At 40.8% G+C, this 51,411-nt stretch overlaps 1 pseudogene; it reads right to left on the bottom strand.

Moving 5' to 3' along the window:
* Nucleotides 1–35,027: 35,027 nt before the first annotated feature.
* On the bottom strand, nucleotides 35,028–44,783 carry LOC112817452 (cytochrome P450 3A12-like; annotated as a pseudogene).
* Nucleotides 44,784–51,411: the final 6,628 nt, after the last annotated feature.

The raw sequence follows: 51,411 nt of genomic DNA, 5'->3' as shown, positions 1-51,411 counted from the left end.
AGGAAGGGAAAAATGAAGGGGGGGAATCGGAGGGAGAGATGAACCAATAAAGACTATGGACCCCCAAGAAACAAACTGAGAGTTTTAGAGGGGAGGGGAGGGAGGTGGGGGGATGGTTTAGCCCGGTGATGGGTATGAAGGAGGGCATGTACTACTGGGTGTTATACGAAAACAATGAATCGTGGATCACTACATCAAAAACTAATGATGTATTGTATGGTGACTAACATAATAAAATAAAATAAAAAATAAAACTGCACTCTGCATCTTCTGTCCCCTGCTTCTGTTTTATAATACTACTTTGCATGATGTTGCCTATTCTATTCTATTCTATTCTATTCTATTCTATTCTATTCTATTCTATTCTATTCTATGTCTGTCTTACTAGAATGTGAGCTCCCAAGGGCAAAGACTTTACTTTGTTTACTATTATCTCATGAGAGCCAAGAAAAGAGCCTGACATGAAGTAAGTACTCAGCAGCTATTTGTTGCATAGATCAATAAACGAAAGGAACCTAGATTGTTTTAACAATGCCACATGACATTAATGATATTTCACTCAGAAAGGAGAAGAGATTATAAAAATGAATAATATAGTAAATGCCTTGGCAGACATCCTTGGTCTCAAGACAGCCAGATGTTAATCCCATGCAAATGCAGAGAGGCCCGACATCTCAGTGAACTTTTCTGGGGTCTAATGGTCTGAGGGATTCCAAAGTGAGGACAAATTTCTGTATCTTGCTTCCCTATTAGTTTAAAAAAAAATCATGAAACCCTGGGACCATCTTCAGAAGAATAAGACTATTAGTTTGAGAGCCAAGTTATGCCCCTTTTCACAAGAAAGTATTTCCCTTTTGAGAAATAGCTTTTTGGCATTCTATAAGATGAGCCATGGGTTGGGTGCCCTCTTACCCATGTAGCCCTAAGGTTAGATTTACCATGTAACACTCCAATATCAAGTAGAATTGATTTTTATAGAAACTGTGCCTGGGTTGTTTCCCAAGGTGCAAGGGCTTTGCACAAATAGCAAGCTCACAGTCCGAAATAGATAGAGGTGGTTCTTCTGCTACCCCTCTTTCTATACATACAACTATGGCCTTGTCAGGAATGCTTTAAGATTATTTGAGAATGAAAGAGTCTAAGCCAGGGGCGCCTGGGTGACTCAGTCGTTGGGCATCTGCCTTCGGCTCAGGTCATGATCCCAGGGTCCTGGGATCGAGCCCCGCATTGGGCTCCCTGCTTGGCGGGAAGCCTCCTTCTCCCTCTCCCACTCCCCCTGCTTGTGTTCCCTCTCTCACTGTCTCTCTCTCTCTCTCTGTCAAAATAAATAAATAAAATCTTAAAAAAAAGAGTCTAAGCCAAATTTATGGATGGTTATTCATATAATGCTAGCATCTGCCAAAAGAAAATAATATAGTGTTATATGAGCTCCCCCTGAGAAGAGATATAACACTAATTATAATCATTCTTTATATATTCTAGATATTAATCCCTTATCAGATATATGGTTTATAAATATTTTCTCTCATTCCATATGTTGCCTTTTTACTTTGTTGATTGTGTCCTTTGATGAATACAAGTTTTTTTTTTTAAGATTTATTTATTTGAGGGGGGTGGGGCAGAAGGAGAGAGAATCCTGAAGCAGACTCCCTGCTGAGCATGGAGCCCAAGACAATAACCTGAGCTGAAACCAAGAGTCAGTCACTCAATGGACTGAGCCACCCAGGTGCCCCTTGATGAATAGAAGTTTTAAATTTTGATGTAGCCCAACTTACCTATTTTTACTTTTGTTGCCTGTGCTTTTTGCGTCGTATCTGAGAAATAACTGGCAAATCCAACATCATGAGGATTTCCCCTTATGTTTATAGTTTTAATTCTTAGATAAGGTTTTTGATACATTTTCAGTTAAATTTTGTATACAGGGTAAGGAAAGGGTCCAACTTCATTCTTTTGCATATGGATATCCAGTTTTCCCAGCATCACTTATTGAAGACTATCCTTTCCCCATTGAATGATCTTGGTACCCTTATTGAAAATCATTTGACCATATATGTGAGGGTTTCTTTCTGGGCTCTGTATTCTGTCCCATTGGTCTATATGTCTGTCTTTATGCCAGTACCACACTATTTTGATTACTGTAACTTTACAATAAACTTTTGAAATCAGGAAGTATGATTCCTCCAGTTTTATTCCTTTTCAAGATTGTTTTGGCTACTTGGAGTCCCTTGATTTCATATGAATTTTAGGATAAGTTTTTCTATTTCTGAAAAAAAAATGCCATTGGAATTTTGATAGGGACTGCATTGACTCTGTAGATCACTTTGGATCATATGGATGTCTTAAAATATTGTCTTCCAGTCCATGAACACAGCTATCTTTTCATTTATTTATGTCTCTTTAATGTCTTTCAGCAGTGTTTTGTGGTTTTCAGTATATAAATCTTTCATTTTCTTGTTTGATTCCTAGGTATTCTTTTTGATTACTATTGTAAACAGAATGAAGTTGGAGCCTTAAGTTACATCATATGCAAAAGTTAGCTAAAAATGTATCAAAAACCTAACGTGAGAGTTAAAACTATAAAACCCTTAGAATAAACATAGGGGGAAAGCTTCATGGCATTGGATTTGCCAATGATATTTTGGATCTGACACAAAAAGCACAGTCAACAAAAGTAAACATACGTAAGTGGGCTACATCAAAATTTAAAACTTCCTTTTTTAAGACTTCAAAAATATATTTATTTGAGAGAGGGAGAGAGAGAGAGAGCACAAGCGGTGGGGAGGGGCCGAGGGGGAGGCAGACTCCCCACTGAGCAGGGAGCTTGACTCAGGGCTCTAACCTAGGATCCTGGGATCATGACCTGAGCCAAAGGCAGATGCTTAACTGACTGAGCCACCCAGGTATCCCAAAATTTAAAACGTCTATTCATCAAAGGACACAATCAACACAGTGAAAAGGCAACCTATGGAATGAGAGAAAGTATTTATCAATCATATCTGATAAGGGGTTAATATCAAGGGCATATAAAGAATGACTACAACACAATAACAATAAAATAATCAGATTTAAAAATAAGCAAAGGGCTTGAATAGACATTTCTCCAAACAAGTTATACAAATGGCCAACAAGCACATGAAAAGATGCTCGTGATCACTAATCATTAGGGATATGATTAGGAAAAAAATCAACTTTGGATTAAAGACTTGAAAGTAAGACCTGAAACCATAAAACTACTAGAAGAAGCTGTAGAGTGTTCTCCTTGACATCAGTCTTGGCAATGAGTTTTTGGATTTGGATACCAAAAGCCAAGGCAATAAAAGCAAAGACAAACAAGTGGGGCAATATCAAACCATAAAACTTCTGCACAAAGAAAATTACCAACCAAATGAAAAGGCAACCTACAGAATGGGAGAAATTACTTGGAAATCATATATCTGATAAGGGGTTAATATCCAAAATGTATAAGGAACTCATCTAGCTCATTAGCAAAAAACCAATCTGATTTAAAAATGGGCAGAGGAAGGGCGCCTGCGTGGCTCAGTTGGTGATCTGAGCCTTTGGCTCAGGTCATGATCTTGGAGTCCCGGGATCGAGTCCCGCGTTGGGCTCCCTGCTCGGCAGGGAGTCTGCTTCTCCCTCTGACCCTCCCCCCTCTCATTCTCTCTCTCTCTCAAATAAATAAATAAATAAAATCTTTAAAAAAAAATGGGCAGAGGAACTAAACAGTTTCCAAAGAAGACATGCAAATGGCCAATAGGTATATGAAAAGGTGCTCAACATCCTTAAGCATCAGGGAAATGCAAATCAAAACCACAATGAGATACTCCCTCACATCTGTTTGAATGGCTACTACCAAAAAGACAAGAGATAAGTGCTGGCAAGGATGTGGAGAAAAGGAGCAAAGGGAACCATTGTACACTGTTGATGGGAGTGTAAAGTGGTACAGCTACTACTGAAAACAGTATGGAGGTTCCTCAAAAAATTAAAAATAGAACTACAATATGATCCAGCAATTCCAGTTCTGGGTATATATCCAAAGGAAGTGAAATCATATCACAAAAAGATATCTACACCTCATGTTCATTGCAGCATTATTTATAATTGTCAAGACATGGAAACAACCTAAATGTTTATCTATGGATTGATTAATGGATAAAGAAAATGTACACACACACACACACACACACACAGGAATATCATTCAGCCATAAAAAGAAGGAAGTCCTGCCATTTGCAGCAACACAGATGGACCTGGAGATCATTATGTCTATTCGTTATAGAGATTGGTTGCCCACAGGGTGAAGATCTTTAACACTACTGAACACTTAAAAATAGTTAAGATAGTAAATTTTGTTATGTGTATTTCAGAATTTTAAAAAATTATGTAAAAAAATTAGGTTGGGTTGAATACAGAGCACTTTCATCATTCATGAACTATTTGGATTTAAAAAAGGTATGATCCCCAAATGTACCACAACATAAATTTTAATGGAAAAAATACCAGAAACATTACTCCTAAAGCCAAGAACAATACAAAGCCCACAGTTACTACTACTATACTACCACTATTAAGCATTATATAATCTTGTCAATACAACTCGAAGGATAAAACTTAAGCAGAAACATTTTATATTAATTTTTGTACCTTACATGTCCAAGAGAATCAACTTACAATTAATTGGAGCCAATGAGTAAGCTCAAGAAATGTACAAGAAACAATACATTACTTAACAACCCAAATAACCGGTCAGAAAATATAACAAAACATTAATAAATAAAATGAAAATGAAAATGGAGATAAAGTGTATTCCCAAGTGGGAAACTTCATTGCAAAGGGGTCAGTTTTTCCACAACTTAATCTTTAAATTCAAAATGATTGTAATCCAAATCTCTTAGTATGTATTATGGAATTTGCCAAGACAATTCAAAAAGTCAAATCAAAGAGAAAATCTGTAAGAATAAGCACAAAATAACTGAGAAAGAGCAACAACAAAGAGCAGGTGCTATCAGCTGTCGGAACATGCTATGTAATCCAGGAAATTAACGTAGTGTGGTTTTCATTCAGGGAAAGAATCAATGAAAGAATAGTGAATCCAGAACGCAAATTTATATATAGGAATTTAGTTTAAAATAACCATGACATTTCAAATTGGGGATAATAATGTAGAACATTTATGTATCCATTGGCAAGGTGTGGGGAGAGAATGCTCAAGTATTGCTTAATTTTCAGCCTTTCTAAATATTTTATGAAACCCATGAGGTAGAGCCTTAGCATATTTACGTTCCCCTAGAGTTTTTTAAAAAAAGATTTTATTATTTACTTATTTTAGAGCATGAGTGCAAGTGGGGAGAGGGGCAGGAGAGGGAGAATCTCAAGTAGACTTCATGCTGAGCACAGAGCCCCTACTTCAGCCAAAATCAAGAGTCAGCTGATTAACTGATTGAGCCACCCAGATGCCCCTACCCTTGAGTTTGTTTTACCACTTAATCCTGGCAAGGTATTCTTATCTGGCTTTGGGAGACTATTCCAGCACTTTGAGGCAAAGATGGATCCTAGTAACCCAGCACTGGAAGCCAAGATAGAAAAGATCTCTACAGCTGCCATGACCTTCTTTTAGGTGCTATTATACACAGGGAGGAATGTGACCAGGCACTAGAGAACACCAACACGCTGAATGTCGGGAGCTTAGCTTCAAAGTGTCAGGCAGGCTCCTGCCCAAGAAAGCCAAGGGGAAGCTTGCAAGAGCCAAGGAACCCAAATATCCTAAGGAAAGATAGAACGTAATGACAGAGCCCTCACTGCACACAGTGATAAGGAAGACACGCTCAGAACGTGCATCTAGGTCAACTAAAGGGGGAGAGGATCCCAACCAGACTACACAGAAAGTCACCTGAATCAGTGAGCAGATGGGGATGACAGAATTACGTGCCCCTAATAGTAACCCCTGCCTCACCTTTCTCCCTGGTGTTGTGATTTTGAACGCCAGAACTACAGTGATGTTTTTTTGCCAAAATGGTGGAAACAGCCACAGTGAATATGACTCCAAATGTCATTTGTTGGATAATGCAGGTGGCAGTGTTGGGATGGCCAATGAAGAGTAAGAAGCAAAGGAAGCACAGAATAGGGGAGATGAACAGGATGTAGCTGAGAGCTCAGTTACTAGCTTTGACATGGGAGTTTCCCTATATTTCACAAAAATCTCAAGAACCACAGCTGTAAGGACAGACAGACCAAGGGCTGCAAAGGCAAGCACCATCCCCAAAGATCTTCATAGCCCAAGAAAGTCACAACCTTTAAGAGGCAATGATCTTGACCACTATTTGCGTATTGATTGTCTGGACACTTCATACATTGCTTCGTATCTGGCAATAAAAACAAAGGGCCATTATCTTGGATTCAGTGAATCTCATGAGCTCCCCAAATACTCACATTTGGCCAAATTGCCATAATTAGACACCAAATTAAGGAATGTTACAGAGAGAAAAATTTCAGGTTAATGATGTCTATTTTTTCTTGGCATATCAAGGGCCACAATCACCTCTTTTGTTCAACCTCCATAGGCAAGGAAATAAGTTTTTTTCCTATAAGCAAAAATTACACCCAACCATATCACTTAAATATAGGTAGAGTAGGACATATCCTGGATTCAGTCATAAAAGCAAGCATTTATCGATAACCCGCAGTGACAGAGATAATATCCTAAGTTCTGCAGATAGAGATGACAAGACAAAAACTCTCACTTAAGAAGCTTCAAATTTACATTATTTCTGCTATCCAAGTAACTGCAAACCTATCTCCTATTCATCATTTCCACTAATTTGTTCAGATTTGAATAACTTCTATTTTAACAAAATAACTCCCTAATGAGTCTCCCTGTCTTCTGTCTTGAATATTTCTCATCTCTCATCCATTCAATCACACCTATTAATGTTTCTTTCATATTCCTTTTTTTGCTTAAAATCCCACAATCATTCCTGCTCGGCTAGAGCAGCGATTCTCAAACATTAAGTGAGCATTAGAATCATCTGGAGGGCTCGTTAAAGCAGTTTGCTAGAACTTACTACCAGAGTTTCTGATTCAGAAACTTGAAACTTACATTTCTTTTTCCTAGTAAAGATTTATTTGAGAGAGAGAAAGCGAGAGAGAGAGAGAAAGAGAGAGCGCGAGCATGAGCAGGGAGAGGGCAGAGGGAGAGAGAGAAGCAGACTCCTCGCTGAGCAGGGAGCCTGATCTGGGGCTGGATCCCAGGACTCTGGGATCATGACCTGAGCCAAAGGCAGACGCTAAACTGACTGAGCCACCCAGGCACCCCTGAAATTTACATTTCTAATAAATTCCCAAGTAATGCTGATGCTGTTGGTACAAGTTTGAGAGCCACTGTTCTAGATAGAGTCTAAACTGCTAGCAATGCACACAAGGTTCATTATTATCCAGGTTCTGCCTACTTTCCCTGCAGTGCCTTTTTTGAGGTGGTAAGGTAGAGAGGACAAAGAAACTAAATTGAATGTATACCTGCGATATTCCAGGCACTCTGCCTGATATGTCATACATCTCACTTCTACAATCTTGTGAGGCAGGTAGACAGTATCAATCCATTTTGCAGAAGGAAATAATTGAGGCTTGAAGAGCTCAAGTAACTCACCTAAGATCTTGGAGGTAGTGAAGGCAGGGCTAAGATCCAGGCAGACTCAAAGACCAGGGGGCTAGACTAGGGTGAAGCAGATGAGACACCAGGGGGCAAAATTTAAGGAAGCACTCACTTTCAGGCGCTACCTGTGTGGCCTCGTGGGACCCAGAGAGCGAGTGCCTCCTTAAATTTTGTATTCCAGGCACCTCACCTTACCCTAGTCCTGGCCCTATTCAGGACTATCTGACTCCAAAGCCTGTCATTTTTCCATTGCACACCTTTTGTTAACTTTAATATTCACAATGCTTTCTCTTAAAAAGCTGTGATTTTCTTAGAGGGCTTAGAGAAGTCTCTGCATTTTTTTTTCTCGAGGAATTTCTCAAGATTTAATTTCATAGATTTATCATTAAAAGGAAAACTGCAGGCCAATCTCATTTATAAAATGCTATAAATTAATTTTAAATAAAATATTAGAAAAATCTCATCAAGTACATTAAAGAAGTAGCCCACCACAGCCAACTGGGGCTTTTTAAATGTTTTTAAATGCCAGAACTTGAAAGAACATTTAACTCAGAGTCAGGCAGGAGTTCAAAGTAGTTCAAATATTGGCATCAATTTTATTTTTTATTTTTAAAACAGGTTTTTAAAAAATTTTTTCAGTAATCTCTACACACAACGTGGGGCTCGAACTCACGACCCCAAGATCAAGAATCACATGCTCTGACTGAGCCAGCCAGATGCCCCAGCATCAGTTTTATATTGAATTATAATAAATAAAAACAATAAAATTCCTGAAGCTTCCTTTCAATTTTATGATATCATTCAAATTGAGTGAAAATGAGGTTTCCTGGAGGTTTGATGGAATTCGCATGTGAACATGTCTGGACCTAGCGCATTTTGGGGTGGGTAGCCCCTCAATATCTTTAAGTTTTTAATTTTGATTCCAGTATAGTTAACATGAAGTGTTATATTAGTTTCAGGTGTACAATGTAGCGATTCAAGGCTTCCATTCATCACCCAGCTCTCATCACAAGTGCACTCCTTAATCCTCACCACCTATTTCCCCCATCTCCCCCTCTCCTCCCCTCTGGGAACATTCAGTTTGTTCTCTATAGTTAAGAGTCTGTTTCTTTCAGTGCTATATCAAAATCTTAGAAGAAATCTATCTTTAAATCTCAAAATGCTCTGGGGCGCCTGGGTGATTCAGTTAAGCATCTGCCTCCGGCTCAGGTCATGATCCCAGGGTCCTAGGATCGAGTCCTGCATCCGGCTCCCTGCTTGCCGGGGAGCCTGCTTCTCCCTCTGCCCTTCCCCCTGCTTGTGCTCTCTGTCAAATAAATAAAATTTTTAAAAAATTACTTAAATTAAAAAAATAAATCTCAAAATGCTCCAATATCCTCTTACCTTTGCGTATAACCATGCTTTCCCTTCTTCCTGGGACACCATTTCTTCCCTTGTATACCAGACTAACTAACTATAAACACCTGTCTCTAACTGAGCTTGAAATATTTCACCTGGGAAGCATGCCTTGCCCATTTAAGGATTGACTCCTTATTTCCCCCAAACACATCCTATTTATGGCATTTTCTTTTTTTAAAAAAAGTTTATTTATTTCAATAATCTCTATACCCATCACGGGGCTTGAACTCATGAGATCAAGTGCCGCATGCTCCTCCAGCTGAGCCAGCCAGACAGCCCTTCCTATTTATATTTCTAGAATTACTTTTTACACTCTATTGCACTTCTTCTTTTATTGCCTGCTTATATGACTAAACTGGAAACGTTCAATGGCAGTGTGTCTTATGTGGAAGAGAAACAGTTTAGTAGTTAAAACAGTATTCAAATTTGGGCTTGTCTATTTACTAGGGGTCTGATCTTATTAATCAATTTTGTTAATAAAAATTATTCAAAACTTGGAAATAACCTAAGAGGATGGCTGAATACCCTTTTAATGGCATACTGTAGCATTTCTTAACAAGCCAACCCATGGCTTATTTATTTATCTAGCAGAAAGTACCTGTTCGACTTTGTGATTTACTATTTGACTAGAGCCCATTGTGCAATCACCTGTTAGCCTGATTTCTGTCTGGGAAAAAGACAAACCCAAAGATTATGGTTTTATTGCCCTGTAGGACATTATCCATTTTTCTATCTGACCTAGAAATCTTATTCTCACATTCTTTGTTGATGTGTTGTCAAAAATGCCTTTACTGATGAACTCTATTTATAAACCTTTGTTTTACAAAAGCCCTTGGAAGCAGTTTTCTCTTACTGATCTCCATATTACTTAACAGCTGAATAAAATCTTTGATACATGTTTACTCTCTATTTTTGAAAGTCATGGGCTTAACTTTTAAAAAAACTTATACTCACAGTAAACTCACAGTAAAATGGTAATGATGATAACACCAACCCCCACAGGTTTTTATGAAAAAAAATGAGTATGTCTGTATGTACCTGTAACAGTCTTTCAATAGATGGTACTTGTAGTTAACACTACTTCCTCTTATATAGGTATACTTTATTTTATATGTGTATATTGTATAGGTATATCACACCTAATAGGCACTCAATATATATTTGTTGAATCCATGTATTGTTGAATACAAATACCGTTATTTGTTGAGTGGATGACTGGATTATCAACAATGAGATGAGACAAAACAGCAGTGCATCCATCTTCAATAAGCACAAATTTCTAGGTGTTAATTGACACTAAAAATGCTATTTCCATCAGCCTTCCTAAATCTGAGCTGTGTAGTTTTTTAATTTTTAAATTTTGAAAGAACTCTAGATTCACATGCAGTTGTGAGAAATAATACAGGGAGATTTTGGATGACCTTTAGCTAGCTTCCTCCAATGGTAACATTGCACAAAACCATAGTACAATATCATATCCGGAATATTGATATTAATATTCATTCATTGCTGAAGCTTTCTATTTCTTTGCTAAGGCTTTCTATTTTTTTTGTCTCAAGCATGTTCATAATTGCTCACTGGAGCATTTTTATGATAGTTCTGACATCTCTGTGATTTCACAAATTAACTCTCTGTTGGTGTTCTTTATTCATTCAGTTTGCGATCTTCCTGGCGCTTGTTATGATGAGTAATTTTTTGATGGAAACCAGAACATTTCGGGTATTGTGATATGAGGCTCTGGATTTTATTTCAACCTTCTGTTTTATCTGGCTTCCTCTGACATTGCTGTGGCTGGGAAAGGCTGGGGGAGACGGTCTTCTTACTGCCAGGGTGGGTAGAAGTCCAAGTTTTCCACTTAGCCTCCGCTGACATATGAGGGGAGATCTCCTCACTTCTGGGTGGGGGTAGGTGTTCTGACTCCCCACAAGGCCTCCACTGAATCCTCTTGGTTGGAAGGAGTAGGAGTGCCTCCTTACTTCTTCCCATGTGGCCCCCAGCATACTGTGGGGGAAAGGGTGGCATCCTGTAACCATGGGCCATGATGAAAACCCTGATTCTCCATCTGGCCTCCTTTAAGACTAGTAGGGAACAGGAGGGGCAACAGATCACGGCCAAGTGGGGGTGGAAGTCTGGGCACTGCACTTTGCAGGCGGGGCCTGGTTACTGCTCAGTGATGATGAATATCCTGCCTCCCCACTTGACCTTCTCTGATACCACTCTGGCTAGAGATGGGGGGTGGAGGGTGGGGTGCCTTGTAACCCAAAGAGGGTGCAAGTGTAGACTCCCCACTTGGCCCTTCCTGGTGGGGATGGGCCATAGTATTTTTTGCTGTGATGTTTGGCTGGAGTAGTTACTGTCTTAAAGATTTCTGCTTGAGAGACGATGGACTCTGAAAAACAAGCTGAGGGTTCTAGAGGGGAGGGGGTGGGAGGATGGATTAGCCTGCTGATGGGTATTAAAGAGGGCACGTTCTGCATGGAGCACTGGGTGTTATATGCAAACAATGAATCATGGAACACTACATCAAAAACTAATGATGTAATGTATGGTGATTAACATAACAGTAAAAAAATTAAAAAAAAGATTTCTGTCTTGCCAGGGTGTCCTTTTCTTGGTCCTTTGGCTAGACAGAGCAGGCTTTTGTTGGGGCTTTTTAATGTTGTAAATGCCCACTGGCCTCTCTGGTTGTTGGTTCCTTCAGGTTCAAGTCTAGGACATATGAAGCAAAAGAAAACCCAGGAAACCCACCACATTATGTTGTTCTACACGTCTGCTTTCTTCTCCCCACCTTTCTGAGTTGTCTTAGGTTGGTTGTATACATACGCCCTGCTGTTTAGTTGTACTTAGAGGAGATATAGGGAAAATTTGTTTATTCCACCTTCCCAGAGGTGGAAGTCCACTAAGGAAGCACTAAGGTTTATGTTCATTCTGAGCATGAGAAAGCTCAGGAAAATCTATTGTGTTTCATTTTTTGTTTCCACTAACCTCTTAAGTAATCCTGTTCCTTGAGATATTTTTTTTCTTTTTGAGAGAGAGAGAGAGAGAGTGAGCAGGAAGGGAGGGGAAGAAAGAGAATCCCAAGCTGACTCCACACCTACATGGGGCTTGATCTCACAACCCTGAGATCATGACCTGATCCAAGACCAAGAGTCGGATGCTTAACCAACTGAGCCACCTAGGTGCCCCAGAAAAAAATTAAAATTGGGCTATGGAAGAAAAAACAGAAAAATGTAGTTGATAGTGTTGTTGAAATTTGGTCTCAGAAGATTTAATTAGTCAAGGAGACAGAATACTGCATTGGCTAAATGCATGGATGGTGAAGCCAGATGATCAGGTTTACATTTTGGTTCCACGGTTACTAGCAGTGTGACTTTGGGTAAGTTTCTATACCAGTGTTTTCTCATCTTTAAATGGGGATGTTACTGGGATGAGCACTGGGTGTTATATGCAACTAATGAATCGTTGAACATTACAACAAAAACTTACGATGTACTATATGTTGGCTAACTGAACATAATGAAAAAAATAAATAAATGGGATGTTACCAGTACCTACTTTATGAGATTGTTGTTAAGTGATTTAATATATGAAAAGCATTTGGAACTATGCCCACCACCTAATAATTATGATAAAAATGTTTGATATTATTAGTCACTTGCCTATAGATTTATTATTAGACATAATTCTCAACTATATGGACCGTTCCATATTTAAATGTGTATTTTTGTGTGGTATCTCATTTCTTTATTATTAGTTTTATTATTTATTTTTTAATAAAGATTTTATTTATTTATTTGAGAGAGAAAGCAAGAGACAGAGCATGAGCGGCGGTGGTGGGGAGCGGTGGCAGGCAGAGGGGGAGAGAGAAGCAGACTCCCCGCTAAGCAGGGAGCCCGACACAGGGCTAGATCCCAGGACCCTGGGATCATGACCTGAGCCAAAGGCAGACACTTAACTTACTGAGCCACCCAGGCGCCCCTTTATTGTTAGAGTTTTAAAACATGTTTTAATATCTGGCAATAAAAGTCTCCCATCTGTCAAAATTCTCTTCCAATATTTTCTCCAAATTATTGTCTGTTTCAACATTATAATATATTATGCAAAGGTCTGCATTTTCAATGAAATTTCAGTATGAAATGTATTCAACTTGCAAATTAATTTAGTTTTGATATCTTTCCAATTCTGAGTTTTCCTATCAATAAATAATGTGAGCCCTTTGTTTATTCAAAAACTGCTTTATATTCATAATCAAATTTTTGAATTTTTCTTTATATTAGATTTGCAAACTTTTCGTGGTTTATTAATAAATATTTTAAATGTGTTGTTACATCACTGGAATATTTTTATGCTATATATTTAATATGGTTATTACTTGTGCATAAAAAAGCTACCGTATTGTATACATATTTGGAGACTGACCTTCTTACCAAATTATGGCAAAAATGGTCATTTTTGTCTTGTTCTTGTTTTTAAATAAGAGTGTTAGAACCACACTGAAAAAAGTTTACCTTTTTAATAATCTTTAATATCTTAAATGGGGTTTTCTCCCTAATTACTTTCCTATATAATTATTTTCTTTGAATTGACTTTTCTTATAGGTTGAAATTTAGGATAATTCTGCCTGGTTCCAAAATACGGGTTCTGGCACTGTTATTTATAATTTCTTTAAAATTACCAATTAATTCTGAGTAGATTAAGATGTTTACAATATCCCAAATTCTTATTCTGTAAAATAAGCATATATCATATGGACAGTCGGAGGAATCTATTATATAGGAAAAAGGCAGTTTTTCGAATATAGCAGATAGAAATAAGAGGACTTAATTAGTGAATTCAGGAGATATTATACTTCAGAGTCAGAGTCATGCATACAGAGAGAAAACTGGTGGAACTTTGCAGAGGTCTGTGCACCTTTGATGCCAAAGGTGGGAAGCCAAGAACAGCAAAAACAGACGATCAAGCAAAATAAAGGTTCTTTCTCAGGGCACATGATACACTGCAAGCTGCCCGGCAATGAGATCCCAACTGATGACAAGGAGATTCCAATGAGAAAAAAACACACACCTAAAGCCAACACTAATTCAAAGTGAGCTATTCAGCAGCCAACTTTGCGAAGGGTTTGTGGTGACAGGGGTAAGGGAAGGAAAAATTTGAGTTTACCTAGAGGATGAACCTAAAGCCCTGTATGCTCCTGAGAGACCCTGTAACAGTCAGCTACCCTAATAATAAATCACACCCATGGGCATTGTCTATTTTATACTGTCATCACGGCCTGCAAGCTAACTCCAAGATGCACGGACTGGAACAAAATTCTGCATAAATTTGCCAGAATGGAGGAAGCTAGGCCACCTGCTACTTTTATTTTATTTATTTATTTATTTTTAAAAAAGATTTTATTTATTTATTTGACAGACAGAGAGAGAGGGAACACCAACAGGGGGAGTGGGAGAGGGAGAAGCAGGCTTCCTGCTGAGCGGGGAGCCCGATGCGGGGCTCGATCCCAGGACCCTGGGATCATGACCTGAGTCGAAGGCAGACGCTTAACGACTGAGCCACCCAGGTGACCCTTACTTTATTTAAAAAAAAATTATATAAATTCAATTTAGTTAACATATAGTGGATTATTTGTCTCAGGGGGATATTCATCCATTGCATATAACACCCAGTGCTCATTCCATCACGTGCCCTCCTCAATGCCCACCACCCGGTTACCCCATCCTCCCACCCACCTTCCCCCCAGCACCCCTCAGTTTGTTTGCTAGAGTTAAGAGTCTCTTATGGTTTGTCTCCCTCTCTGTTTTTATCTTATTTTTTCTTCCCTTCCCCTATGTTTTGCTTTACAATTTATACTGTTTCAGTTGGTTTTTTGGAGCATTTTTGGTATAAAATGATATATTTTAATCTCTTGTGTCTTCCTTTTCCATTAATATGACCCTTTTTGTTTCATGAATTGCTGTACTGCTCAAAACTTCAGAGCAACATTAAATAATAGGAATGAAAGTGGACATTTTGTTTTGTCTACAAATTTAACTGCTGGAAGGTGTTTCCAGTTTTCCACTGTCCGTTGGCAATCCCAAATGTTAGCTATGGTGTGAAAAGTCTTACCAGCCAGTCTATTGTCACTTCTCATCATGGGGTCTCACCATCCCATCCTAGACTGGCTATTTTCTAGCCACTTTTTCTAGACTTTTTTTTTTTTTTTGCAGGTCCCTGAATGGTGGGGGGAGGGGGGAATGGAAATGTACGATTTTAATTATTTCTGACAAGAAATTTTTTTCTCCCTTTATTCAGCTGATATAATCTTATTCATCTTTCAGAACTCAAACAAAACAAAACAAAACTGCATCCTTTGTGGAAAATTCCCTGACGTTCCAAAGTAAGGTTAGATTACCCCCTACTCCCCACGTCTTTGTACTTACTGCATATGCTCCTTGGGATTACTCATCATGGTCATCTCCTCTCCCCACCTCTGAAATGGAGTACAGACATGGTAGAACATGCACAGTGCACAGTGGCTGGCTCAGAGCAGTGATAGAGGATACTTTTAATCATGAAACTTATCTCTGAACACTTACTTTGTGTCATGAATGGTGCTAGGCACTTGGGAAATCAAGCTTATGCAGCCTTCAATGTGGTCAGGGTTTGGTTGAAAGAAACACATATGATTAAACCAAGATACTCACAATACCATGTATCAAGTTCCATGGAAGAAACTAACAGAAGATTCTGGGATGGCCCATAAAAATCTCTCCTTGAGTAGGTAAGGCTAACGGTCAAAAAGATGAGTAGGAATAAGTCAGGTCAAAGAGAAAAGTATCTTTTTCATAGGAAGGATTACTAACTTCAAGAGTGAAATTACTGAATAAATGAAAAAGAACAACTTTGAGATTCCAGTCCTATTCTAGATCCTTCCAATTTGGGGGGACAAGTGGGGATATAAATGAAACGACGAGAAGGGGAAATCCTTCCGGGTCTGTACCTATGTCATTGGAAATCTCCTTCCCAGTCAAAGCAGTAGGCAGCCTTTCCCCATTGTGGAATTTGCCTGGATCCATGTGCAGCTCTTGCTGCACACAGAGTGAGTAGGCTGAAGAAATCAGAGAAAGTCTTGTTAAAATCTGCAAATATGATCTAGTCCTGTGCAACCAGAGCACTTCAGGGAAAATCAGCAAGTTTTATTTTTTTATTTTATTTTATTTTTATTCTATAAAAATATATTTATATTTATTTTATTCTAGTGGAACTTCTTTAATCCAGATTTTTAAGTCAAATTCTTAGGTTTGAACATCTCCACTCTGGAGTTTCTGGAGGAGAGGATGTTTTTGAAGAGTCTTAGGAGCAAGTGAGCCATGTAAAGCCAACCCAACTCTGCTAATTCTAATTAAAAATGAGGAGCTGCCACATCCTAATGAGTGAGGACAGCTAATTAGCAGGTCAGAAAAGACAATTAAATTCTATCAGAACAAACCTACCATGAGGCGTTCTGGTGGGTGGGCTAACCACACTCTGATGATCTGTTACTAAGCGTGGTCAGGAGTTTATAGTCCAATGAACACGGAGGTCCCAGGGCTTGGTGGTAAGTTCTCCTTGGGCACGCTTTAAGCTTTAACATTCTTCCTTTTTAGAACTTAAATTCAATTAATTAACATATAATATATTATTGGTTTCAGAGGTAGAGGTGAGTGACTCATCAGTCTTACATAATACCCAGTGCTCATTACATCACGTGCCCTCCTTATTCAAGGTTGTGCCCCTTCCTGGGGTGGCCCATGTTCATTAAAAGATTGAAGTAAGAATATAAAAGCCTGGCCATATCAGCCCAAAAAGACATTTCTGAAGGGACATCCCAGCTCCAGAGCTCCCTGTGGTGTTGGTCCAAACTGTCATTAGTTGTGCATTACAGTTCAACTTACTCCTCTGTCCACTCTTGCTTTTCCCTCTTCACTTCTACATGTATTTCTTTAAGTAAACATCCTGCATGATAAACCCTGTCTTGGAGTTTGCTTTCCATGAAACTCAATATGTAATGTTTGGCATTGGGGGGTAATCAAAAAACAAAACAAAACCCCCAAACAAAAACAAACAAAAAAATGAAAACAGCCATTAATATGGGGTTTCAAAATGGAATCATTCTCTACTTTCTGGTCAGATGGCAAAGAACCCCATCATTAGCGGTGAACACAGATAATCTCTGGCACAAGATGGAGATCCAATTGTTAAACCTTCAAACAGTGATGAAGTATGATGGTAAAATGATGGAAGGGGATTCTCATGCTTATGTGAAGTATTAGGCATTGGAGAAACATATGAGAAATAGTAACTATGAGAACAATGGAATTGGTAACTAGATTGATGGTGTGGAAAAAAAATAATGAAAAGGTGAGAGCGATTAGTTGGCAATTGTAAAATAAGTATGAAAGGAAAAGGTCTACAAGGTAGTATACAGTGATACTCTAATCTCCTGCAGACAACCAGGAGATAGCAAACAGTTCAGCGCATACCCAATCCAGAGCCATACCTCCTCTATCTGCTGGTACACCCCAGGAAGCAACATTCCTCTCTTTTAAGCATCCCAGGGCCAGGTACGAGGCAGCTAGGGACCGCCCTTATAGTTTAGAGCCCCCTAAATTTATTCAAACTAGCCAATCCTAAATTTTTTACCCTGCCCTGCCTTGCCTTTTCCTAGGAAATTCCAATAAAGGCCAGGGCTTAGTCTCTCCCCTTGTTCATGACCCTTCTGCCTCCTGTAATCACCAGTGTTTTGTCATGTGGCTCTGGGCAGTGTGCTGTCTCTCCTGTCTCTAGGACCTGTGAATATAATAAACTTTGTTTTCCTGAACCTTTCTGGTGTCTCCACTTGTGGTAGCACCTGACTAATGATCACATAAAAGAACACAGAACAATACATATTGGGGACCTTGGTAAAACACATGACTCCAGAGGATGGTAGATAAACCCTACAAAATTTCAGGGGCCTGTTTGATTTTCAGTAAAGTTATTTATGTCTACCTGTTAGGATCATGTTGGGACATCACATCCAAAGTAAAAGATAAATCATTACATCTTACATCTCCCACAATAAATAAGAAAGTACAGTGCCAAGTAAGGCTCTTTCTGTTTTATCAGCAACATATTCCATATCTGGGATTCAGCTTCAACCCATATACAAGGTGACATAAATGCCTGCTAGTTTAGGAAGGTAGTCTGTGGCTGCGTTGCCCAAGATCACAGCTTTTACCAGGGGAGCCCAATTCAAGGACTGACTGATGAAGAAGTACAAAGGCCTGGCCATTTTGGCCCAACTCAACATGATGCTAAAGGGCCATTCTAGCTTCTAGACATCAAAGGGCTCAGCTGAGCCTGTCATTGGGTCTGCATTGCAGCCTGGCTTCCACTCTTCCCTCTTTCCACTCTTTCTTCCTATTCCTCCCTCCTAACAAACATCCTACATGCTAAACTTCATCTAGGAATTTGTTTCTCTGGAAACCCAACTTGTGATACAGCATTTCTAGATGAAAGTACCCATCATATACAATGGAATATTACTCAGCCATCAGAAAGGATGAATATCCTGGGGACCCCAGGACCCCGGGATCATGACCTGTGCCAAAGGCAAACGCTTAACGACTGAGCCACCCAGGCGCCCCAGGAAGATTTTTTTTTTAAATATGATTAGTCACTAGGAAAATGAATTGAACCTATGTTTTAAAATTTTATTTATTTGTTTTTGCAACAGAGAGAGAGAGAGAAGGTGGGAAAGAGAGAGAGGACAAGCAGAAGGCAAAGGAGGCTCCCTGCTGAACAGGGAACTGGATGAGGGACTCGATCCCAGGACCCTGGGATCATGACCTGAGCCAAAGGCATACGCTTAACCGACTGAGCCACCCAGGTGCCCTTGAACCTTTGTTTTAAATATAGCTACCTATGTCCTATGATGGCTAAAATGAAAATACAGGCACACCAAATGTTGGTGAAGATGTAGAACAGGAACAAATGGAATTCTCATACACTGCAGGTCAGAGAGTTGATTAGTACAACAGCCACTTTGAAAGACTTGTTGGTATCTACTAAAGCTGAGCATGAGTTCTTGAGTATGTAGTCAACAGGAATGCTAACATACGCTATATTACAAAGCTGTGATCACCAAGACAGCATGGTACTGGCACAAAAACAGACACATAGATCAATGGAACAGACTAGAGAGCCCAGATATGGACCCTCAACTCTATGGTCAACTAATCTTCAACAAAGCAGGAAAAAATATGCAATGGAAAAGAGACAGTCTCTTCAATAAATGGTGCTGGGAAAATTGGACAACTATATACAGAAGAATGAAACTAGGCCATTCTCTTACACCATACACAAGGATAAACTCAAAATGGATGAAGGACCTCAGTGTTGAGACAGGAATCTATCAAAATCCTAGAGGAGACCATAGGCAGTAACCTCTTCAACATTGGTCCCAGCAACTTCTTTCAAGACACGTCTCCAAAGGCAAGGGAAACAAAAGCAAAAATGAACTTTTGGGACTTCATCAAGATAAAAAGCTTCTGCACAGCAAGGGAAACAGTCAACAAAACAAAGAGGCAACCCACAGAATGGGAGAAGATATTTGCAAATGACACTACAGATAAAGGGCTGGTATCCAAGATCTATACACGACTTCTCAAACTCAACACCAAAAAACAAATTATCACGTCAAAAAATGGGCAGAAGACATGAACAGGCACTTCTCCAAAGAAGACATACAAATGGCTAACAGACACATGAAAAAATGTTCATCATCATTAGCCATCAGGGAAATTCAAATCAAAACCACACTGAGATACCACCTTACACCAGTTAGAATGGCAAAAATGGACAAGGCAAGAAACAACAAATGTTGGAGAGGTTGTGGAGAAAGGGGAACCCTCCTACACTGTTGGTGGGAATGCAAGTTGGTATAGCCACTTTGGAAAACAGTGTGGAGGTTCCTCAAAAAGTTAAAAATAGAGCTACCCTATGACCCAGCAATTGCACTACTGGGCATTTACCCCAAAGATATAGATGTAGTGAAAAGAAGGGCCACATGCACCCCAATGTTCATAGCAGCAATGTCCACAATAGCCAAACTGTGGAAAGAGCCGAGATGCCCTTCAACAGATGAATGGATAAAGAAGATGTGGTACAGGGGCGCCTCGGTGGCTCAGTCATTAAGCGTCTACCTTTGGCTCAGGTCATGGTCCCAGGGTCCTGGAATCGAGCCCCGCATCGGGCTCCCTGCTCAGCCAGCAGCCTTCTTCTCCCTCTCCCACTCCCCCTTCTTGTGTTCCCTCCCTAGCTGTCTCTCTGTGTCAAATACATAAAAAAAAAGTAAAAAGATAAGAGAAGAGAAGATGTGGTCCATATATACAACAGAATATTACTCAGCCATCAGAAAGGATGAATACCCGGCTTTTCCATCAACATGGATGGGACTGGAGGCGATTGTGCTAAGTGAAATAAGTCAAGCAGAGAAAGTCACTTATCATATGGTTTCACTTATTTGTGGAACGTAAGGAATAGCAGGGAGGACATTAGGAGAAGGAAGGGAAAAATGAAAGGGGGGGAAATCAGAGGGGGAGATGAACCATGAGAGACTATTGATTCCAGGAAACAAACTGAGGGTTCTAGAGGGGAGGGGGGTGGGGGGATGGGTTAGCCTGGTGATGGGTATTAAGGAGGGCATGTACTACATGGAGCACTGGGTGTTATATGCAAACAATGAATCATGGAACTCTACATCAAAAACTAATGTACTGTGTGGTGATTAACATAACATAATAATAAAAAAATAATAAAGGAATGCTAACATAACAACCATCAAGATTTATGTACAAGAATGTTCATACTGGTACTATTTGTAACACACCAAACTGGAAGCTACCTGAATGCCCATCAATATTAGAGTGGATACACTATGGTATAGGGACACAGTGCAAATCTATCCAGTAATGAGAACAGATGACTAGGCCCAACAACATGACTAAATTGAGCAAAACAAAATATTGAGCAAAATAAATTAGACAAAAAAGAGTTATGCCCTATGTGATCCCAAACTTACACAGTTCAAAAGGAGGCTAAATTTGTCTCTGGTATTAAAAGTGAAAATAGTGGTTGCCCTTGTGGGACAGTGACTGAAAGTGGCACAGGGAGAACCTCTCAGGGGGGCAAAGCAATGTTCTGTTTCTTGATCTGTGTACTGGTTACATGATATGTTTGCTTTGTGAAAATTCATCATGCTGTGCCCTTATGATCTGCTCACTTCTCTGAAAGTGTGATATACTTAAAAGGTTTTTAAGACCTGTATTATTTCTACAAGCATTAGAATTGAGCAAAGGGAATCAATGAAATAATAAAAAATGTAACACACTTGCTATTTCTTTGACAAGATGAATAGTTGAATAGATTGTACTTTCTAATGTGAAGAGTTTAATTCAGTAGCTCAGCAAGGACGTGGTCAGATTTGGGATCTGGTTAGTAGGCCCATAAAGGATATTTCATCCGGTACCAAAAAGTAGGAAACACATTAAATCACTTGCAGTATAATGGTCACTTTGGGTCAGAGAGGAAACTAAGACTAGAATGGGAAAAGAGTAGAAAATAACTGTATAAAATGAGCAAAGAAAGAGAGAGGGAGACAGTATGGGGGTAAGCGAGCAGACTAGGTGAGCCTGAAATTTCCTGAGCCTTCACTCACCCTGGTTGAATGTCAACATCAGCAGCTCTATCCAAACCTAGGAAACTGAATATACATAAACCAAATACAACGATAAAAATGCCTGAACCACATTTTGAAAAATTAAGGAGAGAAAAACAGGAAGGCCAAGAGAGGGCATAGAATGAAAGAAATATTAGATAAATACCTAAAAAGGAATGGAAAGGTAGACAAGGTGCAATAACGGAAAAAATATCAAAATTTTAAATAAAGATATGTTCACTAGGTTAACTTAATGTAAGTAATTCACCCCCCCCCCAAAAAATGAAAAGGGAAAAACAAGAAAACTAGAGAATAATTGCAGGAGTTCCATCATCTGACCAATAGGCGTTTCCAAACAATTAGAAACATTAAAGAAATAATTTAACAAAAATTCCCAGGACTGAAAAGCAACAGTCTAAAGAGTGAAAGGCCATTAGAGTGCACTGTCCAATACACAGCCCCCGGACACATGTGACTAGTTATGTTAAATATAAATTTATTAAAAATAGATAAAATAAAAAAATGCCATTCCTCAGCCACACCGGCGACATTTCAAGTATGTAATAGCCTCATGTGGCTGGAGGCAACCATATTGGACAACACAGATACACATTTGCATCACTGCAGAAAGGTCTCTTGGACACCTCTGCTCAGAATGATGGATGAGGGCACCTGGGTGGCTCAATCAGTTAAATGTCTGCCTTCAGCTCAGGTCATGATCCCAGGTCCTGGGATCAAGTCCCACATCAGTCTCCTTGCTCACTGGGGAGCCTGCTTCTCCCTCTGCTGGCTCGTGCACATTCTCTCTCTCTCTGACAAATAAATAAAATCTTAGGGGAAAAAAAAAAGAATGATGGATGAAAACAGATCTATAAAGGCACACTGCCATGAACTTACAGAACACCAGAGACAAAAAGATCCCAAATGCTTGAAGAGAGAGTGAGGGGATCAAGACACAGTTTGTATACAAGGAATCAGAAATCAGAAGGGCACTAATCTTCTCAACAGTGATACTAGAGACAAGTCTCTATGTCTTCAAGTTCACAGAGAAAATTCTAGCCCACCTAGAAGTCTAAGTTCAAATCATCCATCAAGAATGGTGGTAGAGCAGACAGACATTCACATTCTTAAAAACAAAATTTACTCCTCTGCATCGTTCTTCTAAAAGCTACAAGAAGATGGCCTTTGCCAAAATGAGGGAGAAAACCAAGAAAGAAAACACCTCAGAGTCTTCAAACAGGTAATTCAGTGCAGCGGAGAGGCGAGCGGAATGCCCAGGATGACAGCCCTGCACACGCTACAAGCAGCAGACAGACTAGGCCAAGGCAAGGAGAGAGCCTCAGGAGGGCTTGACCATGCAGAGGCAAGTGATGCTTCTGGTGGAAATAGACTAACGGGCCATAGAAAACTCATCAAATTATAAAAAGGAACTCTTGATTCCAAGGAATAGGAACACTTGTCTAGAAATGGAAGCATAGATTTGTGAATAAAGAGAAGTTTGTCATTCACCAAGTAAGACTCAATACCCATCCCAGTTTGGGGAGGGTGGGAAGTGAGTGGGAGGCAAGAGGATATTAGCACCCTAAACTCTTCGCTTCCAAGTAATCAACAAGTAGCAGGCCAAGCATGTCATTTAATGACACAGCAGTCAACATGAGAAGAAACTACAGAACTGGTTGAAAGTGGACTCAGAGGAAAATGGGAATGGACATCAGGTGGAGCAAGGGACCACTAGTTTTCTTATAGCCACTGTAGTACTGTTCAACTTTATAAAGCATATACATTTATATATTTGATTTTTAGAATAAATTTTTAGAAGCCTCAGACTAGGTATGAGCCCCTCCCAACCCCCTTTGTGGACAAGTGCTCCTTCTGTGTGCTCTCAACATGCCGAGGCTGACCTTCTGCCGTATTGAATCTGTCTATTCAGGGATGTGACTTTTCTCCACAAACGGGGCACATTTGGACCTGATCCAGAGCGGTGCCAAGGAAATGTCCGTGGATCTAAGCAAAAGCCAGGACAAGAACCTTCCTGCTGATCTTTTAGGCATGTTTGAGGTTCAGATGAACCCTGAGGGCAGGTGTTGGGAACTCCCCAAATGATAAATGATGACTGCTACTGGTGAGAGTCTAGGTGTTTTTCCAATATGTGTTTCACAAACAGCCTCAGGATGTTTTTACTGAAGGCCTTCTGTGTGCTAAGCAGAGTGCTGGGCCCTAAGAAGACACCAGTGGGGCCAAAATTGGCCTCAAAGCCATCCCTGTCCCTTGGGGGGCCTGTGGGGTCCATTCCAGCAGTGAGACTAATGAACTTGTCTGGAAGCAGCTCAGCATAGTGAATGAGGCCACAGGTCACAGGGCTCCACCATTCCCATTCTCTCACCTTGAACAAGTCAGAGAACAACTCCCTGTGCTTCAGTTTCTTCCAAGGCCTCTTAGAACTAAATGAGAAATCTGTAAAATTAAAGGCTTTGCCTTGAGACTTTGTAGTTCTCTGATTTTTTCCATTTCATCTTGGTAATCAATCGTGTTATGGTTCCAATTGCAGGAATGAGACACACTGCTTTTGAAAACACACAGATGCCAAAGAAAATGTAGCTTTTTAAACTTTTCATCTTTAACATCATCATCTTCTTGAGACCCTTCCTCGGGTAAGACTGGGGAGGCAGAATTTCATGTTACCCTAAAACAACTTCTTGGTCTGACTTGGGTAAGGAGCTTTTCTGAGTTCAGTCTTTCTGATCATACTTCCCCCTGCCCCCATTGCCCTTTCCCTGCTCCTCCCAGACTGAGCTCAGGATTTTTGGGGTATGACTTCAGGGTGGGATATTGAGCCTCAGACCCTCTCTTTGCCCTGGGTCTTAAAAGTGACACCTCCCTGCCCTCGTTCTACAGAGGGTCCTTGATAGTCTGTGGCTGTGTCCATGGCTCTATAAAGTCTGGGACGGGCCCCTGCGGACCTGGCCCCCAGTATCCATATCAGTTAGAAACCCAGAATATTTTTGTGGTAATCTGGAGTATACATAACAGTATTTTTTAAAATTTATTATTTATTCCAGAGAGAGAGAGAGAGAGTGAGCACATGAACGGGTGGGAGGGGTAGAGGGAGAAGCAGACTCCCCGCCGAGTGGGAGCCCAATATGGGGCTCATTTCCAGGATCCTGAGATCACGACCTGAGCCGAAGGCAGACACTTAACCAACTGAGCCATGTAGGCCCCCCTTTATAACACTCTGTTTTAATAAACCATAGGTTCCTCCTTGAGCTCTAGTCAGGATATCAAAGGCCATTGGGTTTTGGAGGGCCATCTTTTGAATTTGTGGGTGACCTGCATATTGAGTTCCTTTAAAGGTGATCATTGTATGCTTGGCTCAAGCCTCTACTTGCAATTTTATATCAATAGAGGTGGCTCCTCTATTGGAGAGGAACATGGCTAAGGGATAAAACCACCAAGAAGCCCTCTTTGTTTGATGTCTAGCCTTAACAATATCCTAATTACAAGGAATCACTGACAAGTGGGAGAAGATTTATCTGGGAATATGGGCATCCCCAAAGTGTATCATCCAATCCAAACATAAAAAAAGTGGGGTCATCCATTATCTCTACAAGTCCATAGTTAACCCCACGGAGTGGGGTACACTCTGGCTTTTAAGGAACAATTTTGTCATCCCAGCCACAGAGAACTGGTCAAGGTGCTAGTTAACTTATACAGATGTTGGAGAACCCATTCCATTTTCCAGCTGTTCAAATAATCTTATGGCCGGGGGTCCTGTTATTATCCCCACAGGATAACAAGCACAAAGAGTATCATACATGTGCTATTGTGGCAATTTTTCAGAACTTTACCTCAAGTTGTCTAGCTTAGGAAAACAACAAATATTCAAAGACCATCAGAACTAGAATTTAACATCCACAAATGTTTATTATTGAAACATAAATTTTCTCTAAATTCACCCTTATTTCCAGAGATAGCCAAATCAAGACTAATTCATTTGCAATACAAGACCAATTTAACAAACTTGGCTGAAATATTTTCATTAGCTCAGCAAGAATAGTGATTGACCCTATAGATCTAAAATCTGCTTTGCTAGAACTATTCAAAAGGAATCTCAATTGAACTTTCAGTAGCCTCTCTATGGCAGAAGCCAAGCCAAATACTTGCCATCAAACATGCCTGCAATACCTGTAGATTTGGGCAAATTCCTCTTCTTGAGGTCCCCAACATATCCCGAGGTTCCTGCACCTGCCAGGAAGTGACATTGTTTATTCACCTGGTAAGGCTGCTGGGAACTCTGGAAGCAAGGTATCAGGCCAGCAGTTCTAAGGGGGCTTTATTGGCTCCATACAGTCAACCTTAGATCCTTAAAGCTGTCTGGGCATATCTGAGTCTATGCATGTCTCTCAACTATGACATTCCAGTCAAAGCCTTGCTAAAATAACCAATGTTCCCAATGGTGTCCTGTTACAAGGAGAACACATTCTTACTGAACTTATGCAAACAACTATGATTGTCATGAAAGGAGTACACACTGAAAAGTTTTGAATAGAGAGAAAAGTTAAATGCTTCCAATTGTTCACAAATGAATATTTTATCACATTTCTGTAAGTCATAGATATATTTTAGGAGAAAGTTTCCTTAATCTGGAAGAGCAAACATTAGAGAACCAGCAATGTTTCAAACAAGAGCCACAAAACCATAATCATCTTCTTCAGTTCATTTAGTTCCATGTTATTAATTCTTACTCCATTTGAATGGAGCTTTTTAGTCAGTTCTGGAAATTCTTTCCCATTTGCTTTCTGATTCTTAGAGATATCAAATATGTGTTTTGTCAAAAGCCCATTTTATGAATCTCCTGGAAGATGAAACACATTTTGCAAGAGCATCAGAACAGTAAGTATAAATGACTTAAAAAATCACAAATGGACATTGTTAATGATCTGAGAGTTCATTGTGATGTAGCTGATAAGGAAATTCAGTTATTTCTGTGACACATAACACACAACACTTTAATAATCATAATATAGAGTGATGACTTTATACCAGAACATACCATACCAAATCAACATTCCTAATTTGTCAAAAAGACCTCATTTGTGATTTTAAATCTTGGGGAAGTTTGTTAAAAACCTTAGAAAGTTTTAAAGCATATTAAGGAGGGCACGTGTTGTAATGAGCACTGGGTGTTATACACAAATAATGAATCATGGAACACTACATCAAAAACTAATGATGTACTGTATGGTGACTAACATAATAAAAATAAAATAAAATAAAATAAAGAACATGCCTAAATAGGATTACAGCTAATCAAAGACCTGATAAAGACAAAACATAGAAACTGGTTTTTCCGGTCAGACAAAGAAAAAGCAACTTTGTTTACATTATCTTACCAAGAGCAGCAATTAATAATCCAAGAAAATCTTGTCTCTTTGACAGAAAGCAGAATTTCAATCTTATACCAGCATACTTTACCTATTCATTTCAATCTTAGTCCAGTCCATCCTGACCACACAAAAAATTCCTTTCCAAAGATTTACCTTCACAACCTTCTACAATTTTATTTTGCATTCAGATTTTGTCCCAAACCATTTCTCTCCAAACAACCGGTCTCATTTTAGGACAAAGTTACTTTCTTTTTCCTTCAACAAAAATGTATTCCCACTTCTTATACCTTTCTTACACATCTCCTATTTCCCCACATACAGAGTTGCTTCCCTTACTTCCGTCAGTCTTAATTACATTTAGCAGAATTTCAACCCTTAGAAACCTTAGTCTTCCAGTGAAAACTCAGTAGTAATCAATTGTGAATTGTTACACCGGAATTCTTATTTTATTTTTTTTAATTTAAAATCAATTGGCCAACATATAGTACCTCATTAGTTTCAGATGTAATGTTCAATAATTCATCAGTTGTGTATAACACCCAGGGGTCATTACATCAAGTGCCGTCTTTAATGCCCATTACCCAGTTACCCCATCAGCCTACTCACCTCCCCTCCAGCAACCCTCAGTTTGTTTCCTATAGATAAGAGTCTCTCATGGTTTTTCTCCCTCTCTGAGGACTTCAGTTTTCCCTCCCTTCCCCTATGATCCTCTGTTTTGTTTGTTAAATTTCACATATAAGTGAAACCATATGATAATTATCTTTCTGACTGACTTATTTCACTCAGCATAATACCCTCCAGTTCCATGCACGTCAATATAAATGGTAAGTATTCATCCTTTTTGATGGCTAGGTAATATTCCACTGTATATATACAGCACATCTTCTTTATCCGTTCATCTGTCAATGGACATCTCGATCCTTTCCATAGTTTGGCTATTGTGGACATTGCTGCTATGAACACTGGGGTGCAGGTGCCCCTTCGGATCACTACATTTGTATCTTTGGGTAAATATCTAGCACTGCAATTGCTGGGTCATATGGGAGCTCTATTTTCAACTTCTTGAGGACCCTCCATACTGTTTTCCAGATCTGCACCAGCTTGCATTCCCAGCAGCAGTATAAGAGAGTTCCCCTTTCTCTGCATCCTCACCAATATCTGTTGTTTCCTGTCTTGTTAATTTTAGCCATTCTGACTATACACTGGAATTCTTTAGATGGCAGATTTATGAATCAATTAAACACAAAGCATGTTTACCAGGAGACTCAAATATCCTTGGTTTGTGTGCAGTAAGAAGCCAAAAGACAAACCTAAGTTCAGTAATCAACGCTTTAGTATCTCACCTCATTTGGAAAAGATTTAGATGTCCAATGAATTCAAGCCAATTTTTCATTCAAGCAAAACTTTAAAGTTTCAGGTTACCAAACACTTTGAAAGCTATGGTAACAATTGCCCTGGAAAACGTTAAGATGGACAAAACTAACCATCATTTTGAAGTCACCTTTTTGTGAACAACTTGCAAGCTTATTTGACCTTGAGTAAACCTCGGTAGAATAAAAGTTTCAACTAGTTTAAATACCAAATTATGTTCCACTTGGGTCCACTTAAATCAATTTGTTCCCCTTTGTCAATTTTTACCTGGGGACAGTTGCGCGGAAATCTGAAGTGGCTGTGTTAAGTTCAACGGGTGCTCCTAGCTACTTCACAGAAAAGGTAGGAATAGGAACCAGTGGTGCCAGAGGCACCCAGGATGGTATAGGAACCAGTTATGCAGGCCTCACCTAAGGTGGTGCAGAAACAGGAGGAGGGGGAGGGGAAGGCAGCAGCTCTTTCTGCCCACAGGTCCTGCCCCTTGCTTTAATAAAACAACCATTTTGCACCAAAGACCTGTCTCAATTCTTTCTTGGTCGTGGGCTCCGGACCTCACCCCACCGCACCTTGCCCCACCGAACCTCACCAATATTGTAAAAGCCCATCACATGGAAGGGCCATATATCTTGATCTGGGAGTTTGTACCCAGGCCAGGACACATAAAAAGATGAGACATTTTTTCCTCAGGCCTTGGGGGTCAGATTCCTTCCGGCCTTTTTTTTTTTCTTTTTTAAAAAGATTTATTTATTTATGCAAAAGAGGGAGACAGAGACAGGAGAAGACACAGAGGGAGACAGAATCTCAAGCCATCTCCTTGGTGAGGGTGGAGCGGGACGTGGGGCTGCATCTCATACCCTAAGATCATGACCTGAGCAGAAACCAAGAGTTGGATGCTCAACCGACTGAGCCACCCAAGTGCCCCAAATTTCTTCTAGCTTTTATTTTTTTATTTATTTTTTAAAAGATTTTATTTATTCATGAGAGACAGAAGCAGAGGGAGAAGCAGGCCCCCAAGGAGCAGGGAGCCCGATGCGGGACTCGATCCCAGGACCCTGGGATCATGACCTGAGCGGAAGGCAGACACTTAACCATCTGAGCCACCCGGGCGCCCTTCTTCCAGCTTTTAAACACAGAGCCCAGGGAGATCCCATAGTTGATGAGGTTTTAGAATGTAAGTGAGGTCCGGGGCTGACGACCAAGAAAGAATTCTTAAGACGTCTCTGGTGCAAAAAGGTGGTTTTATTTAAAGCATGGGGACAGGACCCGTGGGCAGAAAGAGCTGCTCTGGGTTTGTGAGGTGTGGTTGATTATACACTTGGAAGCTGGGGAGGTGAGGACAAAGGGGGTGTCCAGAAGGACTGTCATATCTAAAGACTCTCCGGATACTGGAGGCCTGGTTATTGTCAAGCCAAGGCTGTTTTCCCCTCTAATGAGGCACTAACATGAAGACAGTTGGGAGTTTCTGGGAGGAATGTTACATTTTTCCTATCACACGTCCTCCTCAATGGGTTTAGAAGAAATTCTGTTTTATTTACATTTCCTTCCGGAAGCTATTGCTAAGGTTTTTGTAAGTAAACTGAGGGAGACTCCTGTCCTGCAGGACTGGGATCTCTATCAGTTAACCATTTGTTTTTCCTTTAGGGCTGCCAGGAGTGCTAGAGGAATGTCACACATACCACATGGGGGGGGGGCGCCTCTGCTTTGTCCTCGGCTAGCCTTCTGCTCCCTCACCATAGTGAGAAAGACGAGCTACCCGTTCCCAAGGAGCATCCCGCCAAAGGGAATGGAGCTCCGGCTCATGGTCGCCATTTCACTCAGGGTGACCCGCCGACCTGAAAAAGGGCAGGACCCACAGGGGGCGGCCGACTGTTCTGGCGGCGGCGTCCCGGTAGCATCCCACCACGGAGAGGGGCACGGCAACTGGCCTGGCACTTCCTGTGGGGACGTCCCCTGGCAACAGGGAGAGCCGCACACCAGTTTGGCCAGACCAGTTTGGCCGGGAAAAGGAGGGGGAAAGCTCACCGCTCCCAGGAGCAGGCGCGCCTTTGCCCGCAGATCTAAGACGGCGGCTGGAGGCGCGGGAAGACTGGGAAAGGGGCGGAGGCCGCAGGAAGCTAGGTGGCCCAGACGCCACAGAGTCAGCAAGGGATCCCATCCGAGCCTGTAACGTGTGCGGATTCGCCCTGGGCCAGCGGCCAGTGGCGCAGGATGCTGGGAACACACCTCCCGGGTGGAGTGAGAAAGCAGAGGGCAGGGGTCCTGCGCCCTCACGGGTGCGGGCAGTCTGACCTGCTCGCCCTCAGACCGTCAGACCGCACGGGAGAGCCGCCCCAGCAGGAGCCCTTCCGTGTCTGAGAAGTCCTGGGGTTAGACTGCGGAAGGACCGCAAAGAGAGAGAGAGAGGGAAGGGCCTCCCCGAAGGGCAGAAGGGGAAATCCCTCACCCTTCTGGGCAGGGGCGTCGGCCTGGTTCCCCCTGGGGCTCGGGACCCTCCGCAAGGAGTCACCTCCGCGGAGGTTGTCAGTTCCCCGAGGAGTACTAGACTGGGTCCACTGAGGCAAAGTCCCCAGAAATCCCTGGAGAATCTGGGGAGCATCCTGGGACTGATAAAGGCCCTCATCAGTGGCCACCAAATGTGTGTGGAGGGGTGGGGGGGCAGGCTCCCCATGTGGGGCTACCAAATGTGGTATCTAAATGGAGTGTCTGTCCCAATCGGATGGGGGGCCCCCAAATGTGGGGCGACGATCCAGTGGAAGCCTGCACACAGGCTGTGAAAGAATTCACCTGAGGCAGAACAGAGGAGTTAATAAACAAGAAGTTTATTGGATACACTGCAAGGACGCAATGGGCAGGACGGCAAAGCAGAGACTGTCTGCAAGGAGGCAGTGAGTGGGTGTTTTTAAGGGGGAAGGTGAGGAAGTATGGCCACATACGGCATTTTTCCTTTTTTGGTAAATAGCTCATTGGTAAGTTAGGGCCTATGGATATTTTGAGATGGGTCACCTGATGGGCCCGTTTGTATTCAGCCAGGTGGTCACTGTGGGCCCTTCCATTGCTCAAGCCTGTTTGCCTAAAAGTGGCCTCTACAGTATGCTTCCATCAGGAGAACAGGGGAAGCTGGAAAGGCTGTTATAAACTGGAGTCCACTGGAGAACCTGGGTGTTAAAAGTGTGCTGGCTTCTCATTGGCGGAGCTCTTGTGAGGCAGAAGGGGTAGTGGGTTGTGGTGAAAAGGAGAGCCATTTTTCCTCCAACTGGGATAGTAAGGTAGAGCAAGGTCAGGTCCCAGTGAGGTCAAGTCCATCTCTTCCTGTTGCGTCTGGCTGGTAGGCCTGAGGGCGCCCCCCTGCTGAAACCTCTGCACTCCATCCCAGTGAGGTTCACATTATTCTCACTTCACAAAGGCACTTCTAGAAGGGGGATGTTTATATTTTTCTTTGGAAAATTCCTGAAGAACATCAGCTGAGACATCAATACCTTCATAGTTAAACCTCCATGAAAGATGTATGCATTTACTTTCTCAAATGGCAGATTGAAGCTGGACTTGACTAGGCTGGAGCCCAAATGTCCAAACCAACATGGCCTCCTGAGGACTGAGGATAATACAGCTATGAGAGTAATAGCTGACATTGATTATGTGCTCACTGCTCTGTTTCCTAAACACCTCACACACATCATCTGGTTTCATCATCAGATCAGATAGGCACTGGCATTATCCCCATATTTTAACAATTGGAGGCGCTAAGTCCTGAGCAGTGAGATATTAAGTAATTTGTTCAAGGTCCCATGTCTGTAGCGGAGGGTGGCCCAAGCCCTTTGGGTCCAGCTATGCAAAGGGGGCGCCTTTTCCTCTTTTGCCCAAAACCACTGATTGGTCTAGACTCAGCCCTGGACTGAGCTGGCATTCAAACCACAGGAGCTCCAGCTTCAGAGATCCCCATCTCTCAATCACTGTGTGCTGCTGCCTCATTGTATTAAATAATAGAAGTCAGACTAAGACAAGGGACGGGGAGAGATGTGTAGGCCCAAGCTGCTTTTGTGACCCACTTCTCCCCAAAATAATCACAAGCTTCCAGAAGAGTCTGTTCCAAGAACTATGTTCTTGACCCATCTCAGAACTGGCCTGCTTTTTCATAATCCCCTGTAATTCCTACAAAGACATTCTCCCACAAAGTCAGGAAGTGGACGCTGACACATTACTGCCATGGAACCATCAGAGTTGGTTTCTCCGTTGTCCTCAGAATGTCCTTTATAGCAGAAGGACCCTGCTCAGACACTCATTTTACATGTCACCCCCTTTATTCTCTTTAGTTCAGTCTGGAACACTTCCTTAGTTTGTCTCTGGCTTTTATTAAAAAATAGAATTCTAGAAAATCAAATTGAAGATCTAATTGAGTTTATTAAGTGATTCATGAACCAGCACCATCCCAACTAGCAAGTAGACAGATGCTTCCAGGAGGTGTACAAAATGCAGAGTGGGGCAGGAAGGGCACAGAGGGAAAAGAAAGGATTGTTTCAGGCCAGGACACCTTCTTTCTGGGGGATGGACTTGTAGGGTTTCTATCCTGCAGATGACTCACTAGTGCCCAACAGGAAATTTTGACGGACTGTTAAAAGGTCACCTTCCTGGGATAGATCGAAACCGTGATTAGTCTTGGTTTGCTGTGAGGTGGGGTTGGGGGACAAGTGGCTCCAATCTGGGCTTGTTTTTTCTTTTTTTATCACTTTCAGGACCTTGATTTTATTAAAGATGACACACCAGTTACAGATTAGGAGTAGATAGTCCTTTATTTGGGTTTGTCTGATTTTTTGAGGATTTCTTGAAGGTTTGCCTCCCTGGCCAGAATATGCCAGAGGTGATGTTGAGATCCTCTTACCCTGTCCCATTGGGTGATGGGCCATCACTTCTTTCTGTTCCTGAGGACCTTCACTCGTTTGCCAAGTCTCTGCTGTGTGTGCTCTTTTCTCAGTAACTCATGGGTGTTTGAGTGGTAGTACTTTGGAACTGTGTGAGTGTCCTCATCAATTGTAATTTATCCCTGTATTTATCTACACCTGTGTGTACTTGCGTATTCCTGTTTTATTCAATGAGTCATATCCCTTCATGTTGTCGGTTATCATGAAATTGTGCCTGATGGGTCAGTGAAGCCCTGCAGGCTGGCTGTGCATCCTGTCGATGTGTCCCCATCACTGTGTAGCACAAGATGCTCCAGGCTCATCATGTGATCTCGCAGCCTGGAATCAGGCATTTCTCTGAGAAGCCCTAGTTCCTTTAAGAGGAAAATGACATTTATAAGCCAAGATCTGGTCACAATGTATGCTCATTGCTCTTACAGTGTCACTGTTTCTAACTGTCTGTGGAGAGAGGTAGAGAAAATGTTTTTTTACACACACCGAGACAAACACACACACATTTCAACTGCTCTCTATCAATTTATCTATCTATAGAAAAGCATGATTTTACATTGACAAACTTCCAGTCTCTCAATACACAGGCTTCATTTGGCTTTTTCCCCTCTCAAATAAGTGACTCCCGTCTCCAACAGTGAGAAACTCCTGAAACCATGTAGCTTTAATATATTTACTTATTTGATCAATCCCCCTTCATGTAACTAACCCTCACTCCATTCCTTAACACTCATGTATGCCCCCACCATTGCTACTTGGGTTTTCCACACTGTAGTTAGGCTCTGGGGACTGTCACCAGACTACCTCTCTGTGAGGGCACCTTTCTCACCAAGCTTGGGCTCCCACACCCAAGGCTGCTCTTCCATGTGGACACCCTCTTCACCCTACTCGGTCTCTAACCTGGAGTCACTGTGACTCCCTTCTCTACCCCTGACCCTCAGTGTGGGGCTGCCCACCTGCCTGTGCCCCACCTATGGCTTTAGGACTGAATTATCCAGGAAGGAAGGCAAAGGAAGAGAAGAGAGGAGAAGGGAAAGAAGGGGTGGGGAGGGGAGGGAAGGAAAAGGAAGAATCTTGTGCAGCTTCTGATACCAGCTGAAATGGATAAATGCTTTTACCCTTTCTGTCCAATCAACTGGCCAATCAACCATCTCTGATTCCATGTTCATTGTGTCGGGACAGCTGGGAGCTGTGGCTGGAACACAGAAAGAAAGTATGTTCCCTGCCTACCAGAACATCAGGGGAGATGAGGTGAAAATAAATCATATAATACTAAGTGCCTCGATCGAGTTATAAAAAACACGTGCTCCAAAACCTGTAGAATTAAACTATGAATATACTTTCTGAGCCATGGGCAAAGTCACAGTGGATTAACTCTCACCCATTTTAACGTATCACATTGGAGTTCTGAACAAGGTCCACCCACCCAGTGAGTGACTGTAATGGTCGAAACATTCAGTTGCTGGCTCTCACTCATCAGTTCTACGGATTCCCCGTTAATGTGCATGAAACCATCAGTTAATACTTTTGTAAAGAGGTGTTGATTGACTGGCTCAGTGTGATATTTAATGTAGAATATTCAAAATAAGACATGTGATATAAATGTCACTACCACAGTCATGACACGAATTCTTGTTTTCATTAAAGTTTGTTGATAAAATTGCTGAGAAAGTTTTATTCTTGATCAGTGCTCTGGGGAGGAGTTGGTACTAACTGGGGGTAGTCTGTGTGAACCAGACAAGCTGAGTCTACATCTCTGGCAATTATTATCACCTCCTTTACTCTCCACAATATATAATGCTCCACACAGACACCGAGGAAGCTAAATGAATGTACAGAATCCCTAGTCATCCCCATCATGGGCAGTACATGAAGGCCATCTTCATTTCTGGGTTTTATTCTCAAAGGAAATTGAAATCTCTGGTGATCTGGGATACAGCTTCTTGAAGGACAAAGGGAAAGTCCTTAGGGAAAGTCAGGCTCCACTCACATTCCCATCTCTTGGCTCAACCTTAAGAACAATGTTTTTTTTCTGGTCAAATTAATCCTTGAGCACTTAATTTCAGGGGGATCTGCAACAGTTAAACAAGCATATGAAAACCAGGAATGAAGCCCTGCCATGACAGATGCAAAGCAAGCAAGATACATGAAGGACAATAATGTATTACAAACATAAATACTCAGTTTAGCAACATCTATCTCTGATTCTTTACCTTACTCTGTAAGCTCTCAAGACTGGAGCATGGGAGCATTCATCCATCAGGTCATTCAACAGTGTATCTATTGAGTACTTAACGGTGTACCAGGCTGGAGACAAACTCATGTTGGCTTGTGTTCTTTTTTGATTTAAATTTTAAGTAAAAAGGATGAGTGTTTAAAATTTAAAACTGATTCTTAGCCATTATGGCAAACAATTTTGAAAAGTGATAGAGAGTTAAATTGTGTATGTTGAAGTTTGCAAGGTCATCCTGAGTGGGTATTATGTATTTTATTCTATGGCCATCTCCCCTGCTAAAGATTCTGTCACTCTCCCAGTGGAAACATCCATTCATAATGGCAGATTGGGATAGAAAGGAAGAATAGTTAGACTGGAGTGGGGCTGGCAGAAGGTGGGGCCAAGTAGCCAGGATGGCCTGGACCGTGGGAGTCCTTCACATCAGGCAGACATGCTTCACACCACACCCATTCTCAACCTTGCTTGCGCTTTTAAAGCCACACTCCCTGAATTATGTTAGAATTTCTGAGATGGGGGCAACTGGGTGGCTCAGTTGGTTAAGCATCTGCCTTTGGCTCAGGTCATGGTCTCAGAGTCCTGGGATGGAGCCCTGTGCGGGGCTCCTGGCTCAGTGGGGAGTCTGCTTCTCCCTTCTACCATTCCTCCCCCTGCTTGTGCTCTCTCTCTCTTTCTCTCAAATAAATAAAATCTTTTTTTTAAGATTTTATTTATTTATTTGACAGAGAGAGACACAGCAAGAGCAGGAACACAAGCAGGGGGAGTAGGAGAGGGAGAAGCAGGCTTCCTGCAGAGCAGGGAGCCGGATGTGGGGCTCAATCCCAGGACCCTGGGATCATGACCTGAGCCAAAGGCAGACGCTTAATGACCGAGCCACTCAGGTGCCCCTCAAATAAATAAAATCTTAAAAAAAAAAAAGAATTTCTGTGATGACTTGGGCATCAGGATTTTTAACAAACCCACTGATATCTATGTACAACCAGGGGTTGAGAACCACAGTCTTGAGAGTGTCTGTAAGCTGTGGTAGAAAAGAGCATCGTTCAAAAGTCATGTTGCAGTAATCACTGCACGTCATGATTGTAGGCATGTTCCCTTCCTGTCAGTGGACTTGAAAGAAATTTAATACTTTGCTGAAGCTCATACGTCTGTGCATAATGATGTCATGTGAACTGCACTGACTAGATGACCCTTATGGATGGGTGGTCATAAACCACAAACATGGCACTTAGGAGCTGAAGGACCCTTAAAGGTCACAAATGGCTCTAAATAGATTCTTCAGGCAATAGGACAAATTATTAAGGATAAATGAGCCCTGGGCACCTGGGTGGCTCAGTTTGTTAAGCGACTGCCTTTGGCTCAGGTCATGATCCTGGAGTCCCGGGATCGAGTCCCGCATCGGGCTTCCTTCTCAGCAGGGAGTCTGCTTCTCCCTCTGACCCTCCCCCCTCTCATGTGCTCTCTCTCTCTCATTCTCTCTCTCAAATAAATAAATAAAATCTTAAAAAAAAGGATAAATGAGCTCCCCACCGCCTCTCTCACACACACACACATCCATTCAATATCTCTTAGTTTAAAAAAAAAAAGCAATAAAACACTATTTATGCAGAAAGTTGTCTTTCTGACCTGTGTTTCTTCACAAGGTTTGAAGGAGAAGTTCTGCAAGGACTCTGACCAGGGCAAGTTTCATGTTCATGATCGCAAACCTCATCCCAAGGCAATTTCGGGGTCCAGTTCCAAAAGGCAGGTATGTATAAGGATTTACGTTGTCCTTGTTCTTCTTACTGAACCTGGTTCCACAGTACACACTGGAAACAAGTTAGTGAAACATAAAATCCACGAGAGGTACATGTTCGGGGTTCTCAACCAGGAGTATATAAGAAACTCTGATGGGCCGGTTACTATAATCCTGCTATGCTTATTCTGCTGTGACAATGTAAGCTACAGACTGGTCGATACCCCTTACCCTATGGGAGCATTCAGTCTTGTTGAGGAGATGAGATGAATGCTTTTGAAAAGATTTATCTTAAACACTGGGATTATATTCAGGGTGGTGAGTAGTTCATACTCTGAAAGGTGAGCAGGATATAAGTCTGACTGAAGGAAAGTTAGGATCCTGCCCCCACTGACTGACGTTGGTCACATATCCATGGACAAAGGAAGCAGGAAAAATGCCTCCCATGATTTACATCATTATTTTTCCCTTCACTTCCCTCTCCTCCCCACTAGCACCCCCTCAACCACTTTCACAGAACAGCATGTCAGATGATTTACGTGAGCACATCATGCTACTGCACTACTCATACTCATACTACTCATACTCATGGTTATGTATAACTGTATAATCACTGAATTCTTGTCTATCTGTTCCATGAGGCTATAAATTCCTTGAGGGTTAGACATGTTTTATTCAAACTCATTCTTCAATATTTATATTAAGGAAAAATGTGGATTTGGGGAAATTAATAATGGCATTCTCAGTAGGTATTTTTAAAAACTCCATATATTGTGAAGAACATACTGGAATGTTTACAGATGATGAGTCTTAAAATTATATGGGAATCAGACGAGGAGTTGAAATGGTGTGTGGATGGGGTTGTTGAGCAGGTGATGGGCACATATAGATGCATTAAAAGTATTTCTTAGGAAGTGCCTGGGTAGCTCAGTTGGTTAAGTGTCTGCCTTTGGCTCAGGTCATGATACCAGGGTCCTGGGATCAAGCCCCGCATCAGGCTCCCTGCTCAGCGGGGAGTCTGCTTCTCCCTCTCCCTCTCTCTGCCGCTCTGCATACTTGTGCTTTCTCTCTGTCAAATAAATAAATAAAATCTTTAAAAAACAAGTATTTCTTAGACTTGTATCTACAGAATATGGTTGTGAATGTGTTAAAAATTCTCCATAATAGGCATTTTTAACACGTGGATCTCGCACTGCCTGGCAGTCCCTAACACACATATGTAAGCATTTCCTCTCATGCCTGAATGAATCATTAAGAAGTATTGGGAGTGGGCTCTGGTTTCTGTTCAAGAAGGTACAGGACCGGGGACTGCTGAGCTTGTGGGAACCACCAGGGCTCCTGGTCCAGAAAACAGATGACTTGGTCAATTCTGACTTTTTTCAGCAAGTACTATGTATAGATGTGATTTTAGCACTAGGAACACCATGCAACAGGACAAGGACTCTGCCATCAGGGAACTTAGAGGCAGGGGCTGAAAGTCTAGATTCCTAAAAACTTCACTCCAAATTTTGCTCACCAATACAACAAACAGGAAAGCACCAACTTTTGCAGAATTCAAACTGTGCCCAAAGCCAGACTCTGCTCCCAGAAGAGAAAGCTCACGACCCCTCCAAGGAGGATGTTTCAGATGGCTAGAGAGCAGATTTCTCAGGTGACTTTGCTTTGGATGAACCCCAGATACCAACAGAGGTGGGAGCTGGGACAGGACTGCCACCACAGACAGCACAGGACCTGTGTGTGCCTATGTTCTCATGAGGTTGTTCCTCCTGTCAGGGATGAGAACTCTCAGGTCCACAGCCTTAGCTCTCCCCCCTTATGGCTAGCAGAACAGTGGCCAAGGTTTACAAACATGGAATATGGGAATTGTGGGGGTGAGTTCAGAGAATGTTACATTGAGTAGGTCATTCAAAAAATATACGGCCAAGATAATTTTTAGTAGTCAATATATGCATGGAAAAATGTCCACAAGGACAGAGGTATCACTATTTTTTTTAAAGATTTTATTTATTTATTCATGAGAGACAGAGAGAGAGAGAGAGAGGCAGAGGGAGAAGCAGGCTCCCAAGGAGCAGGGAGACCAATGTGGGACTCGATCCCAGGACCCTGGGATCGTGACCTGAGCCGAAGGCAGACGCTTAACCATCTGAGCCACCCAGGCGCCCCAGAGGTATCACTATTAATAATCTTGATGTATTAGGACTGAGGATGACTTTAGTATTCTTTTTTAGGGTCTACAGTTTATAAAATTTTGATAACAACGATCATTTTGCAGTAAGAAAATTACTTCTAAAAATAAAAAGATGTACAAATAAATAATTGTACAACCACATGCTTGTCATCTATACTAAGAAAATATCAGAATATCCTTCAATATGAGGGTGGGTTCCCCTTTTGAGGGCTCCCTGTACCTTTCAGGACGGAACTCCTCAGGCTCTGGCCAGAGATCCAGGTCTCAGTGAAGAGCAAAGGTCAGCACTATCACCACTGTCCCTTTGGGAATGAACACACCACTGATTTCCACATCTTTCTTACAGACCCTCTCAAGTCTCTCAGCGATTGGGTATAATCTGAGACTTTCATTCAACACCATGTCCAGATACTCCATCTGTACAAGGGCATCGTAAGTGGGCAGTGCCTGGAAGGAAAGAAACAGATTTTCATAAATTGAGATTTGGGATCTGTCTCAACTCAGTCTACACACTACTACTGAAGTGTTAGAAAGGAACCCCTAAGAATCATTTGTTTTGGTGACAGGCATTTATAGGCATTTTAATGTCTACCATGTCCTTTGACTTACTCAATGGCCCACTGACTTGTATGTAATAGTAACAATTAGAAGAGACTGCTGGGAAAATCCTCTCAACAGGGCCTCACATCCTTCCCACTACCAAGTAGAAGTTCTTCTTCCTCATATGAACAAAAGTGACTAATATACTATGACTTTTAATCTTAAGTGAAATATGTTGAAGTCACTGTTTCCTTTCAAAACAGGGGCCTCACATCTGTACCATGGAAGGAGGACATGCAGCAGAAAACATTCCCCTATCCACATAAACTCTTTTAGCTGAAATATCCTGCTTCCTAGCTCTTTGATTATATATATAACATTTGGAGGGAAATACTATATTATATAAAATATAAATAATTTGGGGGTGCCACTGTTTCCTTTCAACCCAAATAGGGCAAAGAAGGGTGGAATTGGATGCCACCAATTGAGGGAACACAATTTCAGCTCTAGGGAATATTGTGAAGGGGATCAGAATCCTACTCTCAGCCCCACCCTCTGTTGCTGGAAAGGTCTCCCCATTGTTGGTCTGGGGTTTCACTGTTTGCCAAATAAGCCGCTCCAGCCCCAGAGACCAGGTCTCTTCATAAGTTGGGAGCTCCAGTTTAGGCAGAGGTCAGAAAACAGTGTGGGTTACATTATATGTTAATTAAAAAAAGAAAAGAAAAGAAAACAGTGTGTCTATCACACAGAAAATATGTGTCTATCACTTGGTGTTATATTTAAGAGCCAACATTGTACAGGTTAAGAGTTTAATAAGGATCCTGGCACCCCGGCTCCTTGCTTGGCTTCTTCACCACAAGTTATGTATTAGTCTAAGAATGTTATGTTGTCTTTCTGTAGCTCAGTTTCCTGACTTGTTACGTGGAGATAATTAGAATTGACACTTCATAGGCTGTGTGGCAGAGACATTTTCTGCTCACCCAACACCCACGTAGACCCCCATATTTCCCTGCCCATGTGACCTTAGGGGAAACCAGTTTGCAAATGGGCTGTAAACTGAGGAGATGTACGTCAGTTCAGGGCCAAATATTGGAAAAGCAAGTGAGCAACACTTCAGTTTCTTGTTACCCAGTCAACAATAGGTCCCTAAATTCCAGATAATGCAGGTAAAGAAAGTGGAACTTCTTTATCCTGTATTACCCAAGTAACTCTGTGGAGCAGAGACTCACTCCCATCCTCTACTATACCCATGTCTAGAAGTAAACTTTTGCTAGGAAACCCTCCTAGATTTGATGGCTAATCTGTTACTGAGGCATAACAGAGCCTATCCTGACTCCCTCTTCAAGTATGACTCACTCACCTTATTGGGGAACATTGCATCAATCTTCTTCTGCAGTTTCTGTTGGACATCAGGGTGAGTGGCCAATTCATACATAAGGAGGGAAAGAGAAGTACTAGTGGTCTCGTAGCCAGCAAAAATAAAGATAATAGATTGGGCCACAAGCTCCAGATCAGACAGAGCTAAAAGGAGAGAAAAGACATTTTAGCTAAACCAGGTGATCACAGATTAGATGATGACAAATCCACTTGAAACCCCCAAATCCCTGGTGGAAAACGTAAAAGCAATTCTGAATCAAACTGGGAGTGGTTTCACTCTAATGTCTATCTTGTAGAGCCAGAAAAAGTTAAAAGTTGTCTTGATCTGGTTATTCTGAAGGTCCATACTATTCTTGGACACCTGTTACTGGTTATGCCACCCTCCCCACCAACATAGGTGGGTAATTTCAGGAGATGGTATTTCTGTCCAACATACACAGAGTTATCAGTATTGTCCTTTGGAGAATCGTAAAAGTACTTCTGCCCCAAGTAACATGGGCTAGCATCCTCCCCCAGGAAAAATATGATTTCTTTCAGCTAAAATACAGCTTAAATTTTTTCAGAGAGTAAACAATGCTAAGCCTTAATTATCATGAAAATTGAATGATCTTTCATCTAAACATAATTTGCAGGAATTTAAGTGGACAATATTGGGCTACAGATAAACTTTTGCTACTTAAAGTGTGGTCCATGGATCAGCAGCATCTGCAGCACCTGAGATCTTATTAGAAATGCAGAATCTCAAACCTTACCCTAGAACTATCAAATAAAAATCTGAGCTTCCTGAGATGTGGTGATTTGTGTGCACAAGCTGGCTTGAGAAGTATGGATTATACCTTTAAGAGGTTTCAGGTAAGAGAAGACCTGGGGCACATTCTTCACATGGATGATCTCAGGTATAGAAACTATGACACAGACAAAATGCTAGAAGAATGGTGAATGATGTTAGTCTAATCAACTGCATAAAACAGCAAAAGAAACAATGATAAATAAAAGGACACAGGCCAGCATGAATTATAGACAAACAGAATCCAGTGAGTGGAATTAGCAATGCTTATTCATGTCACTTTCCTTAGTAAATGGCCCCATTCTGACTATAAGTTGGCCTCCCTTTTGATTTTCTTGTAGTAGAAACTAAGCATGGTCCTGCTCTAACCTATTTGATCAGAACTGGATTACATAATACTTAGAGGACTGAAATTAACATGGTACTTGCCACAGGCATGAAATTCACAACTAAAAATAATACAAAGTGAGTGTAAGAAAGGTCTCGAGAATTCTGATTTCCCAGTCATACTTTCTGTGATGCTGCTGTGGATAAATTCAACTATCAGAGTCTTTCCCCTGATTGCCATGAACCCCATGATAATCAAATTTCATAGCTCTGCTGTCCGGTATGGTAGCCACTCACCAGATGTGCCTATTTATATTTAAATGTTAATTAATTACATTTAAAACAATATAAGATTTAGGTCTTCAGTGACACTAGCCATATGTCAAGTGTTCAATTAACCACATGTGTGTAGTGGTTCTGTATTGAACTGGACATACAGAATATTTTCTTCATCACAGAAAATAGTAGAACTAGATAGATAGATAGATAGATAGATAGATAGATAGATAGATAGTAGATGTATACATAGGCATACATATATTTTAGTGGTGTGATGGAGTAAGCCCATCCTTATTCTCTAGAATCAGTTGTTAAATATTCAAGAATTTTGGGAGATGGTTGTCAAACCATATTTAGCCTGAAATTAACCATGATGGACTATTTCTGTGATAGAAGCAAACTATAAATCTTTTTTCCTTTCAGACACAGAGACCATAATTAGATCACTGGTGATAGATAGATATAGAAGTGTTTATGTTTATCAGTCCTGTGTAAATATAGTTGATATTCTTAACTTGGCCCACTGAGAGGAAATAGAAGCAAAGAAACTATAGCAGTGAGCACTCCTAGATCCCAGATTTTGTTTTCTAAATACCATTTCTCACTAAAAGGAAACAAAGCTTCTGGAGAAAGGGCTGATTCTGGGGCTCATCAGGGGAAACAGAAGAGAAACTTGGAATGTCTCACACTAGAATGCAAGCAAATGCTCAGAAAATAATATGGGAAAAGATACAGAATACTCTGTACTGTAATGGGGGATAGACATCATTATACCTTTGTCAAAACTCATAGAATATACAACACCAAGGGTGAACTATAATGTAAACTATGGATTTTGGGTGGTAATAATGTGTTATTGTAAGTACATTGATTGTAATAAATGTACCTCATAGTAAAATATTTTGATAGTGGGAGATGCTGTGTGTAGGTGGGGCAGGAGGAATATGGGAAATCTCTGTGTCTTTCAGTAACTTTTGCAGTGAACCTAAAACTGCTATAAAAAATAAAGACTACTGAAAACATAAAGAGGAAGAAAAAAAAATAATAACACGGAAGCCATTTGAAAGGGCTTCCAGAAGACAAATCTGAGATAATTGAGTATCTAAATAAAGAATGATGTAAGAGACTAAGTTAGTAATATATGAAATACATGAAATCATCCTGACATAAATAAATTAATTATAGAGACAGAACGAAAATCTCCCTAACAATGGACAATCACTCATCAACGTGGAAGAATTGATGGGATTAGAAAGTCACCATTTTGGAGCCATCATGGTAATAATGGTTTCAGTTAAATACCATCCATGGACAATAAAAGGAGTAGGTGAAAGTTTGAAGAGAAACATAGTATTTACACAGTTGAAAAGGCATCTTGCACCAGTTACTTCTTAATTACAAGACGAAAAGTAAAACTTTACAGTATGTTAAGCCAATGAATACAATTTTAACCAAGTGTTCCGGGCCACCAACCCTGGGGCCATGTGCCTTCTGAGGTGATGAAGGCTTGATGTGAATTTCCAGGTTCAAATTCACTGGGTCTGGATTAGGCCAGAGGATTGACATGAGAAACAAGCTCCCCAGAGGTTCTGATATAGGTGATCCATGAACCACCGACTGCCTTGTCTATGGTTGCCCTTCAGGCTTCGAACAAACTTATGGCTGGGTGCTTCTGGAAAGTGCTTACGCTACCATTTGTATCTGAACATGTGTCTTTCTTCAATTTGCAGAAATTTCATCTGCTAAAAATCTTCTTCCACATCTCAGAACCACCCCCCTGCATCAGAAACTCCCCATCACTGGCTCTCTGAAGCTCTCCTTACTTACCTTTGTGGGCATTCATTTCTTTGGAATTCTGGGAGTTAATCATCAGTTGGAGAAAATCCACTTGGTGCTACAAGCAGAAAGAAAAGTTTCAACAACAAAACATCACTTGTGAAGTCAGAAATAAATTGGGTACATCAAAAACTAATGATGTAATGTATGGTGATTAACATAACATTAAAAAAAAGAAATAAATTAGGATGCAGGACTTAACTTTTTTCCTGAGAATATGGTCCCTTTAAGTCCAGAAGTCTGACATCAGTGACAAAATCAGCTAGCTACGAATCTGGCAGCAGGATGTTTTCCTGACAGGAATTCAGCTATTGTGGCCCACTGCTTTTTGGTTCTTGCTCCCTTGATCCTGAGTTTCTCTGGATTTTGAACACAGCCTTCTGGCCAAAGTGTTGCATACTCCCTCTCCTGTCACGCCTGTTAACCCAGGAGAAAGTCCCTGACTTCAGTCCTTTTTTTCTCCAGCCTTAATTCTTAATGAATGGCTACATAGACCAATCACCTGACCTCTGCAGAATCCATGGGCAGCTTCTGTGTCAGCATCTTCTAATGCCCCACCCTCCCGGAACTCTGCACCATTTTCAGTGACATTCTGGGGTACCCAGCCCTGTTTCCCTGTCCTACACATCCTTGTGCTGGCTGCCAGGCCTCAGGAAGGTGAAGCAGGTGTGGCCAGCTTGCAGCCTCAGTGCCCAGGGAAGACTCCTGCCCACTCCAGACTATGACAGGCTCAAATTTAACAAAGACTGTACTCCACCAGATGCCTCATAGGACCTTCCCCTGGAGAATGTGTAAAATAAGAGGCTTAGGATTTTTTCATTATTTCCAAAAAAAGTTACTGATTTTTTTCACAAAATCTGTAAAAAGGATGAAGGAAAGTCACCTAAAAGATAGCTGGCTTCTTTGTAGAAATTGACATACTGAATTTAAAACTCATATGGAATTGTAAGGGACCCAGAATAGTCAGAACAGTCTTTTTTTTTTTTAAATAAAAATTTAATTGAATGTTTTTGGGGTTTTTTGTTTTTTTGTTTATTTTTATTTTATTTTTATTTTTTTATTATGTTATGTTAGTCAAAACAGTCTTGGGGAAAAAAAAAGGATAAAGTTGTAGACTTCAGACTTCCAGTTTCAAAACTTAACATGAAGCATAATAATTAAGACAGTGTGGTCCAGGCATAAGGATAGACATATAGATCAATGGAATTGAATTTAGAGTCCAAAATGATACCCATGGCCAACTGATTTTGACAAGGTTTCTGAGACCATTCAATGAAGAAAAAATAATCTTTTCAGTCAATGGTGCTGGGACAAGAGAACAGTCCCATGCAAAAAAAAAAAAAAAAAGTGAAGTTGGTCTCTTACCTCATACAGCATATAAAAATAAATTCAAAATCGATCAAAGACCCAAATCTAAAAGTTAAAACTTTGTGACCTTTAGGAGAAAACCAAGGGATAAATCTTCATGATCTCAGATTTCTCACTGAATTCTAAGATAAGGACACCAAAAGCACAGAAATAAAAGAAAAAATATGGCTCAGTCATTAAGCGTCTGCCTTCGGCTCAGGTCCTGGTCCCAGAGTCCTGGGATCGAGCCCCGCATTGGGCTCCCTGCTCCACGGGGAGCCTGCTTCTCCCTCTCCCACTCCCCCTGCTTGTGTTCCTGCTCTCGCTATCTCTCTCTCTGTCAAATAAATAAATAAAATCTTAAAAAAAAAGAAAAATACATACATTGTACATCATCAACATTAAAATTTTTATTGATGAACACCAAGACCATAAAAATTGAATTCTACATTTTAAAGGGGGGGGACTTATATGTTACGTGAAGGTATGTCTCAATAAAATTGTTGTAGGAAAGTGGAAGGGTTGGGATGGCTGGGTGGCTCAGTCGGTTAAGCAGCTGCCTTTGGCTCGGGTCATGATCCCAGGGTCCTGGGATCAAGTTCCACGTCGGGCTCCTTGCTCAGTGGGGAGTCTGCTTCTCCCTCTCCCCCTGCTTGTGTTCCCTCTCTAGCTGTCTCTCTGTGTCAAATAAATAAACAAAGTCCTTAAAAAAATAAAGAAACAATGGCTGAAAAATTCCCCAAATTGGGAAATATATAGAAATCTTGGGACATGAAGCTTAAAGTCCCCTGTAAGATTGAATCCAAAAAAGATTTCACCAAGACACATGATCATAAAATTGTCAAAAATTGAAGACAAAGAAAAAAAATTAGAGACAAAGAAAAATTCTTGAAAGGAACAAGAGACAAGGAACTCATCCCAAAGAAGGGAACACCTGTAAGTCTATCAGTGGTTTCCTCAGCAGAAATCTGGAAATCCAGAAGAGAGTGGGTGATTTATTCAAACTGCTGAAAAATAACACTAACCAAGAATACCTTATCCAGAATAGAAGGCCTTCAGAAATGAGAGGGAGATAAAGACATTTCCGGACAATCAAAAAGTGGAAAGAATTCACCACTGAAACTGCCTTACAAGAAATACTAAAGGGAGTTCTTCAAGCTAAAATAAAAGGACACTTACTAAAAACATGAAATCCTATGAAAGTATAAATCTCAGCGGTAAATATAAATATACAGTCAAATTCAGAACACAGTGATATTGTACGAGTGACATGCAAATCACTCATAACTCTAGTGAAAGGTTAAAAGAAAATTAAACTAACGTAGCTAAAATAATTTTTAAACACACAATATAAAAATATGTCATTTGTGACATAAAAACCATAAAACTGGTGGAGGAGGAGTAAAAGCGTTGTTTTGAAAACAAATGAAGTTAAGTTCTTATCAGCTTAAAATAGACTGCTATATGTATAAGATATTTTATGTAAGCCTCCTGGTAACTGCAAAGCAAAAACCTAGAGTAGACTCAGAAAAGATAAAGAGAAAAAAAAATCAAAGCATACCACTGTAACAAAACCCATGAAATTACAAAGGAAGACAATAAGAAGGAACAACTGATCTATGAAACACTTGGAATACTGAAATAACAGTACTAAATGGTTACCTATCAACGATTACTTTAAATGTCAATGGAACAGAATAGGAAACCCAGAAATGGACCCACAACTATATGATCAATTAATCTTCAACAAAGCAGGAAATAATATCCAGTAGAAAAAAGACAGTGTCTTCAACACATGGTGCTGGGAAAACTGGACAGCCACCTGCAGAAGAATGAGACTGGACCACTTCCTTACACCACACACAAAAATAGACTCCAAATGGTTGAAAGACCCAAATATGAGACAGGGAATCATCAAAATCCTAGAGAAGAACATCTCTGACCTTGGCCATAGCAACTTCTTACTAGACTTGTCACTGAAGGCAAGGAAACAAAAGCCAAAAATGAACTATTGGGACTTCATCAAGATGAAAATCTTCTGCATAATGAAAAAAACAATTGACAAAACTAAAAGGCAGTTTATGGAATGGGAGAAGATGCTTACAAATGACATATGTGATAAAGGGCTAGTATCCAAAAAATAAAGTACTTATCAAACTCAACACCCAAAAAACAAATGATCCAGTTAAGAATGGTCAGAAGACATGAATAGACATGTTTCCAAAGAAGACACCTAGATGACTAGCAGACACATGAAAAGATGCTCAACATCACTCATCATCAGTGAAATACAAATCAAATCCATGATGAGATATCACCTCACACCTGTCAGAATGGCTAAAATTAACAACTCTGGAAACAACAGATGTTGGTGAGGATGTGGAGAAAGGGGAAATCTTTTGCACTTTTGGTGGGAATGCAAACAGGTGCAGTCACTCTGGAAAACAGTATGGAGGTTCCTAAGGAGTTAAAAATACAACTACCCTATGACCCAGCAGTTATACTACTAGGTATTTACCCAAAGGACACAAAAATACAGATTCAAAGGGGTACATGCACCCCGATGTTTATAGCAGCATTATCAACAATGGGCAAACTCCGGAGAGAACCCAAATGTCCATAGACTGATGAATGAATAAAGAAGATGTGGTATATATATATATATATATATATATATATATATATATACTCACTCAGCCATCAAATGGAATATTACTCAACCACCAAAAAGAATGAAATCTTGCCATTTGCAACAATGTGGATGGAGCAAGACAGTGTTATGCTAAGTGAAACAAGTCAGTCAGAGAAAAACAAATACCATATGTGGAATTTAAGAAAGAAAACAGAGGAACATTTGGGAAGGGGGGAAAAAAGGAGAGAGGGAAACAAACCATAAGAGACTCTTAATGATAGAGAACAAACTGAGGGTTGCTGGAAAGAGATGGGTGGGGAATGGGCTAGATGGGTAATGGGCATTAAGGAGGGCACTTGTGATGAGGACTGGGTGTTGTATGTGAGTGATGAATCACTGACTTCTACTCCTAAAGCCAATAATGCATTGTATGTTAACTAACTAGAATTTAAATATAAATAAATAAATAAATAAATAAATGTAAGTGGACAGATAAATGGATAAAGAAAATGGAATATTGCTCAGCCTTAAAAAGGAAGGAAATCCTGCCATTTCCAAGCATGGATGAACCTGGACAACATGGACAACACACTAGGAGCACTAAACCAGACAGAGAAAGACAGGTATCCCATGATCTCACTTATAAGTGGAATCTAGAAAAATAAAGTCAAGCTCAGTAACAGAGGGTAGAATGGTAGATATCAGAAGCTGGGGAAGAGGGCAAAGGGCAGACAGTAATCAAATGGTACAAACTTTCAGTTTTAAGATGAGTAAGTTCTGGAGATGGAATATACATGGTGATTATAATTATTAATACTGTACTATATACTTGAAATTTGCTTAAAATGTAGATCTTACATTTTTTTATTATGTTATGCTAATTACCATACATTACATCATTAGTTTTTGATGTAGTGCTCCATGATTCATTGTTTGCATATAACACCCAGTGCTCCATTCAATATATGCCCTCTTTAATACCCATCACCAGGCTAACCCATCCCCCTACTCCCCTCCCCTCTAGAACCCTCAGTTTGTTTCTCAGAGTCCATAGTCTCTCATGGTTTGTCTCCCCCTCTGATTCCCCCCCTTCATTTTTCCCTTCCTGCTATCTTCTTCTTCTTCTTTTTTTTAACATATAATGTATTATTTGTTTCAGAGGTACAGGTCTGTGATTCAACAGTCTTACATAATTCACAGTGCTCACCATAGCACATACCGACCCCAATGTCTATCACCCTGCCACCCCATCCCTCCCACACCTCACCACTCCAGCAAACCTCAGTTTGCTTTCTGAGATTAAGAATTCCTCCTATCAGTGAGGTCATATGATACATGTCTTTCTCTGATTGACTTATTTTGCTCAGCATAATACCCTCCAGTTCCATCCACGTTTTTGCAAATGGCAAGAGTTCATTCCTTTTGATGGCTGCATAATATTCCATTGTATATATAAACCACTTCTTTATCCATTCATCTGTCGATGGACATCTTGGCTCTTTCCATAGTTTGGCTATTGTGGACATTGCTGCTATAAACATCGGGGTGCACATACCCCTGCAGATCCCTACATTTGTATCTTTGGGGTAAATACCCAGTAGTGCAATTGCTGGGTTGTATGGTAATTTTTTCAACTTTTTGAGGAACCTCCATACTGTTTTCCAGAGTGGCTGCACCAGCTTGCATTCCCACCAACAGTGTAGGAGGGTTCCCTTTTCTCCACATCCTCGCCAACATCTGTCGTTTCCTGACTTGTTAATTTTAGCCATTCTGACTGGTGTAAGGTGGTATCTCACTGAGGTTTTGATTTGGATTTCCCTGATGATGAACGATGTTGAGCACTTTTTCATGTGTCTGTTGGCCATTTGGATGTCTTCTTTGCAGAAATGTCTGTTCATGTCTTCTGCCCATTTCTTGATTGGATCATTTGTTCTTTGGGTATTGAGTTTAATGAGTTCTTTATAGATTTTGGATACTCATTGTATTGCCTGTAAGGTGACTATTACTGTATATTGTCTGTGTTCCTTTCTGGTCTATGTTACTTTTAGGCTCTCTCTTTGTTTAGAGGACCCCTTTCAATATTTCTTGTAGGGCTGGTTTCCTGTTTGCAAATTCCTTTAGTTTTTGTTTGTTCTGGAAACTTTTTATCTCTCCTTCTATTTTCAGTGACAGCCTAGCTGGATATAGTATTCTTGGCTGCATGTTTTTCTCATTTAGTGCTCTGAATATATCATGCCAGTCCTTTCTGGCCTGCCAGGTCTCTGCGGATAGGTCTGTTGCCAGTCTAATGCTTCTACCATTGTAGGTTATAGATCTCTTGTCCCGGGCTGCTTTCAGGATTTTCTCTTTATCTCTGAGACTCGTAAGTTTTACTATTAGATGTTGGGGTGTTGACCTATTTTTATTGATTTTGAGGGGGGGTTCTCTGTGCCTCCTGGATTTTGATGCCTGTTTCCTTCCCCAAATTAGGGAAATTCTCTGCTATAATTTGCTCCAATATACCTTCTGCCCCTCTCTCTCCTTCTTCTGGGATCCCAATTATTCTAATATTGTTTCGTCTTATGGTATCACTTATCTCTGGAATTCTGCCCTCATGATCCAGTAGTTGTTTATCTCTCTTTTTCTCAGCTTCTTTATTTTCCATCATTTGGTCTTCTATATCACTAATTCTCTCTTCTGCCTCATTTATCCTAGCAGTTAGAGCCTA

The sequence above is a fragment of the Callorhinus ursinus genome, unplaced genomic scaffold (assembly GCF_003265705.2).
Source record: "Callorhinus ursinus isolate GAN/ISIS: 27379988/994484 unplaced genomic scaffold, GSC_fseal_2.0 scaffold55, whole genome shotgun sequence".
In the NCBI taxonomy this organism is placed as follows: domain Eukaryota; kingdom Metazoa; phylum Chordata; class Mammalia; order Carnivora; family Otariidae; genus Callorhinus; species Callorhinus ursinus.
This window is presented reverse-complemented; position numbering and strand designations above follow the sequence as displayed.